The following is a 72,089-nucleotide window of genomic DNA, read 5'->3' on the forward strand; positions in this document are numbered from 1 at the left end:
TGTGAGTGCTACTCTGCTGGACAGGAAACGGTAAAAAAAAAAAAAAGAAATTCACTGCAAAGAACGAAAACTGATTCTCTGGGTACACTAGTGTACACTCAGATATATAAACACACAAGCTCCCTTCTAAATCATATGTTGCATGTTGGTTGGAAAGGGACAGGGGGGTGTGGTGGTGCATACAGTGCAAAGAATTGCCACTTTACTTACAAATATTGACTAGTGAATAATACAGGTATGTAGTTACACAGACAATTCAGATTCAGATCTTTATTCATGTCCCAAAAGGCAATTCCTTTTACAATAAAAACATATTTTAAAAAAGAAACATTTAACAAGAGGGCTTAGCACTGAATGCAACAGCTGCAATTGGGGTTTAAAGACCAACGGCTGTCCATTAAAGGGGCTGATAGGCCTAAGAAGTGAACAATTTATAAACAGCTAATTATTAACATGTAAAACCCATCACTTCAAAAACATAAAAACATCCTTAAGAAATCTACTGTGGCTAAAAATGCAAAAAACACAAATCCTCAACCATAAGTCCAACTAACCCCTCCCCTTGCCAAAGTTAGGGAAGGAGATAGCACGGTGAATAAATCAATGTGTATATATCTGTTGCACCGAACAGAAGGGAACCTTTACTGAGATCCAGAAGGTAAAGGCATACATAAATGGTCCCATCCTGCTCTTTTTGTTTTCTTATTGTTTTTTGGTTCATATTGCAGCAAAATATTGATCCTGGATATATATATGAAATATTTAAAAATTTGTATATTCCACATAAAGGAAAACTGCATGAATCAAATTCAACCCACCTTACTGTTTTGCCATATGAGCAATCTGTACAAAGTTTTACATGTTTTTAAATCTCCTTTTTTCTGCTTGAACAAAGGCCTTTTTCTGCTTGTTGTAAGGCCTTAACAAACTTGAGAGTATTACCCCCTCTGGGATAGCTGTGGCTGAATCTGATGTCCAAGGACTGTCTCTACCACAAGCACTCTGGACTAGGATTAAAGATCAGCCTGGGACTTAACCTCAAATGGGCTCCTATGTGCGTGTGTAATAAAAGAGTCTGTAACTACATTATATTGTAAAAGTATTGGGCCACCAATCCAAACTGAAATTGATTCAGATATTTCAATAACTTCAATAGCTACAGGTGTATACACATCTAGGCATGCAGACTGCTTCTTCAAATATCTGTGAAAGAATGGCCAACTCTCAGGGGCACAGTAAATTTGTGTGTGCTACTGTGATAGGATGCTACCCATGCAATAATTCCAGTTGACATTTCTTCGCTACTAAATATTGCATAGTGAATTGTTAGGTATATAATGACAAAGTGGAAGCAATTGGGAAAAACTGCAACTCAGTCGATGTAGTGTTTAGAACATGAATATTATTGTTTATATCTACAATATTACATTTATGTCTTACTTTCTGTAAAACAATTAGTCAATTAGTGAACAATCTATATTAATGTCATATTATACTTTTGTTCATGCTAAGAATGAAAAATGACAAAACAACTAATTAAGTATTTACACAATTAATCTGTGATCACTTTGTTCTCAAACTGCAGATTTACTGGTGGTTCCAAGAGTCTCTGTAAGTAGAATGGGAGGCAGATCCTTTAGTTATCAGGTTCCTCTCCTGTGGAACCAGCTCCCAGTTTTAGTCTGTGAGGAAGACACCCTGTCTACTTTTAAGGCTAGGCTTAAAACTTTCCTTTTTGATAAAGCTTATAGTTAGAGTGGCTTAGGTTATCGTGAGCTATCTCTGTAGTTATGCTGTTGTAGGCTTAGACTGCTGGAGGACATAATGACCACTTTCACTCTCTTTGCTGCATTCTCATACTACTCTACAATTTTGCGTTATTTGCTGTTATTTCAGTTTTTAACTCTATGTTCTCTCTCTGTTTTTTCTCTTTCTAGAAGCTACATCTGATCTAGCTCTGTGTTTAGCAGTGGAACTTCTTGGTGGGGGACATCGTCCAAGTTTCTGCTGCCAACAACTTAATGCTCACCTTATACAGATGATACACTTTGCGCTGTCTTTTAGTGTTTAACCCTGTCTCTCCTAGACATAGCTACTGGCCGACCTTCTACTGTAACTAACTGTATGTGCTCTCTTTAATACTCTAGACTTGAAAATTGGCTCAGAGTTCATCTGCTTAGCTGTCTTTCTCTAAATGAAGCCTCTAAAGGAGCTATAACCATTAATGTTTCACTTTTCTTTCCTATAGAATGTACTCCTGGATTAGTGCTTCCGTGTTCTTTCTGTGTCTCTCAAACACCCAGTCAGTCGTGTAAATTGGCTGGTTACACAGAGCTTGCTTCTGCTGGACGTTTCTTCCTGTTAAAACGGAGTTTCCCTCTTCACTGTTGCTACATGCGTGCTCAGTATGAAGGATTGCTGCAAAGTCAATGCCAGTGACTGTCCATTGTCTCTACATGCTCATCCAGGAGGAGTGAATGCTGCAAGTCACTGACTCGATGCAATCTGCTGGGTTTAACCATTTTAAATAATAAACTGAATCTGACGGCACTCTTCGATAGTTAGGATTAATTTGAATGTATGGACCTCACTTAAAATCTATATGATCTGATTGAACTGACTTTGTAAAGTACCTTGAGACAACATGTGTTGTGAACTGGCGCTATATTAATAAAACTGAACTGAATTGAAACTGACTCATCTTTTTTTGTTTGTTTTTAACACTGGACCATCAACTAGCCCACAACCCTACATGTTAGGTGTCAGTTCCAGTACAAACAACCACATAAATAGAAAAAGAAGACAGATGGAGAAAAACAGAACTCAGATAGAAAACATTTGGTCAGACGTGGAGCTAGTTGGAATGTAGTTGTAAAAAGAAGCCGCAGTAACTAGATGTAATGGAGTGACTTTCAAAATGTTTACCTTCAGTTATGTTTTCAGTTGAGCCTGTATCTGTCTGTGCGTGTGTGTGGGGGCTAGTTAGTGAAGAATTGTTTTTATTTTATTACCTTCTGCTGTTTGCTGTTAAAGCCGCTCTTCTTAGTTGACAATCGGCCAATGGCCCTGGACCGAAGGGGTAATCTGGACGTCTCCACCAACAGATTGCCAGTTCACCTCTCCTTCTCTCTCTATTCAGTGGCACTTATTTAAGGTGTTTCAAAATATTCCAGTGATACATAGAAGACTCCTTACAAAAGCATTATTTGTTTTAGTTACATTACAACTTGTTACACTAAACATTACATAAGCAGGTTTGACTTGCTGTGCCCATATGTGTTGTGTGTCAAACCTGCATTACACAATATTTTATATGTATTAAGGAAGGAAAAAAACTGAATGCCAAATGTTGACTAATAAATTAATTTTAATGTATTACATTTTCTGGCCATATATTGCAAATATACAAAGAATGCAACATTTGATTCCTCCCCAATATTGTCAGAATTATAAATCATTTGCCAGAGTGACACAAAAACCTGTCCATGCATTTGATAATTCAAGGTTGGTCCACCCAGCATATTGGTCAGCAATTGTCTTATTGAGCTTTGAGTCTCAGCTCCATCCCACTTTGATGCAGTTGCACCTGAAAGGAGAACCTCTCCATCCCTCATGCGCACGTACAAGCACCGGTAAACAAAAAAACACCCAATATTTAAATTCTTATTTTCAAACAGTATTTCCTAGCTAAACAACTAATAGACAAACTATAGCTGTACATAAAGTTTCCACTCACTGGTCAAGGCTAAATCCTCTCCTTCTAGGCCTTTGACCACTAAACCAGTCAACAATGAGAGCCCTGTTTGACCCGGTGGTCTGCCTCTGAAAAGTTGCTTTCCCTGCCTCAGCCAGGGTTTAGCTACTCTCAACAAAATGGTTTGCCAAGATTTGTTTGGTAAAACACTTCAATTCAATTCAATTCAAATTCAAAAATACTTTATTAATCCCAAAGGGAAATTAAATGTTGTAGCTCATTATGAGGGTTTCTTCAAAGAGCCGTTGTAGATGCTGATGGCTGTGGGCAGGAAGGATCTCCTGTAGCGTCTGTCTTACAGCAAATCTGAAGAAGCCTCTGACTGAAGACACTGTGTTGTTGTAGGACAGTCTCATGAAGAAGATGCTGAGGGTTCTCCATAATGTTCTTCATTTTATGAAGAATCCGTCTTTCCACAATGATCTCCAGAGGTTCCAGAGGAGTCCCCAGAACAGAACCAGCCTTCTTTATCAGCTTGTTGAGCTTTTTTAAGTCCCTGGCTCTGATGCTGCTTCCCCAGCAGATGATGGCAGAAGAGATCACACTTTCCACAACAGACTTATAGAAGATATGCAGCATCTTGCTGCAAACACCAAAGGACCTAAGCTTCCTCAAGGAGTACAGTCTGCTCTGTCCCTTCTTGTAGATGGCTTCACAGTTGCATCTCCACTCTAGTCTGTTGTCCAGGTGAACACCGAGGTATTTATACTCCTCCACCACCTCCACTTCTTCTCCCATGATAGAAATAGTTTTTGACTTATTCCTGTTTCTCTTCAAATCTACAATCATCTCCTTTGTTTTAGTCACGTTCAAAATGAGATGATTGTTTCCAAACCTTGCCACAAAGTGGTCCACCACCTTCCTGTACTCATCTTCTTGTCCATCTCTGATCCACCCCACGACTACAGAATCATCCGAGTATTCAAAAGTCATCTGGTAATGCTCTATGCACAATTACTCACAAAGGAAACAGAAAAAATCACTGTTTACACTGTTTTTTTTTAAACCAGCCTTGAGTTTGACTTTACATGAAGTATATTCCTATGATGTTATTAAGAATTTCATTTTTTATTTAAACGGTGATATTCTAAAAGCAAACTCTGTACTTTTGGACCGTGCGTGGGCCACTGACCCCGAAGCGGATTAAAAGAATAGTGGCAGAGGAAAACATCAGCTCCAATTTGCTCACAGCCATAAAAATAAGTCAGAAGTTAGGCCGCACTGATCTTTGGAGCGATGTGGAATATTTCTCCTTCAGCAGAATGTCTGGAATTAGAAGAATAAAACTAATGCTGAAAAGAACACCATGCTTAGAGTGAGGCATAGCAGTGACTTACTGATGCTCTGGGCCAGCTTTGCTTCCTCTGGCACAGGAAACTTACAGCATGGGAGGGCAAGAAGGATTCAAAAGAACATCAGAAAATTCTGGGAAAAAAGTCATGTCACCTGCCAGGAAGCTGTAGCTCGGGCATCACTGGACCTTTAAACAGGATAAGGATCATAAACTTAACTCATAATAAATTACCTGGAGGCCTTTCTACACAAAGAATCAGCTGATTTCTCAGGAACACCACAAAAAGCTGGTCTCTAGCTTTATCACATTGGCAGCAGGTTATAACAGCATTAGGATGCTCGGCTAAGTACTAAAGATGCTTGTCTTGCCATGAACGGTAGAATCATTTTGAGACCACAATAGTCATTAAAAGTGGCATTTCATTTATGTTTTTAAGTACCCATGTAATTGAAGTTGTGCTAAGCTATTTGATTTTTCTTGTTTAAATTATTTCAAACAGCTGTTAGTTTAAAAATCTTTGAATTATTTTAGGTGCAACTTTGATGAACTCTTTGTTTACTTTAACATTGCAGTGGCATCATTAGTAAACTGTGGATTTCTAATTTATTTTCTACAGTTTTGAAATTCAGATATCTGCTCATTTATGGTTGTGTGATGACAAAATGAACGTTATTGGTCACCTTATTTTAAATGTACTGTTTTTTTTGGTTTCTGACTGCTGATAATGGGATGGGTACTCCGTGTTGTCTGTCTTTGTATTGGCTCTGTGATTGGATGTGAGCCCAGTCCAGGTGAAATCCACAATTAAAATAGACGAGTGGATGGGTGAATTCTTTTCTTCTCTTTTTAAATTAATTTGTACATGCAGCATAATGATTCCAAACAGTCAACAACATCAGTATTGGGTATATTCTCAGTACAAATGTCTTTCTACTTGTTCTCTGCTCACTGAAACATTATCACTATCACAAATAATTTAGAAAGCCTAAACATAAGTCCAAAGAGTTACTCTCTATGAATTTGTTAATTCTATGGATTCCATGTGTTTGATTTTTCCATATGGAAACCATCTGACCTCAAGTTGTCATAGCAATGATGAAGGGAGGCATTTTAATGATAGAGGACTGTAATACTGGAAGAGGAGGTGGGGGACCAGGCCATAAATAAAATCATGTCTGCGTAAACTGGGATTTTTGTGTGTGTACAGTGGGAACAGGGTGTTACAAAGGTGGAGATGATAGGACCAGGTCTACACTCTGCATCAATTTTGCCCCTTTAACTAAATGTGTTTATAACATTTGAATTGAAAAAAACAAAACAAAGAAAATTGGAAGCAGGAAAGGAGACTGTGATTTAAAAAGTGAGAGAGAGCATTATCCAGGATAATTCTGGAAAAATTCTTATTGACATCAAAATGAAACAGCATTTCAACAGTTCCAAGTCACTTAATCGGTCACTGTGCCTCAGTGAGAAGAGTGGTCATCTTACAATCCGAGAATTGTGGGTTCAATTCCAGTTTCCTCCAGCCATATGTCAATATGCCTCCAGGCAAGGCACTTGACCTCAAATTGCCTACTGATTGGTGTATGAATGAGTGCGTCTGGGGGAATGTTGCTCTAGTGTAAAGTGCTTTGAGTGGTCAGTATGGCTGGAAAGGAGCTATATAAATTCAATCCATTTACTTTAATCCTTGATCATTCTCACGGACTCAGAGATTAATCCAGAAAACAGTCTATTTTACAGTATTTTTCAACAGTTTTTATTGTTATTTTTATTTATTGTGTTTTATTTTTTTCCATCTGCACTGTGCGCATGCTCTTTTCCCTAAACAATATAGGAATACAACATAAAACAAATATTCTTGACATAGGCTACGTCAAAATCGAACTAAAACGACAGTCAGACTGTGTAAAAAATGAGACCCAACCTACTAAATTGGCATAAATAGGCAGTTTCATGTTGTTGAAAATGTCATAAGTCGCTACGTTTTCATCTTCATAATTATCATAAATCATAGCCAAAACAACAACAACATTGAAGAGAAAATTACAGTAAAAAGTGCACCATCATAATATTTAACTTAATAACTATACAGCTGCCAAAGATGAAACAGTTAATGATAAAATTCTAACAATATAGAAATGTTTCACGATACTTGTTCCACAAAAAAGGAGGCTACCCTTTAATCTTTCTTCTTCTTTATTCTTGAGGGGATGGGGGTGGGGGTTATATTCTAGTTAAGTTCGAATGATAAGTGCCATCCAATTCAGTTTGATTTACAGCGGTTTGGATCCTTTCTTGCTTTAAAACACCTTTCCTGTGTGTTTGACAGCCAGCAGACATTCAGTCCTTCTAACTCACGCTCTCACCATTCTGGAGACTCATCTGATGAATCATGGAGAGAGCAGGCAGTCCATTGGCCTCACTAAAGACAAAACAGTCCACAGGTCCAACTTCACCCATCACCTCTGTTGACGATTTAGATTAACCACTCCGACCCTTCAAAATATTCTGCCACTCTTTACATTTGTTTGTGTGTTTTCTCGCAGCAGTCCTCACTGACGGAACCCTGTGTCCCCGCCGTACCCGCCACCGCACCTGCACCTCCGCCTCCTTCTCCCCTTCCTCCACCCCCACCGGCCTCTCGCAGTTCCTTCTCCCTCCTCTCCCGTTCCACCGCCTCCTGTTCGCTCTTGCTACTGGGGAACTTGTCCTTGTTGTTTTCCTTTTTCCACTTCATTCTGCGGTTCTGGAACCAGATCTTAACCTGCCGCTCCGTCAGCGTCAACGCGTGCGACACCTCGATGCGGCGCTTCCTGGTTAGGTAGGGGTTGAACAGGAACTCCTTCTCCAGCTCCAGAGTCTGATAGCGACTGTAGGTCTGCCGGCCTCGTCTTCTGCCCGCAGCTACTGGTGGGAGGAAAGAAAGAAGGAAGAGGGGAACAATACACGTGGAGAACAATCAATAAAAATAACAAGAACTATCTACATTCATGTGTATCTTTATTTGATATAGTAAACAATATTCACCGCCTGATTGTGACATTGCTTGACTCATCTTGAGTCAAGCTAAGAGGCGTTTATGTATAGAGTCAATACAATTTGTCTGCAAAGTAGCTGAGTTTTTACTTCGCTATGAACAGATTTTTAGGTGGGCTTGTGATAAGCCTGCAGGTGCAGTTGTATTCAGAAGTTCGACCAATGGAATCTAGCCTACCTGGAAATCTTGAAACATGTCACATAAGAGAAGAAGCACTTCTGTTGTCGTGAAGCAGGCCGTCACCTAGACGTCTGATTCCAACAAAGAATAAAATGCATGCAGCTTCACGTCAAAATAATATTAGGTAAGTATATGTAGTTGTGGATATTTTTCCAGACAGTGTGTAAAAATGTACATATCTTCACCTCCGACAACCCCCATCTGCGTTTAATTAAAATTGAGGTAAATAATAAAAAGGGAGATCAGGATTTTGTTTTTACATTTTCCAAATCATCATGAGGCCGTATATCAATCAACCATGCTGCCAAACGATGATGTATATTATGTATTTTCCTATATAGCTTCAACTTGGAAGTTAAGAAATTTCCGAAGCTCCATTAACCAGGCCGTGAGGGAGCGGTATGTTTGTTAAACTACCTTACAGAGAAAAAAAATTATGTGATACTTATACAATACATACATTTGAGAATAACAGTTTTAACGTGAAAACTACGGCTTTAGAATCGTCGATATTTTATATATTTTCAAATATGCCGCCCACAGAAGGAGCAGCATTCAGAGTTTTAGGACAAAGTGAACCTTTGAAGTATTAAATCTGGGTTCTAGGGAACATGTTTATAAACCTGTGCGCGCAAAGCCCTGTCAGTAATAACTTTTCAGGATTAGATTTTAAAAATGGAGCCCTGGCTTCAAAGCATATGCGCTTATCACTACAATAAGGAAGGCTGCTTTTAGTCCAAAGGATCATATCAAGCTTGCAGTTCAATATCAAAATTATATTTTACAGTACGTACTCCATCAATCGAATCGTCTATCGAATTTCAAGAGAGCTCTCCACCCTCAATATTTGGTTACGTTTCTAGCGTGTCTGTCTGCAGGCACTGAAGCGCTTTTTGCAGAACAGCCAGGAGAAGAAATTAAAGGGGCCTTTGTAAATGTGCGTGGACATGTGATGTAAAGGTTCTGTTTGTGTTGCATTTACCGGGACTGGCTTGGGTTTTGTGCAATGGGTAAGAAACGAAAGCGGTGCCATATTCACCGCTTTTCACAACCTATAAAATGAAGGACATCCTTCCCCATTTATTATAACACGAACACCGAATGGCTTTTTAAGGAGCACTAATGGAAACAGGTACCCTAAAACACATCAAACATCAGACTTCTCGTGCCAAAAACGTTGTTTTGCAACATGTCATTGCTTTGATGTTTTTTTTATCAAGTTTTACAAACGTTTAAGAAAAAAAGCTTCAGATCTGTTTTAATAACAGAGACATTAGGATTTAATTGAAAAATGAACATCTAAACAAACCTGAGGAATAAAATTACCAACCCAACCTTTTGCCACATTTTTATGGACCAGTCTGAAGGTTAGGATCGAACGTTGCCGAGATTTCAGGCAACATGGCTGAAGTTATTTTATGTAATCTATTTCCCAAGTTACGACTCAAATAAAGCCTGGATCGGGCGTGCTCCAACGCATTTCCTGGTAATGTCACGTGTGGCGTTGTAGAAGAGGCCGATGACTGCTTCGTAATACCGATCGTGAAATGCGTACCATTTAGCAAAGACGAATTTTCACAGAAATGTAGTGTTCTTGTGCCTTTGGCATTAACCCAAACGATGCACATAAATAACATATTTCTGATAATGTCACTCAGTTTTTGACACCGTGCCCGTTGTTTAAACATTTGTTCTGTATAATACTGTTACTCTTCTAAGATCAGGAGAAGCAGAAACACTGTAATCCCCACACCTATTGTACTGTCAGTCATCAGACTAATACTAACGTCTTGTAATTATGGGTCAGATTTGAGGAAAGCTGCAACAACAAACAAGAAAGAAAATGGAATATGCATCAGAGCAAGTTATATCATTTACGACACTTCGAGGGTTAGGAAGCCGTACCATCCACAATGAAGAGAAGAAATACAAGTTTAAACGCTAAAAAATATTTTTGCACCTTATAAAGATAAGAAAGTAAGAAGAAAAACCTAGAAAGGTTTTGCGCGCCTGGGGCTCAAGCCTTAAACGTCAACCAAGTCCCGGACGGTCTCATTCTCTACCCTCTCCTGCTTCTCTCTCTCTATATTTTACACACACACACACACACACACACACACAGAGAGAGAGAGAGAGACGCGGACACAGAGAGCACCCTTACAAACAGCAATGCCGAATAAATATAGGCTCAAACAAAACAGGCTGCTATGGAGGCCAAACAATTCACTGCTTTCTCACTCCTGCTTCAGCCTTCTCCCCTTCGCCCCAACTCAACAGCACACACAAACACCGCAAACACACACTTTACCTTTATATCTATACGTTCATATATATCTACACACACACACACATATATATATATATATATATATGAACACAAAAAATGCTAGGTTATTTGTAACCCAGCACCAGCATTTCGCTATATATGATAAATATCTGCCAGAAGTTGCGTCAAACGGTACCTGTCTACAAGGCAGCCGTGTGGGATCTTAGCGCGAGTAGAATTGAATGTTTCAAATGTATGCAGCACATCTCTCTTTTCCATTCTGCTGGATAATGGTGGGAGCGGGTTGGGGGTGGGGTGGGCCTCTCCACACTCTTGTGGATTTTGTTGTTTTGCATGTTTTTTTCTGTCTCTGTGTTTAGGCTTCTTTGGAGTCTCGAACATTTTATTTTGCCTTTACTTTGACGCAGGGGTCAGTGCCCATCAACTGACATATATAATTATTAACTTCTAATCTCAATTTGTCTTGGATTCCTGACTCTCCATCATGGAAAATAAACACTTCATCTGGGGACACGTATTTGCAAAGAAAAAGAGAAAGCCTTAAATATAAAGACAACCGTTGCAGCGGCGTTCCCGTTTCCTCACCTTGTGGCCTCATCCAGGGGAACAGTTGTGTTGGCGAAGGGCTCTGCTCGGTCCCCTCCGTATCCTCTGTGCCCAATCCAGTCGCGCCACCGAGCTTGCAGTCGCTGTACTGGACCAGGTCGGCGTCTTGGGCCCCAAAAAGCGTCTGTCGTTGCAGGGCGTCGTATCCATAAAAGTTCCCCGGCTCCCCGTGACATGTGACCGCGCACGGACTCTGCTGGTAAGGGTTGCTCGGGAGCGAGGAAGCGCTGTGGTGGTAGAAGTCCTGGATCTGCGGAGTATGCTGGAAGGTAGCGCTGGATCCCGGTCCATAGACAACGGTGGGCCGGCTGCCGGTCAGATCCTGTGCGAAACCGCATTCATAGTAGTTCGGACGTAACGAATCTCCGCTTTTGTATTTCGAGAAGAGCGAGTTTACAAAATATGAACTCATCTTTCGTGTTGTGGATATTTTTCAGTTTTTGTTAGATTCAGCACAGTCAAAGTAGGCTTTCTGGTGTGTCCTTTTTCTTTTTCTCTTTATTGTTTCCTGCTGCTTCTGTGCTGTGCTGAGAGGCAGTGACACGCCGACAACAAACTCATACACACACACATACACACACAGACCAAGATGGGGGAGAGAGAAGCGGGTCCGCCACCGGGGCTGTGCAGTTTACTCTCGTAGCCACAACACTGGATCTGGTTGTGGTGAGAGTAACCGTGAGTAACAAGAGGCAGCCAGCTGGAGAAGCGAAAACAAGCACAGCAACTGCAACAAGAAGTAGTACAACAATCAGCGCGGTTCCATAAGGTCTCCAGCGAAGAAGAAAAAGAAGAACAAAGACAAGAAGAAGCGGCAGAGGAGGAAGAAAGACTCCTGCGCATCACAATTCCAGTGGAACCGCGAGCCTGTCGCGCTCTCACCCCGCTTTCCGTGATTTACTCCTTTGCAAATGACTTGTTTCATATTTTCTCCTCTCTCTCTCTCTCTCTCTCATCTCTCTCTCTCCCTAGCCCCCTCTCCTGCACGTTTTCTCCTCAGCCATGGCGTCTGTCTGTTTCTGAGCGATGTGTGTGTTTGTCATTTTGTACTAACAGTTCTTAAACTTTTAGACAAATGTGGAGAAGCGCAAAACTACACATCCAACCCTTTTATTTATCTCTCTTTATTCTTCATTACTTCACAGCCTCAGTCCTTTCTATTTTTTAGTTATTGGAGTGGATGAGCTCGGCTGTCAATACAGGAGGCTTAGTTGATGAAGAGGATGAGTGTGAAGCAGAGTAGCCTTCCTCGAGCAATGAGAGAACGGGGAAATAAATGAGAATTATCCCGCTCTGCATATCAAGTGTTAAGAGTTTGGAGTGTGGATGGTTAGGTGGGGGTGTGGGGTTTATGTAGTGGCCACAGGCAACATCAGCCACTCTTTCTAATGTTTCTCCATAATTTGTGAAACGGGAAGCCGAACGTGTCGGAACGGCCTACCGAGAGTAGAGGAGCTAAGCCTGGGAGGAAAGGGAAGGAGTCGCGCTTTCTATTTGGTTGCAGCTTTTACAAGACCTTGCTTATAAATGTAATGGACGTTTTAGTGCCAGTCGTGGGAGCTTTCTTTTCTTTCCCTTTTCATGACCGATGCTACTGGTGAGAAAATAAACAAGCTTCGAAGCAGCTCTCTGAAGATCGTAGAGACTACTTTTAGAAGTATGATCTCCATAAACATGTGAGAAGGGCCGGGGAGGATAATAGGCTTGGACAAAGTGGCTGTAAACGCTTTAACAAACTATAAAGCAGTGTAAACCGTAGTGACACTGTGTTTACCTCGCTCCAATAGAGAAGCTAAATTGGGAGGAAAGCCCTTCAGACAATCAGTGCCTGTAAACGCCTTGGAAGGTTTTCTCCTCTTACTACCTCAGCTCCTCCATCTCTAGATATGACTGGAGCTACAGAACATATTGATAGAGGTCGGCCAACATATGGAAATGTAAAACAATGTAAAACAAACCAAAATACAAACAAGCCTATAGTCAACCCCCTTTCACCTTAATGCCCACAGCAGGAGCTAACTTTGTTAATCTGGATACTTTTAATCCACTTTTATGATGTCACAAACTATGTTTCTGTGTCTTGGCTGTTTGCCTACTTTGAGTATAATTTTCTTTTCAAGATACGATTTTATTTCCAACCTGGGGTATGTTTTTTGTTTCATCCAAAGCAAATGTCATTACTCCATCTTTCAGTTATTTATTTTTTCTGGAGAACAAAATGATGCCAACATCCACGTGAAATATGTTGCGTTCCATCAGTTGAAGTCATTTTTGTTGTAAGTTTTTGATTTATTGGCTAGAATAGGATCTTATTGGAACTCCTCCGCGCCCTGTTTTATTCCGTATAAAGGTTAGCTTGTGAGATCTGTTGTCTGTATAACGAAATGGGGACAAGGTGCACGACATAATTATTTCAGCTCATGGAGTGATTGCCTGACAGTTGTCTTACCATTCCCCCGTATCTTAGTCAGGCCACTAACACAGAACGCCCGCTCGTAGCCGATACGTAACAAGCAGCCACAGTTTAGGAAGTCAGTCAGATTTCGCGTTAAAAGTCAGCATTCGATCAATCAAAGCGACATTTCGCTCTTAATGCTGTTCATCTGTTCGCTGGGTGAAGCCAAATCAAAAGTCTACATCATCTAATGACTCTAAATAAAAAAGTCCTTTGTGCTAAACACATCCAAATCAAGAAACCAGGGTTTATGCAGAGTAATTGTATGTTTTTTAAACTCAAAATCCACATATTTTGGCCGTTCATGAAGCTCCTTTTTGCAGGTGGGTTATTATCAGAGGCCTCAACTCCCTTTACCCTCTCCATCGTGTGAAACGAACTGGGGCTGAAGCACAGTAACAATATATAAACGCTAGCCACTAATTCTGCTAAAATTATATTAAATAATATTCATTGCAATGTAAAACAACATAATAAATTGTACTTGTTTTAAAGGAGATCCTGCACTTGTAATTCATTGAGGAAGTCAAACTCAAATGGAGAGCTGCTCGTGAGTGGAGCAAGATCCCCACCAAGCGGCCGTGTATAGTAAGAGCATGTAGAGGTTGAACACGACCATGTGGCTCTGTGCTTCTTTCTCTTCAGTCACAATTTAAAGTGGTAAGTGAGCGGGATTGCAAAAAATAAGTAATTGAAATCTCAGTGTTGGAGATGATTAGGGATGTTGTGGCTCAAACAAAATGACACAAAAATAATCCGCGACACGCAACAGGCATAGACACTCCGACCAGAATAAAAATAGGCCTAAATTAAACATTCTCATGCCAAATCACTGGAAACCTTACATTTAGTGCCGACTGCCGAAGAAAAGATAAAGGCACAAGACAGAAAAACTAAAGACGGAGCTTAGTCTTAAAAATCTAAGGGTGTACATAATTGTAAATAATTTACAAAAAGAGGGTAATGATAAAATAGTAAAAACAGATTACACATCAGCCAACAACCCTAAATTATGAATCTTTTTAAAGGCAGTGTGTAAAATAACTAGACTGGTAGGTTCCATCGCCGGGTTATTTCCGTCACCCTAACATAAATGTAATATAAAAACATCACTTCTAACAGATAACAGTACATCGAAACTACATGTGTGTGTATGTGTGTCTGCGTGCATGTGTGTAGGTGTGTATGTACGTTTACAATAGGCAGAATTAAAGGCAGTAAAAAAACTTTTAAACATGACAGTTCAGCACTTATCCTTGCTTTAATTTCAGTGGAAACATGAACCATCACAATGTCTAAAACAACGAGACTACGGAGAGCAAACGCACACTCACAATCACTCTGAAACACAAACACACACACACACACACACTCTTGTTTTGCTATATGTAGTGAGGACCATGTGTTGACTCCCATTGACTTCCATTGATTTTCAGTCATTTTCAACCCTTTCTATGCCCTAACCCTGACAATAACCCTAAACCTAACCATTACCATTGCTTACCTATCCCTAACCTAAAGTCAATTCACACCTTAGTCCTAAACCTAACCGTTAGCAAAATAGGTCGTGAGGACCAGCAAAATGTCCTCACTTTGGTACAAACGGTCCTCAATTTGATGGTGAAATCGGGAAAATGGTTCTCACTGTGATGCCAAGACAGGAACACACACACACACACACACACACACACACACACACACACACACACACACACACACACACAAGATAAGCCGTTACAGAGATCAAACCTACAGACGAATTACTTTATTACAATCACATAAAAGGCAAAATGGTGCATTGACGTTCTTGTAAAAGGTACTCTTTTTTTTTTTATTGTAAATATATTTTAGTGAGCGAGAGCAGCCCGGTTTCACTGTTCATTAAAAGCCGGATAAGAAGCTCGGGACCCTGTCTAAGCAGAGTCTGCGCAGTGTGCAGTGCTTCCTCTCAGCGCAGAACTCGTGTTTGGATGTGGAAGTTAATGGCGCCTGAAGTTAGCATCAAGAGAGGGAAACAAAGAGAGGTCGAGAGAAGAAAACACACACACACACACACCTTGGTGGACTACCGAAACTTCCAAAGCTGAGGAGGAGGAGGGGGAAATAAAAGAAGGATGCGTCTCCCGCTCTCTATCTAACTGCTGCAACAGAACTCATTTTTTTCTCTTTCTTCATACATACATTTGTGGCTTACTTCCCTGCATGTCCAGGGCTTTCCAGTGCTGCAGTGTTTTCTTTATTCTTCTCATCTTTCTCATTGACTCTGTCCTCGACCTCTGTCAACCGGTGGGAGATTGGGAAAAAAGTGGGCTTCAGAAACTTTTCTGTTTCTTCTCTTTTCGATGGCTTTTCGTCTCCCTCCTTCCTCACGGCGTGTTTGTTTTACAGCCGTTTAGTTCTTAACCTTTAGAAATTTATACGCTATAAACTTTTATTGCCATCATATTCTTTTATTGCGCCTCTCTGCGAGCAGAATCCTATCCCTCCCCTCGTCTTCTATTCCTTATTTTTACTACACCCGGCAGTGGGTTCTTCTCCGAAGCATCCGCGCCGGGATCCAGCTTCCCTCTTCATACCATAGCCTCCGTACTTTTTAACTGTGGGCTGTGAGACGCATGGTCCTGCAGCACATCCTGCGTCTGTCGTGCTGTTTGTTTCTCTGGGTGGAATAGTGATAGGAAGTGTACACAACAGCGGACGTGGGAAATAGAGGTGAAGAAGGAAAAGGTAAAGCTGCCAAACCTTAATAGACCCAAAGGGGTAAATCCCTTTTCCTTTTTCTTCTGGTTATTTAATCCAATTAAACCCGGAAATAAGAAATAAAATAATTACCACCGTCCTAATCCGACCCGACTGCTTTACAGTTACACAAGATGGACCGTGTGCAGGAATCTTTTATTATGAAGCCTGGAGCTCGATCTGGGTGTGGTTTTTGTTAACATCACTGCTATCATTATTTATTTACTTATTATTATTATTTTTTTTTATTGTGTTTCTTGGCAATGGATTGTGAAAAGTCCCGTTAAAATGTTCCCCGTTAAAAACTAAAAATATGTATTTAAAACACGTAGAAAAATAAAGTAATCCATTATATTTGGCTTGGAAGTATGCGGTTTTCACATGTGCTTGACGCCACGAGTAAGTCACACAACATACTTTATATTTTAAGGCAAGCTGCACAGTTGTTGGCAGCACTTCGTATACGTTTATTCACAACAGAAGAAACTGTAAAATGAAAATGTGTTACAACTGTAACGTCAATCTATTTAGGGAAAAATATATGTGCATATTCAATGACCTCAAATTTGTCTTCTTCTTCTGTCATTATTTGCCTGTGACACAGTTGTAATTTTCGCTAATATAAATCTACTCTTCTAGCTGTCACCCAACAAACTTGTAGTGTCACGGTTACTGTGTTTAATCTGATTAATCTGACCCTTCTGGTCCGGTTGGAAGCAGCAGTACCATATGGTATCATGTACACACCCTACAACCATCTTTCCTTCGCAAGTCTTTAATATGATTCTCATGCGCTATGGGTTGAACATGTGTGGAGCAGCTAATACATTCTTTGGTTTCCACTCCCAGGGAAGACGGCCCTGATCAGATATGACAAATCAGTTATGATCGGGAAGATTAATCAAGCATTTACAAAAACGGAAGCATATGAATAAACTTTATTTTTAATTTTCTGCTCTTTATGCATAGAGAGCTCCTTCAGATCCAGGGGCAAAGAGACGCGTATCAAGGCTGTGGATTTAAGGGTTACAATGGAGATTCATTTGTAGATTAAATAAATATGAGAGGGTGAAATAAAGAAACATTTTGTTGCTGTGGTTTTCACGCAGTTATAGACGATTTCGTTTATAAGGTCATTTTTTAAATGAAGAGATCCACACTTTAAGCCCATATTTAAATCACGAGTGTTTTCCCGGAGCCCAATGACAGCATGCTGCACCACAAAGAGCGGGACCGGAGGGCGAGACCCGCGGATGGTGTGTTTGGTGACAAATAGCGACTGGCTGTAACAACAATTTAACATCAGCCAATCAACTGGAGCTAACATTAGATGAATGGGTTGGATCATTTACATTTTCTTCAGAGTCACGTTTGAAGACGGAAACAAGCTTGACTTCTTTTTACGTCTTGTGAAGCCCTTAATTTTTATTTAGTTATAATTAATAATTTAGCATTAGGTTTTTCCACTTCGTAAAAATCTATCAATGATTTGAAAAGTAAGCCAGATGATAACTGTAGGCTATGTCCCTCTCCATGAGATTTCATGAATACAAAAAGAAAGTCTGTGCAGAAAGACCATTTTCTGCATGTGACACACCGCCATGTTTTCTGTCTCAGCATTCTCGTCGCATCATTAATAAAAGCATACGACGCAGAGTTACACTTTACTAACATATATTACATACTTACCACTGAACCCTACCAACTCTTTGCCAGAACTGATTTTTCAATCAAAATCGCTTCCGATAACCCCGAAGCGAGCTATTCATTAATTACTGCTATTTTTGATTTATTCATTCAATTTTAACGTTAAACATTACATTCATTAGTTATTCAGTACTGATTTCCCATACTTAAAAAGCATTAAAGATGGATCTTCTCAGAACTTTCCCATATTTTACTATTACTCTGTGTTTTCGCGTATTTTGTCTAAATAGAAACATCATCTATAGTAACATCCTAATTATATAACAATTCCTCTATATTTTATTATCAATGACTAATTCTAACTTCAAGAAAAATATAACATCAGAATGATAAATAAATCATTGCTTATTACCTTTGACTGATTTCTCAACAGTAAAGACAAGATACTAAACAAGAATTTTAGTTTTTATTTTCAGACCACATATACATGGAGTACCCCATTTAAATTATTTTATGCAGTGTTCTATATAATGATATTACAAATGGAAAGAACACATCAGCATTGGTAAATTGTAAGAAGACAAAGGAGTTTGGTTGAGAATTTTAATGTATTCAAATTCAGTGATTTCCTATTCAACACAGGTATAATACATGGCAATTCAGTGAAGCCATATTCAGTTAAAATATAATAAGAACATTTGTAAAAAGAAATATGTTTTCTGACTATGATATCCAATGGACTTTGCTGAACCTCAACTTCCATTGGATGTTCTGTCCTGAGGGCATCCAGGAAGAGTGGAGAGAAAAACATTTTCTTTGTACAGAACAGCTCCAGCAGAGCTAGACTTATTAATGGTGGTCATGAGCCACAACTAAAGAATAGAATAGAAATATCCTTCATTGTTCCACAGTGGGGAAATGTAGGTGTGGTAGCAGCAACGTATAAAAATCAAGAACTAAAAGTAGACTGTACATTAAAGGAAAACATTTACAAAATAAGAACAACAAATACTTTGCAGTTATTAAAATGGCATACTGAGATTAAATGAAATGTAGGTTGATTTGAAAATGTACCTGCAGAAATCTACTACCAGCTGCTTAATTTTCCCCGTAGCAGTGGTTTCCTAGCAGCTATTTTACCATGAAGGCCTGATTCACACTGTCTCCTCTTAACAGTTGTTCTAGAGATGTGTCTGCTGCTAGAACTCTGTGTGGCATTGACCTGTTCTCTAATCTGAGCTGCTGTTAACCTGCAATTTCTGAGGCTGGTGACTCGGATAAATTTATTGTCCGCAGCAGAGGTGACTCTTGGTCTTCCTTTCCTGGGGCAGTCCTCATGTGAGCCAGTTTCTTTGTAGCGCTTGATAGTTTTTGCGACTGCACTCGGGGACACTTTCAAAGTTTTCCCAATTGTTCGGACTGACTGACCTTCATTTATTAAAGTAAAGATGGCCACTTGTTTTTCTTTACTACACTGCTTTTTTCTTGCCATAATAAAAATTCTAACAGTCTATTCAGTAGGACTATCAGCTGTGTACTGTATCCACCTCCTGCACAACACAACTGATGGTCCCAACCCCATTTATAAGGCTTGAAATCCCACTTATTAAACCTGACAGGGCACACATGTGAAGTAAAAACCATTTCAGGTGACTACCTCTTGAAGCTCATCAACAGAATGCCAAGAGTGTGCGGAGCAGTAATCAAAGCAAAAGGTGGCTACTTTGAAGAACCTAGAATATAAGACATATTTTCTGTTGTTTCACACTTTTTTGTTCAGTATATAATTCCACATGTGTTAATTCATAGTTTTGATGCCTTCAGTGTGAAGCTACAATATTCATAGTCATGCCGTTTCGTCTGAACACCTTGTTTAAGGTCATGTCACATCCCAATCAGATTTATGTCTGGACTTCGACTGGGTCACTCCAAGACCTTCTTTCTCAGCCATTCAGAGTTAGAGTTTCTGGAGTAATTCAGATAATTGATCTTCTACATAACCCAAGTGAGCTTGAGTTTAAGGTCTTGAACTGCTGGCGGAGTTATTATCAATCAGGATTTTATGATAGAGAGCAGAATTCATGGCTCCATCAATTACAGGTTGTACAGGCCCTAAAGCAGCAATGCAGGCCCAAACCATCACATTACCCCATGCTTGGTTTGTAGTTTAATGTTCCATTTCTGAAGTCCTGTGTTAGTTTTATGCCAAATTTAACAACACGCACACCTTCTAAGAGTACATTTGTTTGGTCAGTTCATATATATTTTCCCAAAATCCATGGAGCTCATTAGGATTTATTTTTGGTAAGTGCAAGATAGGACTTTGTGTTCTTTTCAGTCAGCAGCGGTTTTGGCCTTGGAATTCTTCCATGGAAACCATTTTTGCCCAATCTCTTAGTTATCAAACAAATCTGACCTGAAATTATGCAAGTGAGGCCTGCAGTGCTTAAGATGTTATTGTAGGTTCTTTTGTGATCACCTATACCCACAGTAATTTTATTCTGCCACACCTGCAAAGGTTAATCGCTGTTCCATGTTTTTATTTTTGTATATAATGGCTCTGGTTTGGAATGGCTTTCATAATGATAGTTGTCAATGGCTGTTTCTCATCTGTTCTCAAATGTGTTTGCACTGAGCCATGACATGTTGCTTTTCAAAATCTTTTAGCCTACTCTATGTTGTCAGACAGGTTCTGTTTAAGTTATCTTTTCACTGTAAAAATGTAGGGGTTACTTTTTACATAGGTCCATGTTGGTTTGAAAAGGTTTTTCCTTATTTTCCTTTTTGATATTAAATTTAATTTGAAAAGTATATTTTGTACACAAATGTAAACATACATACACTTATACTTATATTATGAAAGGGAAGTAAAAGAGAGATTTGGATGAGCCAGCATGTGTTTAAAATATATGTCTCTTTAGTTGTACACCGAAGTTTGAAGGGAGAGGGTGTCTGCTTGGCTGCAACCTTAAAAGACTATCATAAAACCAATAAACACCCCCTCACGCAGGGAGTTGGGAGAGAAGGCATGCAGCTTTTGTCTTTCCATGGGAGAGCAGGCTGTGGATGCAGGGCTGGAGGGAGGTTTACAGCTGGAGAGTAGTGCCTTCTGAATTTCCTGTATCATCAACCCAGCTAGTTACTTCAGGGTACTATTTGATATTTCTTGGGCGACTTACTGTACATCCAAAGTAAAATTGATCAAACCTGGATATTTTCTAATGATGATAATTTTGTATGTTAAAATGTAATGATAATGCAGATGATAGTCTAATAATACTGTGCATCCAAACATCCCTGTCTTCTTGGGAAAGTTTACTCTAGGGTGTTGGAGAGGATGCTCCGACTTAGAGTGGAACTTCAGTTTCAGGAAGAGCAATGTAACTTTCGTCCTGGCTGTGGAACAGTGGACCAGACCTTTGCCCTCGCAGAGTTGCTGATGGGGTCATGGGAGTGTGCTTCACTTGTCTACGTGTGTTTTGTGGATCTGGAGTAGGCCTCAACAGTGTCCCCCGAGGTATTTTGTAGGGGTTCTGCGGGAGAATGGGGTGTCTGGGTGGCTTTTAAGAGCTATCCAATCCCTGTATGCGCAAACCAAGAGCTGTGTCAGCATTTTCGGGCCTGTTTCCAGTGTGAATTAGACTTCACCAAGACTGCCCCCTATCACCTATCCTGTTTGTGGGGTCCATGGACAAGATCTCAAGGAGTAGTTGTAGTGAGGAGGGTGTCTGATTTGGGAACCTCAGGATCTTATCTTTGCTTTTTGTGGATGATGTGGTTCTGCTGGCTTCTTCAGCCTATGACTTCCACTGTGCATTGGAGCAATTTGCTGCCGAGTGTGAAGCAGTGGATGAGAGTCATTACCTCTAAGTATAAGGCTATCATCCAAGGGAAGCTCAAAGTGGGCCCGCTGCTCCTCAGCATCAAAAGGAATCAGCTGGGGTTGTTCGGGCATCTGATTAGGATATCCCCTCTGCCTCCCAACAACAGGGGATGTCCCTCTGGTAGGAGACCCCGGAAAAGACCCAGAACTTGCTGGAGGGATCTTGTATCCCATCTGGCCCGAGAACGCCTTAATTTCTTCCCCAACTAGTTGTATACAGTGATATTCAATAAATTAGAATATGCGTTCTGATGAGGCTCAATTGTCAGATTAAAAGTTCCTTCAGAAAATAACCTTTGAGCGGGTATTAAACATACATTTCATTAAACCCACATTTTTTGTATCAAAATAGTGTTTTTTTCTTGGTCTGATGTAATGTTCTAATCTTAAATGTCATGTTTTCATAAGCTTTAAATGGGAAATCATCGTAATTGACAGAAATAAAGGCTTGGAAAAATTTGTCTGTGAGTAATTAATTTATGTAATGTGTTTCACTTAGAGAATTAAGTTAAAGAAAAGAGAACTTCTTGATAATATTCTAATTTATCAGATATGATTGTATATAGTAACTGACAAAGCTATGTTATGTGTGAAATCTGGGGCATGATCTTAATGGCAGTTACATAGAGTCTTGTAAATATTCAAGTTAAATATTTGTGTGTGTGTGTGAGGATAATGAACCCTCCATCCCATTTTTTCTATTATAGGAGAAACTTCAAAGAAAAAACTACAGAAGAGAAGAACCTAGTTTTTACTTTTGGATGTTACCACTGCTTGTCCTTAGCAAATGTAGTAATCATATTTAGTATGACTGAATGAAATTAGCTGTACATACAGAGTAATGCTAAATTTTGCTGTTTTATGCTGCCTGCAGACACATTCAACCAAAGAGGCATATTCACCACCACATGTTGAGTTTTTCATAATGTGACATTTGGGGCTTCAAAGTTTTGCAGTTGTTAGCAATTTTGCTTTGCAGCAAGAAGGTCCTGGGTTCAAATATCAGACAAGGGTCTTTCTGCATTGAGTTTTCATGTTATCTGCTTTCCTACAGGGGTAGCCTCCAAGTACACTGGTGTCTTCTCAAAGTCTAGTGAATGTCTATATTGCTGTTTGTCATAGTTTGGCCCTATGATAGACTTGTAACCAATCATGGTGTACCCTTCCTCTCAGCCAATTAAAAGCAAAATACATTTTAACTACACTTGTGAAAAAAGGGAAAATTTAAAAAGGACAGAATAAATTATACCCTTGAAATGTTAATCATACTCTGTGTGTATCAGCCTTGGCCTCTGTAAAGACAAAAAATGGAATGACAATTCCAAGCTCCTAATGGATGCATGTAGAGTGAATACTTTCATCATCTGTTTGTGTGTTTCTGCATCTGTGTATGTATGTGTGTGTGTGTGTGAGGAAATTATGATTTCTTTTGGTGTTGCAGCCAGACTGACGCCCTTTTCCTTTAAGCCCCAGTGTACAGCGACAGAGACACAACTGAGTAGACATATTTGAACCACATGCTTTGCTCATCCAACTGTTTTTCAATGTCTCATACAGTTCTGTGTGTATCGTTTTTCAAGGTGAATAAATTAGATAGGTTGACAGAACTGTTCCCATTGCTGTCTCATCCTCAAGTTTTATACTCAAATATAAAATTTTAAATGTAAATTTATTGTTTCTTGTCACTATATTTCCCTTTAAAAACCCACAAAATATGAAAAATGATAACGGGAAGCAGAAACCAAAACAAATCATATTGACATAAGGTCTTCAATTTAATATGAATCTAGCATGAGCAGTGCCATTGCACAAAGTATAAGAGACAACACAGAAAAAAGAGGAGAGGAAAAAATACAAAAAGAAAATGGAAAAATTTAACTAAAGTAGAAGGTTGCAAGCTCATTAAAAAATTGTTTTATTTCATTTTCATCAGATCTTGTTGTCTCGTTTTTTTCAATACACAAACAATGAGGAACTAATTACTGATACCATTAAACAAATCAGACATACAAAATTCATTGGACTGACATCAAACTAAATAATTCAGACAGGACAACAACATGGAAAACAGTCCCTAAAAATCATAGCAGACACAAGAAAAATCATCTATAGTACAGTCGGATACTATGTTTCAAAAAGACAAAACCATATTCTTCATAGTTAACCTATCCCAACAGGAAAGACAATGTTCTTTGTGCTTTGTGTACAATAAATTAGAAATGTCTCATGTTACAAACGTTGTATCAATTTTTTAAATATATTTTCAGCAAGCAACAGCTCTAGATAGATTTAACACACTATTTAATACAGCAACAAAACCACGTGTTCAAAATGACACGTGGTTTGAGGCATGCACAAACCATGTAAACGTTTTCTCTCACAAATGGAGGGTTTGATGCTGCTTATTGCAAAAATTGTAGCTCTTCTCTGGATAAGACCATGCTAGTTGACCAGGTTGCACTTACTCACACTTATCCACTCACCAACACTCCCTTGCACTAACCCAAACTCACCTGTGCTCACCTACATTCACACACTCACACAAGATTCTTCTGAATATAAACTACCTGATGCCAAAGTCCACAGTTCACATAACACCACAGTAACGAAAGGGCTGCTCAGCAAACCCACCACGTGTTTGAACTCCCAGATTCAAAATGTTCAGGTGAAATCCTTAAAAGATAATGGACAGAGCTATTAGACATCAAAACAACAGTAAAAACAAACAGGAAACCCGTGACGGCTGGGGGGGGGAGGGGGGTGCGCAGTAGAGATTGGGGATTACAACCCAGAAATAAACTCTACTTCCTGCTGCTGAGATTTTTAAGTGTGGTCGGTCTGATCGAAAGTCCTTTATTCGCTTTTTTTCCTTCCACAAAAGCCTCCTGAATTTATTGTTTTGTAAATAAATGACTGTTTTTTTTTTTGCTTCTCCTGTCTTCTTATTTTCTGATTATTCCGTTGATATCCATCAGACATACACTTTTAGCTGCCAGGGGTGTGGCTTAGATTGGATTGGATGAAGAATGCCACACAAAAAGCGCAAGGAGCTGAGTCCAGTGGAGAAATTAGACCAGAATAAAGTCACATATAAGCAAAACATTTAAGATTATACATACACACTCTTCTCACCATTTGCCATTGAAAAACATGAATTTAGGCCTACACAAAAAAATTACCCCAAATAAACCCAAAATGAAATACGAATGCTGAAAAATGTAGTCAAACACATTTCATGAGTGAACCGATGTCATAATTACTTTTTATTCTGTATTTTATGTTTACTGTGTATATGCTTTTTTCCTGCGAATTTTGATGGGGCAGTGCCCTAGCGCCCCGTATTAACAAGCCACCACCACAGGAAACCATTCAGGCTCGATACAGTAGCATGTTCAGGAGTTAAATATCTGTAAATGATAACAAACTACAAGCAGAATCATTCCAGGAGTTGAGAGCCCTTTTATAGTAGACTTTCTGAAATAGCAAAAAAAAAAAAAACTTGCATAGCAGACACTAAATATTTTGTATGAAGAAAAACAGAGATAATATCCTCCAAAATGTAACCCAAAAACACAGTGAGTAGAACCTGGACTGTGGTAATTTGTTGTTGTTTTCCCTCTGCATGCCAAAGATCCATGCGCACTGGAGATGCTGCTTGAGACAAAGCAAGCGTTTTTTTTAGGAAGCAATCAAACCTGCAAATGCCCATGAATACAAAATATTGAAACTGAAAGAACTTTCAGTAAACTGAAAGAACTTTCAGTTTACTGCCACTGTACATACAGTTTCATGACCTCTATGTGCTTCTGTTGGCAGCATGGACAAAAAATAAGGAAATGAAGTGCTCAAGAGAAAAAAAAAGAGAAAAAAAAAAAGCTTCTGTCTTTCAATTAGCAATCCGCTTCTGTGTTTTATTTAATTATTAGAATGGTTTTGCTACCTGTTCTCCCTTTCATACTGACTTCTAGCTTCAAATACTTATCTCATTTACTAACTGAATAATAAAGTCTGCTTTTTGTATGAAGTGCAGTTCATTTAAAGCAGAAAATACCCACAAGGAACTGCTGCATTTCTGTAAGACCATCCTCATTCATTAACATAAACTTAAATGATTTTAAAGTTGCAGCCTTCTTAAATACTATCTTATTTTTAAGACTTTACTTTCACTACTATACCATTTCCATCACGTTTTATGGATATGTTCTGTTTCCGGGGTGTATGTGTTTCAGGGAGTGAATGTTGATCCTCCATCAGAGGTTGTGGTTCTTTGGGCTCCAGTCAACTTGTTGGGTTGTCCAAGGCCAAGCTACTGAACTTCACTCATTCCTTGATGCCGTAAGTCTTTGCATGTGTTTAGGATAGTAATTTGCACTCAGTTCATGAATGTAATAAAAAGCTCTGTATGAATCTTTGACTGTATGTTTCATATTTTGAATACAGTATCAAAGCCTTGTTGGATTATTTGAGTAAACTGGCCAATGGTAATGAAACCTGGTGTGCATGTGCGTTTGGCCATGGTGTTCTGGTGCTTCAAACAAGGTGCTTTATGATAGATTGACTTTGTGGTAAGCTATGACTCTCTCCCTCCCTCCCTGTCTCTCTCTGTGTGTGTATGTGTGTGTGTGTGTGTGTGTGTGTGTGTGTGTGTGTGTGTGTGTGTGTGTGTGAGAGAGAGAGAGAGAGAGAGAGTGAGTGAGTGAGCATGTGAAGGGTCCTTTTGAGCCCCATTACTCTTTCGACTGGTCCTTGCTTTGTTTCTTCATTTTCATTCTCCGGTTCTGGAACCAAATCTTAACCTGCCTCTCTGTCAGATTCAGTGCGCGTGCCACCTCATGCCGCCGGTCCCTCGTGAGATACATGTTGAATAAAAATTCCTTTTCAAGCTCTAGGGTCTGGTATTTAGTGTATGGGCATCTCTTCTTCCTGGAGGAGCGTGCATGAAGCCAGTTGGCAGAAGGATCATCTGTAGGAACACAAGGAGAACATAATGTGACAATCTAAACATTTGGCTTTAAATTTTGTGTGTGTGTGTGTGTGTGTGTGTGTGTGTGTGCGCGTGTGTGTGTGTGTGTGTGTGTGGTGGGGGGTTAACATGTTAGATAAGCGGGAGATTGCAGTCTGACTTCAAGACAGATTCATTTATTTTAACTGATCAAATTATTTTCTATGTTGCAAGCAAAAGATGAAGCCTAGAAAAAAAGCTGTGATGTCCCCTTATTACACAACTATATGACATGGTCATAGTTTTTTAATGGTCTTCATGGAAGCCAGGTGTTTAAACATTCTAAGAGAATATTTTGATATCCAATACGTTAAAATGTTGCAGAGTAGATGGAAAACATTGTGGCTTAATAGATCAAAAGATTTTATGACTAAGATATCAATTCAAAATTGAGCAGATTATTTCCCTTGATGATAGCAAGCACACACACACAGACAAGTACACACACACACTTACACACACGGGGAATATGATATACAGCTTTGTAATGCTTTCATTATCATTCCTTCTCTTTTGAGACCATGATGATCATGGTGTGGATGTCACTGCATTACTTCAAATTGTTCCTTTAGGAAGCAGAAAAACGTCTTTCCATGAGGATTTTTGAATGTATAATATCAATGTATTGCATTTCATTAACTGGTAAATGTTCCACACGTTTGCCTTTGTAGGACTTAACAGAAACCTCTGCAAACAGCAGTTACCTGCCAATTACTAGACAAGAATATTTTCTTATTGGTTTTGCATTATTTCACAGTTAACGTGAAAAAATAAAGGTGACATTTGCCTTTTATGTAATTTAGCCCCATTGAATCCTCTTTGAACTGAACAAGATCTGAAGCTCCAAAATACATAGAAAACAAAAGTGAATGTAAATCATTTGTGGCCTTGTGGTAACTTGGATTTGAAATACTAAATCACATTGTGTGCTGCATAATTAGGGCCCTTTGAATTTGATATTCCTATTTTTGAAAGGGGGTAAAAACAATACTTACTTTTTTTTCTCAACATTCTTTTTACTTACCATGTGGCCTCCCTCGTTTACCAGGCTGCCCAGCACACCCCACTCATCCACCCCTCCACCCCCACCCACGGTATTTTTATTGCTTTCAGACAGATGCAATTAGTGAAGACTTCTTTTTCACACATTGGCCTTCTTCTGGGCTTGAAGCTATCTGTTCTTCTCTGCTATAAACATCTCACATGTTTTAGAAAATATAACTCAATTATTTAAACCCCTAAGATGATCTAGGGATGCATAGCTATGTGGGTAATTGTACATATAGATACATTGTAAAAAGTCTGTTTTTAATTACAGCATTATTGTCTTACAGCATCACAAAAATACATTGGGCATCTGATCTTATCAACAACAGTCATAACAATTCTTTCTTTTTGTTTTCATAGTTTTGAGTAAAGAATCATCCTTGAGAAGGTGAAGCTTTGTGTGAGGCAGCACACATTTTACAGAAAATTATTTGTTTATGAAGAATCTGAAATTCAACTCCAATATGTGACGGGACAATTCTTATAGATTTAAGGTTATAGGTTACTCCAACTACAGGCAATGGTGTTGCAAACAGCAACACCATTGCCTGTAGTTGGAGTAACCTATACTGAAATGCTAGGTTAATATTCCTATCACTAGAACTTACTTTGCTTATTAACAATTGTAGTTTAATCTCAGTTTTGACTTGATGTGTACTCATTTTTAACCCATTAAGATGTTTTAAAGTTTTCCTTATAAGACTTTCAATGTCCTTTTCAAATTTATATAGATGCCAATGACTGAAAAACTACAAGTAATAGGCTCAACACATTGAAACCATAGTATAAAAACTTGAGATGTGTTGAGCATGGACTGGGAGGCCAACATAAAACATGGGATGCTGTGGCATCAATTCCATGTGGATCTGAATGATAGGTCCTCTATTCTCTTTTCTTCCCATGAGCAACAGCTTTCATCAATGAATGTGTCCTCAATACCCTCTGGAATCAATTTGCTCCAGCATAGCCAGTGTCCAACATGGCCAGCAAGTAAAAGATCGATTACATTTCAGAGCAAAATATAATGTCTGCAAAAGAGACAAATGTGTGTATGTGTATTGGTGAAGTGCTTCTAGCAAACTGCAAAGTGGGTGCTTTGCATGCCTTTGGTGTATTATCACCATGAGACTCATTCATTACTAGTGGAGCAAGGTCATGACCATGGCTGTCACCAAAGATGACAGATGGGGGTGGAGGAGAGTGAAAGGTATGCGTATATGAGTCTGACAGTGTGCGTGTTTGGGGGTGCTTAAGTTGTATCCAAACCATTCAAATTATGTATCAGCCAGGTAATGTGTGGTTTGTGCTCATGGAAAGAAAGATGGATACTCATGTACAACTGAGCTCTGTGGGTAATAATACTGCTACATGATTGTTGACATGTGTGTGTCATTGACAAGGTAAGCATGTGAAGTGTGGACAACTCCATAAATACATAGAAATGGAAAACAAGATGGCCAAAAACCTGTTACTCAGCCTATTGTCTCTTACCTTTGCATTTTCACTCTGATAGTTCCAGAAATTAACCTCTCATTTATCCCAAAGGCACAGTATTACAGCTCCTTGTCGTATTTTTTGTTCCTCACCCGTCCCCATTCCCCATCCCTTTAAACCCTAACACTCATCCTTCCCATCCACCCAGAGTAACACGTCGATTAAAGGGGTTGTTCATCCATCTTTAACGTTATTCACTTTGGAGGCAATAACTTTGTGAGTCTATCCACCAGCAGCACAAGGACTGAAGTGTGATTTTGCCGTTTATTCTGGATGACTGCCCAGCCCCTATAATGCACAGAAAATTCTGTGGCTGTAAGGAAACTTAACTTAACATGTTGTTTTGAAAGGTAGGGTTTCGACTTTTTTTAATAAATAGGGTTGGGAACTGAGCTCTGAACCCTTCTGCTGTCAACATATATCATGCATATAATATTTCCTTTCTTTTTCTTACTGAAAAGGGAATAAGACATGCATTCAAAGAGTCCAGTTTGAAAGTTTACTATGTCTGTACCACTGCCTTGTCCAGACTCTTGCCTTCAAATTAGACATTGTGGCCTAGGAATCTGGCCTTCGTCTGATGAAATCAAAAATTGTGGAAACACAGAGTATTTTGCCATTGCTTTTGAGAGAAAAAAACATGAAGACTCTATGACGTTCCAAAGACTAAATGTCCATGAAAATGACATTTTTTATTGCTATTTAAAGTTGTTCAAATCATATGTTTATTTTGCCTAGATATATATTTTAAAATTCTGTCTTTTTTAGCCTATTGATTCCATCAAAATTTGCCTAAACATTAAAACCCAGGCTTAGGTAGCCTATTTGATCAAGGTGTTCTATCAGGAATGAAAGACATGAGGCAACCTTCTGTCACTGGGAAAACATATTTCTGACATCATTAGAAACCACATCATGTTATTTTCCTAATTTTAACTCGTAAGTTATGTTTTTGATACTAATCCTGTAGTTTTAACTCTATACCAAGAAATGTCATAACAAAATCAGGGAACAGTTTAAAGCCACACAGAATAAAAACAACCAACCAAAATGGCTTTAATGTTTGCATGCCCTGCAGCTTTTCACCTCCCTCCCTTCAACAAAAAAAAACAAAAAACTGCATGTTGATAATGTATGCATGTTGATTATTCAGCGTGAAATATTTTGCATTCTCTGTCAGCATCTAATATTACTGGACCTGTTTTCTGTGAGGGGGCAAGGTACTAAACAAACAACAGCATATGATGCTAAAATATCAGCTACATACTGTAGCAATATCTGGCCCAGAGATGACAGACTGTGTCATTCTGGTCATATAGTTAAAGTTTGTTGTTTTATAAAAAAAAAAAAACAAACTATTTTATCATCTACACTCAGAAAATTATGTATTTAATAATACATTTCAACAGAAATGAATGAAACCGAAGAGTTATGTGTCTTTAAAATAAGGCTCTCACTGCTTGAAACATTTATTGAAACACAAATCTAGTAAAGAACAGAAGATTAAAAAAATGCTTATTCTGTAAAAGAGCAGACAGATACTTCTTCCTTTGGCATTGTAGACAGATAAACCTTCTCAATCAGCAGTTCGGTCTGGGACACTGTCGGTGAAAAGTCAAATAATTCAGAATGGAGGCTGAGAGGGCTCACTGCATTGATGTATTGCGCGCTAACGTGCTGTAATAGTGGCCATGCATTGATAAAATATGCGCTGTACAGTTTTATTTCTGCTTCTGAAAAAGCCTCTGTTGAATGCGCAGCAGATGGATGTTCTTGCTCCTCGGCCGATGGATCAGGTGGGATTAGAGAAGGAAACAGGCAGTTCACTAAGCGCTCCGTTTGGCCCAAAATACGTCATCCCATACCCCCCAAGTTAATTGAAATCAGGATGTCTTGGATTTATTTATTTTTTTTTTTTACTCAACTTACACCAATAGTGGACGGTGATTACAGAACTGTGTTTTGCGGCTGTTAGTGAATGTGCAGATCCGGATCATATTATTACAGGTCAGACGCCAAAGAACTATATTAAGTGTGATTCAAGACAAGCCAATTATTATTTTTATTCTCCTTTAGCTATCATAATAATTTGCGATCAAATGTAAACACACAAATTAATGCCTGAGCTATTAATTTACTTTATCATTTGCCTTTTCCAGTAGACTGCCATGTAATATCAGGATATTATAGCGGCTCCATTGGGGGCCAGAAATATTCTATGCCCGTTCCAGGGTCGACCAGGGTTTGTTACATCACATGTTAAGGAAACCACAGAGTGGCAATTCAGAAATGAACCGTCTGACGATTATCTTGCCCAAATATAAAATCTAAAACCATGGACAGATATTGACAGCAGAACAATGTTTGCACAAAAAAAAAAAAAAAAAAAAATCAAATTTTGAAAGCAGCACGAAATTCTATGCCACGCAGCAATTTTATGACCAGTGAAAGGTTGATGAATTTGGATACTATTTTTCCTATATCTGCACCTGCTTTTTCGTTCTTGGTTTGTGAACTGCAGATGCTATAAAGTTGTACATATAGAACAGGCCGTTTTAGCGCGACTGTATTAAGGGGTGAATAACAGATCGGGCAAAACAGAGAGCACTGGCTTCGACATGCAAACACGAATTCTGATTGTAACCAGGTTTATAAGAACTCAATCAGTCTGCATTACCAGCAGTCTAGCTGTGTTTGCAATACTTAAAATGTCTACAGAATCCTACACTAGTTCCCTGTATATTCTGCTGGATTAAAAGAATGTTATATTATATTCTAGTCTGTTTTTTAGGGATCACGGAGACAAAATAATGCACAAATATTACATTTTGTACGTTTGGAAGCGGGAATATCAATTGTTGTGAAAATATTCTTTTCATAAGTTTTCAGAAGAAATAAAATATTTATCTTCAATAAACGCATCAACAATTAATGTAATTTTGCAGGATACATGGACATATAACAGGAGGCTTACTGTATTCAGAGGAATACCCCCAACTATTTTGAATACTGTAAATCACGTTTATATGCGTCCATGTTATGTGCTGTGAGGGCAGAGGGTGGGAGCGCTGTAGATTTGCGGCTCTTTGTTCTTGTTTTATGGCAGCATTAAAACATTTACTGTCTCCCAGGCAGTCATCCCTCTCCCGCGCATCATTCCCTGCTTTCATAACTTACTTTGATCCGCGCCGTCCTTGTTCTTACTCCCTTCACTAACATTCTTACTTTCTTCAACTCCTGGTCTCGGGATGGAATTCGGAAGGTGGTTTAGTTCGCGGCCCGCCGTGGAAATCGATTCCAGGATATACGTGTTGGTCTCGTGTTGTCCGCTGATTTTCACGGGAGGCTCCCCGTCTTGATGGCCAATCTGGGGCTCCAGTTTGACCTGGCCAGTTTGGCTCTGGCCCGGGAAAGACTCGGCGTCCCGTGAAGCGCAGTCCAGCCATGAGCGGATGTACCGTGTCTCTGCGGCGGCCACTTGCTGGCCCGGGATGTGGGGATGGTAGACTGCGGGGAGACCACTAGCTCCGTGGTGCGGCCAGGGTGATGAGAAAACCGGAGGTTTGGGCTGGAAGCTGCAGGACGGATATGACTCGGAATGAACGTGCTCGGAATGCGTGGCTCCATCGTTCGGAACTGAGGTAGAACCGGAATACTGGACACTGGAGAAGCGAGCCGCGCCTGAGAGTTCATCGCTATCGTGACTTATGATGGAGTCCACGTAATAGTTGCTCAAAGTTCCAGAAATTGACATTCTTGGACATTATCTAGAATACGCGGCAAGTTTACTTCAAGTGGAACAAAAGCAGAGACATTAGGATATTTTTGCCTATCTCTTTTTTCCTACTCCGTTCAGCAGATTACTTCCAAGGCTCTCTTTCTCTTTCTTTCTTTCTCTCTCTGTATCAGCCCCTCCCCCCCCCCCCTCCCCCCCCGTTCCTCCCCTCCTCTGCTCAGTGTAGCGAAACAAAGTGCCATTGCCTAACCGTCGTAAATGTTCGCGGCGGTGTGTCGGCTCTGTGGCTGATTCGCCGGACTTTTACATTGAGCCTGAAAAAGCGCCGTCGTAGCGAAAAGTCCCCCCCCACACACACACACATACACAAGTCCCCCCCCCCCAACACACACACACACAGACAAAAAGAGAGCGAGCATCCTCTTTCATTGTTCTCTATCGTGTTTCTGTATTATACCGTTGTTTACAGGCGAAATGAGATAAAAAAAAAGTTTATCCTTATTTGGGTGCTCAACCTAATTAAATATATTTTGATATTTTATATTCAGCCAAGCCTCAATCTGTGCAAACTGCATGCAAAGCAAAGATGATGGCTGAAACGCAGATTGTTTTGTAGTCTTTGATCTGAATTTAAATTAACGAAAAGAAAATAGACGTGCCTCCATTTCAGAATGAATCTAAATACTAAAAAATGCCATCGGAGCATGTGTATTATCTAGGCCTACTTGTCTCCTTAGCTCGCAGTTTTTCTAGTAGCTCTAGAGTTGCCTGACACTATTTTATGGACATATTAACAGTAATTTTCTTAACGATCGCCATTAAACCAGGACCTGCGTGGCAATGCCTCTTGTCTTTAAAGCGCAAACTACTTCAGCTACTTTTTGGGACCCATTTAAAACCCCAGTAAAAATCTTCAAGGCGGTTGTTTCAGCTTTATACGCCCTGTACATAGTTAGTGGCCGTGCGCAAGTACCGCTTTCAACCTCGAGGCAGCGGTACCGGAGATCATCGGGTTCTGACATTCTGTGATGTGATCCACATGACTGCAGGGGTTGAGAGAAAACTACATTTGACGTCACCAGTATTGTAAGTCTAAGCGCATGCTTGTGATTATAACGAAAGGTTGGTATTGGACTCCAATTCCGACAACTAAATATCATCTGCGCGTTAGCTTTGTTATACAAAGTTACACGTGCACCACATGCACACTTAGTTACATAAAGATGAATAGAAGGTCATTGCTGATTAAGTTTAATGCTAGGGCGCTTATATCCACTGGAAGAAACAATATCTTGGACTGTAAATAGTCGTATTATCTTGTAATTTCATTTCAGTCTGACTTTATGATCGGACTGGAATAACATGGACTATTTTAAATGAATACAGAGAAGATTTATTTAATCGGAAAAAAAATGGGTTTGTGCATTGCCTTGAAAATGCATTGGAATTGGAATATAATAAAACCTGAACTAAACTGGACTGGACTGAACTGAATTCAATTAAATGTATGTATCTGTTTTGACATTTGGGGAGGCTGAAACAGAACCACAAATGTTTAATTTCTTACATTTACTTATATTTTTTTCCAAGCACCTTTTTTTGTGACCAAATCAGAAGCATGCTGGGAAGTTTTAATTTTCTTTTGAACGTGAAGCTTTTTGCTCATTCAGACAATGTTCTATTCAAATCTGCACAAATTAAATAAATAGACAGAACTGAATTTATTTTATATTTTTAGTGAGGTACATAACGCTGTCCTGTTAAACTGTATCCTAAACAGGTATTCTTCACGATCATTTTTGGTGAAATCTACTTAGCCTTGCACATGTTCAGTCAAAATGGCCTCTCCTCAGACCGCAGGCTGCAGGAATTTCCATTTTTCGCAGGGCCTCCACCCTGTGGGTTTACAACCATCCAGACAGCGTGTTAATTGGGAACAGCAGAGTGCAAAAAGCTTGAAATGTTATCTGCAAACCACTTTGAGATTCAGCATTGTGCTTCAGCGGTGTTAGAGAGGAGATGTGGGAGAAGCACACCCCTCCACGCATATTTTTCCAAATACTTAATCTGCGATTACATGATAATGTGAATTTCATTAAAAAGCCAACTTATTTTCTTATTACATTCGGATTTGATGACACAATCAGAAAGCAATGCTTTCATCAGGAAAATATTTTCGTGTCAGTTCTTGCACCACTTGATGCTAATTAATTAGTTCATATAACGAACTTTCTGGAAGACACGGATTATAGGACCTGAAAATCGATAGAAAATATTTTAATTAAAAGCGAAGGATTTTAAATCTGCTCCCAGAAAACTCTGGAAACCCCTTTTCTTTCAAATGTACCACTCTAAACAGCTTAAATATCTCCCAGCTTCTTAGTAATTAATAATGGATCTTACTTCCTGTTTAAATATTCTACTCTTTTGTTTCTCAATAAAATTTGTTTGGTTTCACTAAGAACTTTGTTTATTACTTGTGTTTTTTAGGTGCAATAGATAGAACGCTGATTATCTATCTTGTTCTTAATTTATCCTTCATATTTATTCTCAAAATAACCACGAAACCATTGGGGTCACCTTCATATAACTGAAAGCAAGAACTTAAATATTTTTCTACCATTTAAGGTATAGAAATATATTAGCACTGGTTTGCACAGTTTTTAATAATTTTTTTCTACTTTTTAAATTCAAAATTTAAATTAAAGAACAAAAGAATAAACTCTCTCTATCTCTTTCTCACTCCCCAATGGAAATGAAATCCACATGATTTATCTAAAAGCCTGAGTGATCCCATCTGGTTACTGTTTATGTCATCCAGCAAGTTATGATGAAACAAATAAATATAGATGAGAGCTCTGCTGTTGTGACGTCCCAGATTATTCCCATATTAGAGAAAGTCTTGCTGGTGTGTCTGTGTTTCCACGGGGAAAAGTAAAACAAGCATGAAAGACAAAGGCACTTTAATATTTGTTTAATTTCAGCAAACATGATCCAGGGATTTACCTAAGAGAGTATATTCCCTGTAAGATTGTGTTAACACTGTAAAAAGTTTTCACTGGTATAGCACTGGCAAAATGGACTAAAAGAATCAATTTTTGAAAAGAAAAGTGTCTGTAATGCGTTCTGTAATGTTACATATCTGTTACTTTGGGTACAATTATTAAATCTAATCTTTATTTGACCACAATTCAGCTTGATAAGCTTTTTTGACTGTAAGCTTGGTGTAACAATTATTTTACATTTTGGAAAGATAATACATGGCATGACATCAGACCATATGTGTAGAAAAAAATAGAAAAAAAACATGTTTATTTAATTCATTCTTTTTAATCATGCAAATTCAAGACAGATGTAATCTCAAGGCACTTTATTAAACCAAGCTCCTTTTATTTTCAGAAATTTAGAGATGTACAATAAAAGCAGTTTCCTATAATCTTGTTGTATAGAGAGATTCCAATTCAATGACATGTTTTTTATATTGAATCCTAGCTATTAACTGGAGCAGTAAAACTCAGCTCATAATTTAAATTAGCTAAAGCTATCTATCTAAGGAAGCCCTGCGGATTGCATCAGATCATTGACTTTGCAGCAATTCCTCCTCTAGAGCAAGAATGTGGTGACAGTGGAAAGGAATTACCACTGTTTACAAAAAAAAAACATAGATCATGTTTTACAAAGTACACGGAGGATGAACTTCAATCAAGAATGTTTGGCAGTGTAGGTGCATAATGGCTAAATGGGAAAAATTATTCCTCAGTGGTGTAGAAGTTCACCTTGCAGATGTTCACTTTTCAGTGTGAATCTTTTTTAGCTGGAATGGACATTTTGCTCTAAAACACAACTGTTCATTATGAACAAATTCCAGTAAGGTTGGTATCTGGAAATTCCATTATTTACACGGTTTTAGGACATTAAGTACTTCAGAATCACATCAGTTGATAATGCTTACCCTAACCATAACCTTAGCAAATGACTCAGAGAAAATACCTTCCTGTTTATGCACTATGGTCATGTTCTAAACCCCGTGAAGACACATCCACATGATACAGTCTGATTCTGCTGAAGGTTTCTTCCTGTTGAGACCGAGTCATTCCTTTTCACTGTCACCACTGTCTTTTTGGTTTAGTGATGCTTCACAATTTAAAACAGATTCTTTAGACATTCTACCCAAAAGTGTACAAAAAAAATTGTAATTTTTGAGAAACTCTGTTTTATTATAGCTGAGACATAGAATATATATATATATATATATATATATATATATATATATATATATATATATACATATATATGTGGCTATTGTGAGGTAAATTATTGTCATTAAAAAGAATATCAAGAAATTTCAGAAAATAGAAAATAAACAAATCAAAATGAGCATCACATCATGGGTTACCAGTTTGACAGAATGATATAAATGATTGAGCATTGATTGTGAAGTCCTTGTACTATGCATGAAACATTTGCTATATTGCCAAAACAGTTCATTGCTGTTGATTACTAGGTATTTCTTTGTTGGGGGTGTGATTTTCTTTGTTTTGGTGTTTCTGCAAATGGTAGCATGTAGGGTAGGTTTCATTACATGGGCATTTCATGGCCCATGCTCCACCACGAATCAACTTTCTGTGCTTTTCCTTACCTGACAAAAAGTTGAGAAGCAGTTGCAATATATGCATAAAACAGTTTTCTAGAAAGAAAGGGAATGTGATGTTACTTTACTGCTTTGAAAGTTAGCAGGAATTGAGTTGTTATTTACCCTTCTGTTGAACACCCAGAGTGGTCCTGTGGATGGAGTGCCAATATCTCTTCCATGTTTGTTCTTGACCATAGCAGGTGTGTTATTTGACTAAAGCAATCAGCCATCAGCCTAAGATAGATATCCTGGTACTGAAAAGTCATAATGATTGTAGTGTGCACTGTCTTTGACTGGAAAAGAAATCCTTACCTAATGGTATCTAGAAACAGCCTGTCCTCCTACATGAACATGTGCCTTGCTATCACATGAAAATGCCAAACATTCCTAGGGGTACAAGGCACACATCTTACAAATGTCTCCCACCAAAGCAAAGTATTCATGTGCATTTGGATTTTCTTAGCTTACATCACTAATCGTTGTACTTAGGTCTGGCGTCATTAAGTGTATTAAAATGAGCAGGCTGCATGACCTAAATCTGAGTTTTTGAAATTAAATCTAACCTGTCAACAGTTTCAATAACATGAAAATGATTGGTCTTGTATGGAGGACCAATCCTGACAAAATTAAAAATAAAAGCAGAAATATATATATTTTGTTTTTCCTTTTCCTTAGACATGCATTTTCATCAAGAAATGTATATATTTTGTTTTTCCTTTTCCTTACACATGCGTTTTCATCAAGAAATGTATATATTTTGTTTTTCCTTTTCCTTACACATGCGTTTTCATCAAGAAATGTATATATATTGTTTTTCCTTTTCCTTACACATGCCTTTGTTCTTTTTACATTTCCTCATCTCTCTTTTTCCTTTACTGTATGCATTTCTCCTTCATTATGCAAATGAGGAGGGCTGCCTTCTTCTCTCCAGCTCCTCTACTATTGGTCAATAAACAGGAAGGAGGATCCATGTGCAGGCCGAGGGTGTGTCCCAATTCAGGGGCTGGATCCTTCCAAGTCCGTACTTGTGGGCCGATTACGTCACAGCGCGGCGCAGAAGGTCTGTCAAATGCTGCCGACAAATGTGTCCTTCTTTTGCCTGATTTGAAGGATGCGTTGTGAGTATCCTTCGCGGTCCATCTTTTCCCATGATTCATTGCGGGTCGAATCAGTTTGGTCAAACAGGGGCAGCCATGGCAGACCACAGTGGCAAAAGCTGTGAATAAACTGTGAAAAATTACACTTTCTGTGATACAAATTAACATTTATAACGTTTTTATTGCGGGAATATAACTGTGTAGACGTGAAAAATCTGCTTGATTCATCAAGACATTGCTTTATTTTAAAAGTGCTCCGACGTGTTTGGAGTTTCCGCTCCCGCCGTATTAACTCCCGGCTTGCCTCGCCAGTCCTACCGGCGGTTGGGCGAGCTAGCCCGGTAAAGATCTGACCGGACTATCGGCACTGAGCTCCTGCTGCCAGTCATCACAGTGAATGTTAAACACAAGTGATTTCTAACAGTTTATGTTAGTATTATTTTAATGTATTGTGTCATTTGTCCATGTAAGTCGATTTGACATTGCAGGTGATATTAAAGTTAACCTGAATAAATGGACAATTTTATGTAATCCTACCGTATCGCTGGAGAGTGTGATTGAGAACAAATAAGCTTTTAAATATTCATTTTTGATGAAGAAATATACTATATGTGTTTTTAAAAGTGTATTTATAACTCAGCTAGCATTATAATTTGTGATTCCAGGTACAGCTGAAGAGAAATACACTTTCAAATGCAAGCAAATCTCAGTAAAGAAGTTAAAAGTTCGAAAGAGCTTGTTTTAGGCATTTGCATAGAAATATTTTAATATGTCCTGCAAATTAAGACAAATGTAAAATTAAAAAAGCCTTTTTTTACACTGATATTAAGCAAGATGGTTTTTTTTTTTTTTTTTATTGTTTAGGTACAATGGAGCAGATGGGCCAGTTTATTAAGCTCAGGGGTGAGAATGACTACCTTTTTACTGGAGCTAAAAACTCAGCCACGGTGGCTTGGAGTTACAATAACAACATTCTTTGCAGTCAGTTTCTGTCCAGTTTCAAAAACTCCTATCTTTCTAACTTTTATAAATATCCATCCAGTGATTAACACTTGTCCTCCACACAGATCTTCCCTGAGAGAAACTGAGTTTGAGCTCCTTCCAAAGATTTTCTATAGATTTTAGGTCTGGAGACTGGCTAGGCCACTCCAGAACCTTGATATGCTTCTTACGGAGCCACTCCTTCGTTATCCTGGCTGTGTGCTTCGGGTCATTGTCATGTTGGAATGCCCAGCCACGACCCATCTCCAATGCTCTAACTAAGGTAAGACTTTTACTAAGGTAAGACCAATAATACTTTTAGAAAAAATGTTTTTATTTGTGTGTGACATGATAACTTCTGAACATACTTTCTATTTCTTTTTCATATTGTCCCACTTTTTTTGGGGCCTGCAAGGGGGTGACCTTCCCCTGTTGGCCCAACTTCTCCAGAATTGTCCTAAACCAACAAAAGGAAAGAGGGAAAACCAAAAGAAGTATGTTAATCACTGGATGGATATTTATGAGTGTAAGAAGCATATCAAGGTTCTGGAGTGGCCTAGCCAGTCTCCAGACCTAAAATCTATAGAAAATCTTTGGAGGGAGCTCAAACTCAGTTTCTCTCAGGGACAGCCCAGAAACCTGGCTGATCTGGAGAAGATCTGTGTGGAGGACAAGTGTAAATCACTGGATGGATATTTATGAAAGTTAGAAAGATAGGAGTTTTTGAAACTGGACAGAAACTGACTGCAAAGAATGTTGTTATTGTACCTCCAAGCCACCGTGGCTGAGTTTTTAGCTCCAGTAAAAAGGTAGTCATTCTCACCCCTGAGCTTAATAAACTGGCCCATCTGCTCCTTTGTACCTAAACAATAAAAACAACAACAACAAAAAACCCATCTTGCTTAATATCAGTGTAAAATAAGGCTTTTTTAAATTTTACATTTGTCTTAATTTGCAGAACATATTAAAATATTTCTATGCAAATGCCCAAGACAAGCTCTTTCAAACTTTTAACTTCTTTACTGAGATTTGCTTGCATTTGAAAGTGTATTCTTCTTCAGCTGTACCTGGAATCACGAATTATAATGCTAGCTGAATTATAAATACACTTTTAAAAACACATATAGCTCATTTCATTAATCAGAAATGAATATTTAAAAGCTTATTTATTCTCAATCACACTCTCCAGCAATACGGTAAGATTACATAAAATTGCCCATTTATTCAGGTTAACTTTAATATCACCTGCAATGTCAAATCGACTTAGATGGACAAATGACACAATACATTAAAATAATACTAACATAAACTGTTAGAAATCACTTGTGTTTAACGTTCACTGTGATGACTGGTAGCAGGAGCTCAGTGCCGATAGTCCGGTCAGATCTCTACCGGGCTAGCTCGCCCCACCGCCGGTAGGACTGGCGAGGCAAGCCGGGATTTATCACGGCGGGAGCAGAAACTCCAAACACGTCGGAGCATGTTTGAAATAAAGCGATGTCTTGATGAATCAAGCAGATTTTTCACGTGTACACAGTTATATTCTTGCAATAAAAACATTATAAAAGTTCATTTGTGTCACAGAAAGTGTAATTTTTCACAGTTTACTCACAGCTTTTGCCACTGTGGTCCGCCATGGCTGCCCCTGTTTGACCAAACCGATTTGACCCGCAATGAATCATGGAAAAAGTTGGACCGCGAAGGATACTCACAACGCATCCTTCAAATCGGGCAAAAGAAGGACACATTTGTCTGCCGCATTTGACAGACCTTCCGCGCCACGCTGTGACATAATCGGCCCACAAGTACGGACTTGGAAGGATCCAGCCCCTGAATTGGGACACACCCTCGGCCTGCACATGGATCCTCCTTCTTCCTGTTTATTGACCAATAGTAGAGGAGCTGGAGAGAAGAAGGCAGCCCTCCTCATTTGCATAATGAAGGAGAAATGCATACAGTAAAGGAAAAAGAGAGATGAGGAAATGTAAAAAGAACAAAGGCATGTGTAAGGAAAAGGAAAAAGAAAATATTTACATTTCTTGATGAAAACGCATGTCTAAGGAAAAGGAAAAACAAAATATATTCAATTCAAATTCAAAGATACTTTATTGATCCCCGAGGGGAAATTAGAATTCCAGTACAACCCATCCAAACATACATCATGACACAAGACAAGGGGGGTACAGGTCACTGAGGCTTTGCTGCCCTTGCTAGATGAGAAAAGAGGCCACATTAGGTAAGTAGAGGGGAAAAAAAATCATATTTCACACTTTATCCTTAGCAGGATACAGTTTGAGATTCAAAAAACCTCAGCACAAAGAAGCAACAAGTTGACAAAACAACATCATGCCGGGAACGGTGAAGGTGGTGTGAGGGGTGCATATGTTTATCTTGAGCATGTGTGTGTGTGCAAGTGAGTGTGTGCAAGTAAGTCCATAAAGCACTGTCCCAGAGGCCATTGTCCTTGATGGTACATTGGAAGGTTCATCAACTGGCCACAATGTTCTGAGCAGGTCCACAGATGTCCTCAAGGAAGGGAGGGGGCAGAGGGAGCAGAGCGTCATGTTTACATAACTTCCAGGAGAGGTTGAAGATAGCCAGCCATCAAGGCCATGCAGGGGAGCCAGATTCAGAAAAACAATAATTATTTGGGTTAGGGTGACTCTTAATTTTCCATCAGCCTTGAGGGTCTCGCTGGTGCTTCTCAATGGCGAATCCAAACAGCCAAATTCCTGGTCTTTCGCCAGATCCAAGCAAACAACTTTCTCCGAGATTTATCCCATTTCACCCCTGAGTCCAGGAACCGCAACCTGCCTGCGATTCTGTGTAAGGATCACATCCAGTCTGCGATTCAGCTCACGTAACATCTCAGTCTGAGTGATGATCGCTCTGAAGATCCCATCACACATGCCAGGCAGCCTCACAATTGCCAGAACAGCTGCTGACATTCTCCGAATTTCTCAATATGCCAGGTAACCGCTGACTCCAAAAAGCAAAAATCCTGATATCAAACATCCAATTATATACACATCTTCCACATCCTCGACTGACATTATCGACAGACACACAATCCTCCACTTCTGCCAGGAGTCCATTGTGCATCCGGAGAAAAATGTCCCGTCCGGGCAAATGGGCTCTCCTGACCCCTGTCTTCTCGTCGAGAAAATTTGATCAATTGCATTGAGAGACCAGCTGACCAAATCCATATTTTGGAAGAATTTGGAAGATTTGCAAGAAGAGGCTCCAAAAAAAAAGACAAGACACAGAGCTGAAGCAGGGCAGATATGGGAGGGCTGCGGGAGACAGAGAAAAAGCATCCTCCTCCATTGAGAGCAGAAAGAAAGGAAAAAAATTAATTTCTTGATGAAAACGCATGTGTAAGGAAAAGGAAAAACAAAATATATACATTTCTTGATGAAAACGCATGTGTAATGGTGCATTCACACCGAACGCGGTTTCTGTGAAAGGAGCGGCCGATTTACATGTTATCCCTATGTAGAGGCGCGTTCAGGAGCGGAGCGGTGCGGCGCGGTGCAAAGGAGACAGAGGATGCGGTGCGGAAGCAGAAGCGGAACGAGATTGATGGACGAGTTGAAAAATCTGAACTTTTTCCTAAATTCGCATCGCGTCAACCAATCAGGGACTGGATGTGGCTGTGACGTAGGGTGAAAGACCGCAGCGGAGAAGAAGCGGTTGTCAGTGCACATGGAGGACCAGATCATGGTGGTGGTGTGACTCAACTAATTACTTTTACCGAGACAAGTACAAAAAAGACCTGGCATGGTTATGTTTAGGCACAAATATCTTATATGTAGGAGATGTGGACATTAAAAATCAGCTGTTTTTTTACTGAGCTGAGATTTATTTACTCACCGAAGACAGATGGACAGGCGTTCAGCAGCGGGATATAGTGCCAGTAGTTGGTGTCCCGGAGGCGATTCGTCTTCCAATGCGGGACAGCAGATCTTCGAACTGGGTCCTGGATAGACGGAAGTACCGCTGAAATCGACCATCATCCAGACGCAGCTCTTGGAGTAGGTGGTGGCAATCTCTGAACTGTTCCCGTCCCTGAAGAATCTGGTGAACCCAGGGACGTCGAGGTCTGCGGCATTTTTCAGCTCTCCACAGGTAAAACACCGTAATTATCCGTGAAATCCACGTTGGCCATGTTCAGTTGAAACCAGCAAGCAGCAGATGGAAGCTCCTCCTACTTGATGACACGGCAAAGCGTTGCCGCTTGTTGCTAAATGCCAACGCGGAGTTCACGCGGAATGTCAAGCAGGCAAAAGCACACAAATGAGGCGAAATATTCGCAGAATCCACGTTCGCTGTGAATGCACCAGAATCAGAATCAGCTTTATTGCCAAGATCGTACATACAAAGAAGGAATTTGACTCCGGTACACTTTGCTCTTTGGTTTTGTTTTTGTATTACAGAATATACAGATTAACAATGTACAATATACACATATATAATAAAAAGGTGCATTTGCAACATCTGTATGCTGTTGTTTTGGACTCTATTGAATGTTCAACAGAGAAACAGCCTGGGGGAAGAAACTGTCTCTGTGGCGGCTGGTTTTAGTGAACAGTGCTCTGTAGCGGTGGCCTGGAGGTAAAGCTCTGAACAGTTTATGTGCAGGGTGTGTGGGGTCTGCAGAGATTTTAGCAGCTCTTTTCCTGACCCTAGACCTGTATAAGGTCTAGGGTAGGGAAGGTCAGCCCTGATTATTCTCTCTGCAGTCCTGATTATCCTTATAAGGAAAAGGAAAAACAAAATATATACATTTCTTGATGAAAACGCATGTGTAAGGAAAAGGAAAAAGAAAATATATAAATTTCTTGATGAGAATGCATGTCTAAGGAAAAGGAAAAACAAAATATATATATTTCTGCTTTTATTTTAATGTTGTCAGGATTGGTCCTCCATACCTTCAGAGTTACACCACAAGATGTCGTTGTGCCCTTCTTTTTGATGTGTGCAGCAAAACTAGGAAGGAAGGTGTACACAGTCCATTCTGACACATAATAGCTGTGGGCATTTTTGCTAAAGAGGTTTAGGTTTTTTTTGGTAGACAAATATGACCTCCTTTTCAGTATTTATAGGTTTACAGACTCCTAAGGCTAGAGAATCCTCTACTTTTTTCTGGTAAATCAAGAACAAGCATTTCATGCATTGGGGTTTAAGAGAAGCTAAGTATAAGATTAAAAATGCTATGTGCCCCCTTTGAAACACACAGCAATGGTAAAGCACCTCTAAAATAACATTGACTGCACACTTTATTTCATCAGACGGTTCATGCTGAGCAAGGAGAATACTAGGAATTCCAATTAGACCTAAACAATGACAATAATCTTAAAAAACTGGAAAGCTAAAGTCAAAGGCTAAAAATACTGTTCACAGTCAGATTCCAGGTCTGAGAGTCTTTCTTGTGCTGAATCCCAGGTGAGACCAAGTGCATCGCCACTGATTGTCATTCTAGGCGATTGTCTGACCCACGTGCAGAATCAAACTCTGAACTCAAGGTACCTTAAGTTAAAAGGTTCATTTTCAAGGAAAAGCAGGTAATCAGGACAGTCACAAGACTTCTTGCACTGAGGGTTTAGGCGTATGGAGGAGAGACGCATAGTTAGTTTCAGCGAAAGAAAAGGTGATTATTGATCTTAAAGAATGAATCAGGCTGGCTTACTGTGCAATCTGCGGAGGGAGACTCTGGGGGAAGGCCAAGATCCAGGTAACTGTCTGAAGGTAAAAACCTCTCCATGAGGATCTGAGTTTCAGACAGTGTTTCTAATGTGAATGGAGCTGATTGGATCTTGAGATCCGGAGCAAGGAGGCTTGGAGGACCGGCAGCAGGTGATTGTCACACTACAGTATCTGATTCAGATTTAGGTCCAGACCTAAGCTAGGTTACTACTTTATTTTTATAACATAACCCTGCTTTAAACATCCCCACGACTTTCTCCCTGACCTGCTGTGTATACTTGGTCTTCATGATGCTCTTTGTCCACTAATGTTTTCTAACAAGCTTTGAGATCTTCAAAGAACAGCAGGGTTTATTATGAGAAGAAATTACACACAAGTGCACTCTGTTTACTGTTTAGATGACCTTTGAATGCTATTGGTTGAACTGGGTTTTATTTAGGGCTTAAAAAGACTGAAGAAGCTGAATACAAATACAGACCACACATAGATTTTTTATCTTAATAATTTTAAAACCAATAATCACCTTCGTTCCATTTCGTAATCATGCATTAATTTGTGCAAACTGTGAAAAAAATATATAATTCTCACAAAAATTGTTATTATGGAACAAGCGGTACAAATGTTCTGCAAAGGACTGTATCATTTACACAATAAATCCATACAATGTTGTGAATTACATGAATTCAGTCTTATTATTCAATTTAATTCAATTCAGTTTTATTCAAATAGTGTCAATTCTCAACACGTCGTCTCAAAGCACCGAGAGGAAAACTCCCTTTTATTTGGAAGAAACCTCCAGCAGAACCAAGCTCAGGGTGTGCAGCCATCTGCCATGACCGACTGGCGGTTGAGAGAACAGAGCAGAGACATAAAAAGAACACAGAAGCACTGATCCAGGAGTACTTTCTATGGGGAAGAAAAGTAAGTTAATGTTTGTAGCTCCTTTAGTGGCTTCATCTAGGAGAGAAAGACAGCTAAGCAGATGAACTCTGAGCCAGTTTTAAAGTCTAGAGCAGTGATTCCCAACCGGGAACAGAAAGATGGATAAATAAGAAAGATGGAGAGACAGTTAAAACATTTAAAGAAATAGATAATGAAATTATATATAAATATAGTAGGTAGAAGATGAATAAAGAACATTTTTCTTTTTTTTGTTTTAGGAATGTCATGTAGCAAAATGTCTCAAGGGGTACACAAGTCAAAAAAAGGTTGGGAACCACTGGTCTAGAGTATGAAGAAGAGCACATACAGTTAGTCAAAGTAGAAGCTCAGCCAGTAGCTATGTCTAGGAGAGAAAAGGTCAAACACTAAAAGGCAGGGCCAAGTGTATCATCTGTAGAAGGTAAGCATTAAGTTGTTGGCAGCAGCAGCTTGGCCGATGTCCCCCACCAGGAAGGTGCCTCAGCTAAACACAGAGCCAGGTCAGGTGTAGCTTCTAGGAAGAGAAAAAAAAAACTGAGAATTAACACAGAGTTAAAAGCAGAAATAACAGCAAAAGTGGAGAGTAGTATGAAAATGTAGTAGAGAGAGTGAAAGTGGTCATTATGTCCTCCAGACATCTAAGCCTATAGCAGCATAACTACAGAGATAGCTCAGGAAAACCTAAGTCACTCTAACTAGTAACTGCATTTTGTGGACATCCTGATAATAAAGAATTACAAAAGTCCAGCCTTGAAGTAACAAATGCATGGACTAGTTTTTTAGCGTCACTCCTGGATAGGATATTTCTAATTTTGGCAATATTGAAAGAAGGAAATCCTAGAAACCTGTTTAATATGGGATTTAAATGACATATCCTGGTTAAAAGGTTTTGTTTTTTCTTTATCACCAGAGGTCAATTTAATGCCATCCACATTAATTGATTGACTAAGCAGTTTCTTTTTTAAAGACTCTGGTCCAAAGACGACAACTTCTGTCTGTCTGAATTTAGAAGCAGAACATTTAAAGTCATCCAAGTTTTTATGTCTTCCAGACATGGTTGTAGTCTATCTAACTGGTGGGGCTCATCAGGATTTATAGATAAATAAAGCTGAGCATCATTTACAAAACTGTGAAAATGTATCCTATGCTGCCTAATAGTTTTACCTATTGGAGGCATATATATATATAGTACAGAGAATTGGCCCAAGTACTGAACTGTTTGGTACTCCACAATTATAAAGATAATTTATCCTTCCATGAACAAACTAGAATCTGCCAGACAAATAAGGTTTAAACCAGCCTTGTGCTGCTCCCCTAATCCCTACAGCATGTTCCAACCTTTCTAGGAGTACAGACACAAGTCCATTATCTGGGGCCATAAAAATATCATTAGTGACTCACACCAGTGCTTTTTCCATGCTATGATGAGCTCTGAAATCTGATTGAAACTCTTCAAACAGATCATTACTATCTAAATGCTCACACAATTGATTAGAAATTATTTTCTCAAGAATGTTAAATAACAAGGGAAAATTGGATATAGGTCTCTAATTTAGGAAATCATCTTGATCAAACAAAGGCTTTATTGCAGCTACCTTACAGACTTCTGGTACATATCCATTTACTAAGGATAGATTAATCATATCTAGAATGGGGCTGGTAATCAGAGGGAACACTTCCTTAAATAATTTGGTTGGGATTGGGTCCAACATACAAGATGAAGGTTTAGATGACGCAAATATTTTTGATAACTCAGGAAGCTCAACAGGATCAAAACAGTAAAAAACACAGATCAGTTTCTACAGTTACTTCCAATGCAGTGAGGATGAAGTAATCATATACGGGGGTATGCCAAAGTTTTGTTTTTAATAGAATCAATTTTATTTTAAAAAATCCCATAAAGTCATTACTGCTGAGAGCTAAGGGAATGGATGGCTCAACAGAGCTAAACCTCTGTGTAATGTTAAATGTTTTAGTTTTGTGTTTTACAGAGAAGTGCTTTGGTGATAAATAGGATAAATGTACAACTCGAATGAGACTGCACAGTCTAAGCTATAATTGGTGGTTTGCTGTTATAAGGTTTTTTCCAAATTGGAATTCATGAGCAATGTACACTCTTCACCTCAGCTAGTATGGGGTTCCATTAATGCCAACAACATGTTTATGTGTCTATGTAAGTTGTATATGTATTGAATTTATGTCTAAGTAAGGTGTATATGTAATTCAATTCAATTATAGTACAAATGTATGTGTCAATGTAAATCATAGCACACTGTCACACTGCCAGTGTTCACAGTGTGCTAGGTATTGCCTCAAATATTTCTTCTAGATGAGTGTTAGTTATTGTTATAATACAGTGGTGTTCGTAATTTTGAGCTGAGCTGTTTTTCACAACATAAAAAAACCAAATGTTGTATAGACATGCAGGGATTCGTTGGAACTTTACCTTAAGTGTTGACATAGAAAGGCTAAAAAGTTTAGTGCACGGGCAGAGGTGGGCAGTAACAAATTAACTTTACTTGAGTACTGTCCTTAAGTACAGTTTTTTAGAATTTGTTCTTTGCTCGAATAGCCTTTTATGAAAAGCTTATTACTTTTACTCCACTATTATAACGATAAAATCACACTTTTTACTCCACGACATTTCTTTCGTTAGTTGTTACTTCAGTTGACCGTGGCTTTTAATGTCGTTTACATCAATTTTGTCCCACTGACAAAGTAAAATGTCACATACACCCTTATACTGTACCTGGCGATATGCAGCTTTGAACTGGATGCGAGATGAAGAAGGAATATCATTGCTGTCCTACTAGTGTTGCCTTACAGGTACACTGGGCGCGCTCAGATTGGGCAGGTTGCATCCATGCTGCATTAATGACAGCTACTCCTACAATAGAGGAGAATGACTCTCTACCAGACCATCCATGGCCTTACCTTCAGCCTATGTTAGGTGGTTGAAATGAGAAATGATTCGTATAATTTTAAGTGTTTGCAGCTGTTTTACCGCGGAAAAACTTTTTCATGTTCATCAAATTCGCCATCCAACTTGACAAAGCAAGTATGAACTTAGAGTGTATTTTTCCCCAGACAGCTCTATTCGTTTATGTCTTAAACTGTATAATATTTATAGTGTAATCAACTTTGCCGCCATTTGCACGGCTTTGGTCAGGGGTCTCCAACCAGTAGTTCATGAACTACAAGCAGCGCTCAACCACTTTCCAAGTAGCTCTCCAAAGAGTTTATGCATTTTACAAAAAGATTATTAGTCCGTAGGTAAAGTTGAGAACAAACACATAGTTATTGCTTGTGCATGTACATAAATATTTTTGAAAGGTGAAATTGCATCAGTCATAATTTGTACACTTAAGTATACACAGTGGCATATTTAACATCTTATGTGGTTGTGCTGATTTTGATGCAACAAATATCTCAAAAAGGCACTGACAATGCTGTTCTTAGTGTTGTGATCCAAGGCCTCCACACATGTGACTGCGCGATTGTGGTGGTCTACATGGACCGTGGGTACAGAATGGCAGCCAGAATGGCAGAAAATATGTTTAATTAAAATGGAAAACTAAAAAAAAGAAAAAAAGAACTTACTAGAATACTAGATGCAGAGATACGGAGATTATGGTTGGAGAACTTTGCTCATAATAATACTTCTAGCAAGTTTTCTGCAAACCAATTTGAAAAGAAAAAAGAAAATGTTACAATTTCAACAATAATTGACAGCAACAGTATACTAACAAATGACCCTAAAGAAATTAAAGATTTTTAGAAATTTTCACTAAAATCTATACTCAAACATTGATCCCTCTAATTTTGACACAGATTAATTTATAAATCAGTTATTCTTCCTAAATCAAATGAGAACACAAAAAGGCTCTGAAGTAAAGATTTCTGGCCACTGCTGGCCTCCACCCTCTAACAGTGTCAAGAACCGCACCTGTTTGTGTTTCTGTTAATTACACTCTAATGATTTCCATTTCATGTCATTTGTGTATACGTTACTGTTTTCTGTTTACTTGTAGCTGGATTCTTGTTGACCTATTCCTCTGTTCGTTGGTTGCCTGCTCCCAGTGGTTTTGTAAGTTTATTCAGTCTCTGATTAAACAATTTATCCTCACCATGCATCTGCTATTGTCCTGTTGCCACTTTGGTCCTTCCTAAACTCAAAACATGACAAATAGATGGTCACAGAAATTCAGGAAACCTCAATACTCTGTCCAAAAATTGTGCTAACATAAATCTTATCCTCAAGCTGGATAAAGATCCCGCACTTCCATCAGGCAACAGCCCAATATCATTTATAATAAATTGCTCATGATGTCCTCCAGCATCCTAACCCTAAAGTAGAGATAGTTCATCCACCTGACACCATAGACCAGCCAAAAGGTAAGTTACATCATGATGTATGTGCATCCAGCCTTCATATCATAGGGATAATCAAGACAAGGTGTCTTAAACCTTTCTTTCAGAGCTTTTGCTGAAAATTAATCTGAGACAGAGAGTCCCACAGAAGAGACGTTGAGTGAAGCAGCTTCCTTCTTCAACTGCCCTGAATGAGGACATTATAGGAGCCATCAGCATCACATGCCTTCCTGCATGCCAGTCAAGAGAACAGAAGCATCCCCAAGCTGCTACAGAGAGCAGTTTTCTTTGTTCATCGTTTGCCACACAACTCCTCACCCCCATAGACCTCTTGCTCTCCTGCTTTTTTAGAATGGGTCATGTAAAACAGGATGCTAATGGCCACTGCTATGTTCACAACACAGCTTGTTTTGTTTGCTCCTTGATCATACCGTAATCAAACCGAAACCTGCTGGTGCTCTTATACATTAATATTTATACTAAAGATAGTTAGAGGTAAATGTGACTTAAAGGAGGTGAAAATAAACAATTTTTTTCCACTTTGATAAAAGAGCTATAACATCATCACGTCTGTCCGTTGGTTCACCATTTTGAGAGAGACAATAAACATTCCTTGCCGCCATGTTAGTAGTCCATCGGTCCATTCCAAAATTATCCACTGTGATAGCCAGTTAACAACATTAGGAATCAATTGTCCAAAAGGTTATCAATTTCTAATTTGGCAAATCATTCTTTAAAATATTATTTCATTAAAATAATCTTTTATTTACCCTTCTGATTTACATTGTGAACTGGTTGTTTGAACACAGACAACTGGTTATTTTAATTAGTTTAAAACTAATTTGACCTCATTCCAAATTCTTTTGGACAACCCTTGGTTCTTAAACATAAATATCCACGCTGAACTGTGATATCATTGCACCATTTTACTGGTTATGGTTAATTCCTTTGTCCTTTTTTTCATAGTTTATTATTTTTTCCTGTTCTGTCATTTTTACTGAGTAGTTTAGTTGAGTGTTATTAGCCTAGTTGAAGAGTTTGTTGGCTCAAATATTATAACTTGAAGTTGAATGATTTTAGTAAATAAATTCTTATATTTTGGAAAGTCATTTTGTGATTTTTAGTCTGTGGATGTGTGCAGGGCTTGCTGTTAACCAAATTGCAGAGCTCAAATGACCTCTTTCATCTATTGTTCTTTAATACCATGCGACATTGGGTTGGTATTCATAGAATAACACCAGACTGAAACCATGACAGACTGAAAGTTGTTTTGCTGATGATTGCTGATCAGTTGGTACTCTGAGTTAGTCTGACTAAAGATTTCATGTTTTGACTTCATTAGTGATTCTGTTAATAATATTTATTTATTAAAATTATAAGTATATAATTATATATTATATATAATTAGTAGTTGCTATTAGTTAAGCCAATCTCTGTTGCCCAACAGCAGTGCTCTGATATGTTAGTCTGACTGAAAGTTTTATCATAATTTAATGAAGTTACCCTTTGTTCCCCCTGTTTAAAGAGTCTTCACCACCTTAAACCTCAAATTTAGGGCATTGATTTGTTTTGGGCTTAGTGAAAGCATAATCTAATAACTGAAAAAAATGTTTCTGTTGTTTAATTATCTGTAGAAAACCTTTATTTTGGTCTTACTAATACTTCAAAGTTACTTGTTTTTTAAAACCTAATGTTAACCTTTTGATGAGTCATTTTCAATTATTCTAAGACTACTTAGCACTGTTGGAGAGTTTTCTGAGAAAAGCTTATGGACTCCTTAGTAAGTTGATCTTAACACTCAATAAGCCATTGGAGAAAGAAATGTCATTTTTGTTTTTTATTAGATGTCATGTGAATGTGATTCAGGCCTTTTTACTCTCCAGTGATATTAAGCATCCAGCCCAACAACTTTAAACTACCCACAACAAACAGCTCCCACTGAAATCCATTGATTAATCATGTCAGGACAAGTTGCAGGTTCAGACATGTTGGTTGAAAAAAAAAAGTGTGTGTGTGTGTGGGGAGGACCAAAAATCAAATACTTTTATCTTACACAATATTCTTTATTATTTATCACAATGCACTGGCTTGGATGAAACACACCCAAGCCAGAGCATTGTGATAAATAATCTATTCCTCCTTGTTAGAGACAAGAAGTGTTTGCTGACTCAAATTGACCTCCAGGTGGCGATGTTGCATCATGAACAGACGGAACAACACACTGCACTCTCAACCTCCCACTACGGCCCTGGCCCCTGACCTCATTCCAAATTCTTTAGGTCAACCCTTGGTTCTTAAACATAAATATCCACGCTGAACTGTGATATCATTGCATCATTTTACTGGTCATGGTTAATTCCTTTGTCCTTTTTTTCATAGTTCATTATTTTTTGGGTGCCGCGTCTTTCTCTTAAAGCTTAGAGATCTGAGGCCAAACAAACTGCATTCATAGTTTTCTTTTAAAAACGTAATTTTTCTGAGCATAATAGTGTGATAATGCCAGTGGGTGACAGTAGTTTGTAATAATAAAAAAATAAATGTTAAATTCCAGAAAAACACTGACTTGAAGGCACTGTTGTGACTATTATTATTAACATATTTAATAATAATATTTCAGTATTTTATTAAATAGTAATTCGGTCTGTTCAGGGTTGTCCTGTGAATACCAGCCCAATATACCAAGCTCTGACATTACTGAACAGTAAAACTTTGTGCACACATGGATTAAATTCACACAATTTCTTAAAATACAAAAATGTATTAACAAAAATAGGTAAACTTAAAGTCAAACATATTTCAATAAACAAAATATCACATTCTGGATTTGCGGTGGACCAAAGCACAGGCAAGATCTGGGCAGCAGCATGTTTAAAGGATGGCTTCGTCTTTATTCAAAGCTTTCCAAAAACGTAGCATAAATCACAGTAGGTATTTACATGAGAAGAAACTTACATGAATTTCCTGAGCATGGACGTAGCAAAACAGAACTTAATCAGGGGTAGTGGATGAAAGGAATCAGCGAAGAACAATGAAACTAGACCAACTAATATACAGACGGTAAAAAAGGGCAGATAATCAAAAGAACTAGGAACAGGTGTGACATGGAAGCAGGGAGGCTAAAGGAACAGGTGAAACTAATACAAAGACTAAAGCATGGGAGAAGGGACTAATAAAAAATACAGAAAACAAACCTAAGCAAAACTATAGACAAAGATAAATAACCAAATGAAGCATAAGAATCAGGAATAACCATGAACTAAAGGAAACTGAGAAACTGGAGGGAACAGAAGAAAAACAACCTAAGATCTAAGAAACTGGCAAAATATGAATTAACAAAAGAAACCATAAAGAAACCCTAACCACAAAAGTAAACAAACCTAAACCAACACTGACTGAACTAACTGAAAAGCAAGCAAAGAAAGCGAGGACTAGAATAAATGTAAACCAAACGTAAACAATAACTAAAGCTAACCTATAAGGAGGGACTGGAACAATAGAGACTAAACTAGAGGAACAAAGCTAGAAAGGACTACAACTATAAAAGGAACTAACACAGAGAAAATAAGACTAATAAACTAGAAAAGTGCAAAAAGCGAACAAATACCTAACCATAAATAAACACAGAGATACTAAATGGGAAACTAAACTAGGGAACCCAAGGAAGCCAGAGCACTATAATAATAAATAATAATAATAATAATAATAAAGAGAAAACCATTCTAAGTCATAAATAAGAAAGCAACAACAACTGAAGGAACCATGAGCGAGGGGAGAGAACAAAACTAACACCCAAAAAAGCTGAAGGAAAAAACAAACACAAAATACTGGGCCCAGTCCTCTCCTCACGTTGTCAAAGCAGCTGGAGCCACGAACAAAGGAACACACATCATTATATACTCTAGGCTCTGCTTTGTTACATGAGATGGAGGTCAGACCTCAGCAGGGACTATGTGTGGCCTGATCAAAGAGGTTCTAACTGCTTTAAGCAGTGTGGTCAATGGGTGTGATGAAACCTAATCTAGTGTGCTTGCAGCAGTAAAACTTCTAATAAAGCATTAAATAAACAAATTACATATTTTCGTACTATGTTCCAATAGGCAAACATCTTTACTTTAAGAAAAGTCTAACAAAATCAATGCCTTTTGTTGCACTAAAATCTAAAATAATAGCATCCATTTCTCACACTTCAGGATTAGTTTTTAAAAAAACAAAAACATCCATAAAATGTCCTGCTAGTTGAAGTTTAATTAAACACAATTTTATACAGTTTCTGTAACGGGTGAATTTGCAGTCTAGTCACTGTTTAGAACAAAAGAGGCAGGAGGACCACAGTGAGACATTGAGGTGCATCAGGAAACAGTAAAGCTGTTCTTTTCCGTAGGTCTGTCCTGAATTCCTGCAACTGGAATGTGGCACTTCACCCTTGATGGAGCAATAAAACCTTTGCGAGGAGAGACAGGGCAAAATGTATCTTTGTCTGTCAGAGGAAACTATAAAATGGAATAATGAAAATGCAGATAGGGTGCCAGTGAGGAAACAGGGAGACAGACAAACAGGGAAGTCTCTCCTTTTCTTCTAGAACAAATTATCTCTGCAGAGCTCTTAGGCACCATAGCCATGTCCATTTCACGGCAGCATGGTTTGAATTGAATTCAATTCAGTTTATTTATATAGCGCCAATTCACAACACATGTCGTCTCAAAGCACTTCACAAAAGTCAGGTACATACATTCCAATTAATCCTAATCATTGAGCAGTGCAGTCAAATTCAGTTATTTATTCAAATTGGATAAAACGTTTTTCTGTCTAAGGAAAGGAAACCCTGGAGATTGCATCCAGTCAGTGACTTGCAGCATTCCCTCCTCCCGGATGAGCATGTAGAGACAGTGGACAGTCACTGGCGTTGACTTTGCAGCAATCACTCATTCTGAGCATGCATGTATCAACAGTGGAGAGGAAAAACTCCCTTTTAACACGAAGAAACCTCCAGCAGAACCAGGCTCAGTGTCAGCGGCCATCTGCCACGACCGACTGGGGGTTTGAGAGAACAGAGCAGAGACACAAAGAGAACAAAGAAGCACTGATCCAGAAGTACTTTCTATGGGAAGGAAAAGTAAATGTTAATGGATGTAGCTCCTTTAGTCGTTTCACCTAGAAAGAAAGAACAGAGCCAGTTTTCAAGGATAGAGTCTGAAAGAGAGCACATAGAGTTAGTCACAGTAAAAGCTCAGTCAATAGCCATGTCTAGGAGACAGAAAGGGTTAAACACTGAAAGACAGGGCCATGTGGATCATCGGTAGAGGGTGAGCATTAAGCTGTTTCCAGCAGAAGCTTGGACGATGCCCCTCTCCAGAAAGGTGTCACAGGTAGACACGGTCAGCCCAGGTGTAGCTTCTAGGAAGAGAAGAGAGAGAACAAAGTTAAAAGCTGAAATAACAGAAAATAATGCAAAATTGGAGTAGTGTGAGAATGTAGCGAAGAGGGTGAAAGTGGTCATTATGTCCTCTAGCAGCCTATGCCTATAGCAGCATAACTACAGAGATAGCTCAGGATAACCTAAGCCACTCTAACTACAAGCTTTATCAAAAAGGAAAGTTTTAAGCCTAGCCTTAAAAGTAGACAGTTTGTCCATCTAGAGCCCACTGACGGCCATTGTTATACTAAAAACCACAATGATTGGGATACCTCTCTCTGTCAGATTGACCATAACCATTGGAAAAGAGACACGTCCATGGAGGTTTCCATGGTAGTCTACTTTTTCTGAGTTACTAGATTATGCTGTGTCATCAGTGGATTCCAGTCACTATGGAGCCTCATCTGTGTCTGTTTCTGTCGTAAGGCTATGACCGGTCGCCTGTTCCAGTTTGTCTTCTTCTGAAAAGCGATCGCTTTTCTCCGATTCTCTCCACTTCTTTACATCATCAGTTGATTTTCTCAGAGAGAGAGTCTGTGTTCATGTCGTTACTCCAGCTGCTGTCTCTTCTCTGTGACCCAGAAGTGATCACCAACCTCCATTGCGTTATCTTTCAGCGAGTAATCAGCGGTAGTAGCAACTCCCCCCTCTCCTCTGGAAGAGCAGTGTTCAGTCAGCCTCTGGTCTTAGAGTCGCATGGAGGTGCAGCAGTCCCTCATTCCGCAGCTGCAGCTGCTGATTCAGCTTTGAAAAAGCGGGTGTAGAGGTGTTAGGAGATAAGACACTGATGCTTTTTTATTTGATTGCTGCTTCTAACACTGGGAGCATCAGTGGATTTTGTTGGATTTAAAATAAAATAAAAAACATGATAAACCTAGTATAATGTGAGAAACGAAAAGAAAACATACTCTCCTCCTGAAGTACCTGCATCCGAATTCTTAATGTTTACATCCGTATCACAGGCAGCTTTCTGTCATCCTTACATTAACTGTGCTGTAATAAAGTTTAATCCCAGTCCTGTATAATACAAAATGCAAACTGCTTTTATTTTCACTCTCTGTTTCAAAACCCAAAGTGTCTCTATTGTATTAAAATGTAGGTGCTGAACGGGGCCAAACATAAAGTAGGGAGGGCACTGCATGGTATTACTCCATGCTTGCAAGGTTCATCATTTAACATCTCATGTCCCTACTGATGTGTGGTGTTGCACATGTTACAGAGGAGGGGATGGGCGCCATGGGTGTGCCCCACCCATGTATCCAAAAAACATAAAACCACGGCTGCCCAAATCACAGCATAATTAAATGTGCACCTCAACTCTCCTGTTTCCACCAGAACTGTCCATCGGGAGCTCCACTGGGTCAATATACACGGTCGGGCCGCTATAGCCAAACCTTTGGTCACTCATGCCAATGCCAAACGTCGGTTTCAATGGTGCAAGGAGCACAAATCTTGGGCTGTGGACAATGTGAAACATGTATTGTTCTCTGATGAGTCCACCTTTACTGTTTTCCCCACATCCGGGAAAGTTACGGTGTGGAGAAGCCCCAAAGAAGCGTACCACCAAGACTGTTGCATGCCCAGAGTGAAGCATGGGGGTGGATCAGTGATGGTTTGGGCTGCCATATCATGGCATTCTCTTGGCCCAATACTTGTGCTAGATGGGCGCGTCACTGCCAAGGATTACTGAACCATCTTTTAGGACCATGTGCATCCAATGGTCCAAACATTGTATCCTGAAGGCGGTGCCGTGTATCAGGATGACAATGCACCAATACACACAGCAAGACTGGTGAAAGATTGGTTTGATGAACATGAAAGTGAAGTTGAACATGTCCCATGGCCTGCACAGTCACCTGATCTAAATATTATTGAACCACTTTCGGGTGTTTTGGAGGAGCGAGTCAGGAAACATTTTCCTCCACCAGTATCATGTAGTGACCTGGCCATTATCCTGCAAGAAGAGTGGCTTAAAATCCCTCTGACCACTGTGCAGGACTTGTATATGTCATTCCCAAGACGAATTGACGCTGTACTGGCCGCAAAAGGAGGTCCTACACCATACTAATAAATTATTGTGGTCTAAAACCAGGTGTTTCAGTTTCATTGTCCAACCCCTGTATGTGCCAGGGAATATTTATAAAAGTTTGAAACTTCCAAACCACCTAAACCTTTTGACTTTTGTAAAGTTTTGAAATGCATGTTTTGAGGTTTAGATCGAGTGGTTTTACTGGGATCATAGAGAAGATATAGTTATTTTAGGGAGGATCATCAGTTTCATTCCTGACACTCTTCCAATGATTGAGAAAGGGAGAGTTCTTACCCATGTGACATCATCTTCTATTAATTTGAAATGTATAATTTAAGTGTGTCAGCTAATTCTGCCTCTTTCCAATTTGTAAAGGAATGGTTGGAGTGAGATGAATATTAGAGGATTAAGGAAGGGCCTTTGATTTGTTCCAGTAGCCTCTGTGCACAGGGGTAGTGACGTACTTCGGCTTTGTCTAGAAGTCGGCATTTTAGTTTCCGGTTTAATTCCCCGCCTCTATCCGGATTGGTGAAAATGTCGTTCACTAGATGTTTACAAGCACTGCCTAAGATCAGTATCAGCGATGTCCATCGTATCGTTGATGCTTGGTCTCCTGTTATCTGCACAAGTTACCTGCACATCTACGAGGGTAAGTAACGTTAGTTCTGTTTCATTCCTTCCTGACTGCCAGTGGCAGTAAACAAAGTGGATATGTCTCCTCGTGCTCCGCGCAGGTTGACATTAACTGTAAACAATGTCACGCACGTGGCACGTAGCCCACCTGGGCGAGCGTTCGGTCTCTTTGATCTTCTCGCTGTCGACCGTCGCGTGTTTCGCAGGTTGGTCGCTCCTATAAGTCCGTGAAAAGGGTGGCTTGTCCTCTTCAGGTTGGAGGGGAGTTCCTGCCTCAAGTGGAGGAGTTCAAGTTTCTCGGGGTCTTGTTCATGAGTGAGGGAAGAATGGAGCGGGAGATCGACAGACGGACCGGTGCGGCTGCCACAGTAATAGAGGATGCTGTGCCTGTCCGTTGTGGTGAAGAGAGAGCTGAGTCGAAAAGCGAAGCTCTCGATTTACCGGTCGGTCTACGTTCCTACCCTCACCTATGGCCATGAACTTTGGGTCATGACCGAAAGAATAATATCCCGGATACAAGCGGCTGAAACGAGCTTCCTCCGTAGGGTGGCCGGGCACTCCCTTAGAGATAGGGTGAGGGGCTCGGCCATCCGGGAGGAGCTCAGAGTAGAGCCGCTGCTCCTCCACATTGAGAGGAGCCAGTTGAGGTGGCTCGGGCATCTATACCGGATGCCTCCTGGACGCCTTCCTCGGGAGGTGTTCCAGGCATGTCCCACCGGGAGGAGGCCCAGGACACGCTGGAGGGACTATGTCTCTCGGCTGGCCTGGGAACGCCTTGGGCTCCCCCCGGAGGAGCTGGAGGAGGTGTCTGGGGAGAGGGACGTCTACGACCCGGTCCCGGATGAAGCAGAAGATGACGAGTACGAGTATTTCAATGCTATAATATGCAATGCTAAAAATTCAGTCTCATTTTAAAATTCAAAATCAGATTAAACAGATTTACCTATTGTCATCTTTCTTTTTTATGAAAAAATAGTCTGAAATACTCATACACATATCCTTCAAATTCAAACAAGGCAACAATTTGAAGCATTGTTAACACAGAAATAGATTAACACGGAACAGTAGTTGCACATTTTTGCAACTACTGGGAGCATTGAAACATAAAAACAGACTGTCATTTTAAAACACTAATATTGACTGTATGACTCCCCACCTGCCTCCCCAACATGACTCTGGGATACATTCGTTGTTGAAGACCTCTGACAGCTACCTTACAAAATATTAATGTGTAAGTAGGGTTTTCAGCACCTGCAGTTTCTTAGACAACCTCTGTCCATCAAGCCCCATGATGAGTTTCTGCAGAGCTTCGGAAATGTATTTCCACTCTGGGGGGTAGCTGAGATTGAGTGCATAAACTAAAGTGAACAGCATTGCAACTGCTACTGGTACATTACCCAGCTCATTGAGAACTTCTACCCCCTCCAAAATGATGCCCACATCCTCTGGACCATCATCACCTTCTGCACCTTCTCTGCAAATCACAAATACTCCGAAGACAGTCTCCGTTTCAGCTTAACCCTTGTCAACATCAGAGTCCTGAAAAAAGTAAATAAAAACATAAATATCATATATTACAACAGATTTTGTTTTGCTTCAAGGGCCAAATGACTAATGCAAAACATCTACTTAATTAACATAATGTGTGATCTATAATTGCATTTTCTTTTGTAAGATGTAAATATAAGGAAAATTATAAATTAATAAATTACATACCATGCGTTCTTTCACCACTTTCTCCGGGTCTTCGTTCAGGTAGACCGACAGCGCCTGACGGCGGCACTCTCTTTTCGCATCAATGTTGTCGGTCTGAGTATGTGGGCCGCACAAAGTACACCAGGAAACAAAAACACATGGAAAACTGTTTTAACCTACAGGGAGACTAAATGTTGCACACCTAATGCCACATTAAACACAGGAAACATTTTTTTCTTTCAAATGTAACCTATTTCATCTTTATCAATCAATTTTATGATATATGAATTTGCAATATCGTATTGCAAATTCACTTGTATGTGTTGGGTTTATGATTATTGATTGATTAATCTTGATCAATAATTATAATTACAAATCATAATCTGACAAAATCAACTTCTTAACCAAAATCCTCATTTATGAATCGAGACCAGAGATGTTTCTGGTGTTGTAATTGTGGCTCAACGCCTTTGACAATTACAACCGTTAAATACTCCGTAATAATTAATAACTATTGCCGGAGATGTCACTGTTTAATCGACCGTTTCTGCCGAAACGTGTGGAACGTTAACCTTATTTTGACTGACAAATCACTTTTGCACACAATGAACACAAACGCTCTCTCTTTATCTATGTGTATATTTATTAATCTTCACCTACTTAACATGCAAAGTTCTACAAACACAGGGGTAACACATCTAACTAAGCAAAATTCAACAAACGGCAGTGGGTATGTATTTGAATCAACCAGCAGTTTATGGCAAAAACAGAAGACGGAATGAGAATCTGAAAAGTGTTGTGTACGACTGTACTCAGTGATCTTCTGATCATAAAACTTCTCCCCAACTCCTGAGCACAAAGGATTCTAACTTTTGGCGGCAATCTAGCACAGTAAGGTTGAAGACAAAAGGGAAATGGAGAATTTTACCATGAGGTCGTTTTAACAGTCCAGTCTTACAACGCACCCGCGTTCACTCTCAGATAGTAAAACACAAACAGCTCTAGGACGGCGGCGGATCCCGATATCAAAATAACACATCAAAGTTTCAATAAGCAAGGTAACATGCACATATCATTCAGAACACATGAGATCCTAACCAGCGATTCTGATCGCTTCTACAACCTCTGACCCTGCCCAGGCCTTCTAGTAAAGAAATAAAAGATTAAATAAAAGATGGGTTTTACTTGGTGAAGTTTCCTTCTGGGTCCACGAGTGAGAGGAAAAAGGGGGGTTGAGCGTTGTGCGCGTCCGCAGTTACACTCCAAGAGAGCGGTCAGTCCCGTCCTTTGGTCTTCTTGACGAAAAGGAAAAAATAGGAGCTGACCATCAGCAGTCGACTAGGGGTGAAACACAATGGCGGTTCGTTCCTCGAACTCCGTGTTTTTAGTTACGTGTTAAACTCACGTCTTCGATCGGCAAAGTGAAATTTCTGGCCTTCCTAGTCCAGAAACCTCAGTTATGAATTGTTCGTTGGCCAACGAGAGAGAGAAATAAATGAAGACTCCACGTGGGATCTCTTTTACTTCCAAGGACGCTCCAGTTGCGTGGCAACCACGTCAAGATTGCCAGCTGAAAGCGGGTTTTAAAAATGTCCGCCTTCCTATATAGCGTCTTGTGACATCAGACTTGGGGCGTGTCATATCAGCCGCCATGTCCTGGATACAAAATGGCTGAAAGCAGCAGGAGGCCTGGTGTCTGTGCAAGTAGTCCAATATTCAGCAACAAGTGGTCCCTAGGTTCAAAGGGTGAGATGAATCGCAGTCTTTGAAGCTACTGGGACCATTCTGTCCTTTGCTGACCAATCAGTGATCCGTGGCGAAGCAGAACAAAACAAAACTGTCTCTGTGCTCCTCAAAACCTACGACTGGGCAGGACAGAGGTTAGTCTGGGCAGGACTAAACTCTGACTAACTCATACATTGTTCAATGAGAAAATACAGGACAATACATTCATATCATCGTTACATTCCTTGGTCATCAGCTTTGGTAACCCTGAGACAAAATGAAACAATAAAAGATATCGTACATATATATGTATAAAAAAAAACAAAAAAAATCATGGTTCATAGCTTATTCGTCCAACTTCTATTAGGCACTGGACCCTGGCTGTGTCATTGGCAAAGGCTGTGCTATGAACCGTGAGGGAATGAATGTGAGGGAATCAATCCTGACCTGTAAACGCTTACCTGCCTGTATGCGGTGTGTAATCTCAAAAAACTAATGGTTAAAACAGGTTTAGGCTTAAACCAGTAGCTCTTCCGGATGATGATGGGTTTTAATATGACTCCTGTCTCTAAACTATCTAGATGTGGAAAGAGGGAGAAAAAGAATAAATGAATTGCAGTACTTAGGCTATAAGCCAGGTGTGTTTGTGGAGGTTGCAAGGTGTCTGCTGTGGTGGACTTAGGATTTCTCTACTAAGTTCAGCAGAACTGGGCCAGTGGGTATCTGTGCCTCGGTGGGACTGTCTACAGATGAACCAACCTCCTTTAAAAAGATTTTGCATGAAATCTCTTGCAGCATGGGTGTGTCCATTACATCATTCTTAAACACTTTTGTGAGGTCTGGTGTGCATGCAGAGTGTTATGGAAAATTATCATGCCAACTTACAGTTTAAGACTTTGTCCTAGAAGGTAGTTATATGTTTAACTGTTTCTGTTGAAGAAAGTTGTTAGTGATTAGTGCATGTTAGTGTGAGTTCATAAAACATGCACCTATTTAACTGGTCCTACGCACTAGTCTCTCCTTTCCCGGACATGGAGACAAGCTCTGTTCTTGGGGAGGAGAGTTCGATGTAGGACTTCATCTGGTTCAGCAAACGTGCAGCAGCTGGGATGATGGTGTCAACCTTTTCTGACAAGCATCCAACCCACTTAATGAAGCTGCATGTCACAGTTAGGAGGAATTGGTTACCTCCTGTTAATTGTGGAGATGGTTCGACCCAGTTGGTCTGAAGGTGGAACCAAGGTAATGTAACCCCCCTTCGCTGAAGCGAGGTTGACTGGTTGGCTGGGATGGCTGAAACTGGCGGCAGGTTAAACATCCTTTGATGTAGACCTGGGTGTTGTGAAACCTTGGAGGCCAGTGCGCCATCTGTTGGAGGGTGTGGAGTGTGGCTTTGTAGCTCCTATGGCACCCTACGAGACAGTAATGGGCGTAGGGTAGTGTGACCCCCCTTTGGTCTGTTGGAACAATGTCCACAGCGTGGGAGAGCTGTTTGATGCCAATCTGCACACTGGAGGTGCACACTCTGGCTGTCTTGAGGAGAGGGCAGAGCCCATCTGCTAAAAGAAGTGTGTGGCTGTGTTGTGCCTCAGTTACAAGGGGGTCTTTTTGGCACAAACGGTCATACAGCTCTCAATGGTTGATGAGTGTCCCAGCCAGAATGCTAGTAGCACTTCTGTTATGAACCTGGTTTCCAGGTGTACACCTTTCACCACTTTGGGGTTGTAAGTGTCCACACCTGGGTTCTTTAAAGAGCCAAGCAATGCATTACTGCATCTGGCAGGAGTTTCCTGAATGGTTGGATGCAGCTGTGTCTCAGAGGTGCACATGACCGGCTCTGATGAGGGCCTGAGAGGTTCTTCGGGCTCCTCTAAGCTGGTGATCTGGTTGGCCACAAAGAGTGGTTTGCCGCTTAAACCCAGTGGGTTTTGCACCTCCGCCTGGATCCAGAGTTGGTTCTGGTGGCAGTCAATGGGTGGTTGACTATGGTTCAGTTTACCTAAGATCCTTGGAGCAATGGTTTGTGGTGTTTCTCCTGGAGCGGTCCCAAGGGGTTCTTGGAGTTTCCCAGGTTTGTCTCCCCATCAGATCAGGTAGACTCTGATGGCTGTGGAGACTGGGTCCACGCCTAGTCATGCTGACGGGAAGTTTAGGTCTGGTTTAACTGGAGCGTCGGCTTCCTGTTTCAAGGGTTGTGGGGGCGTGGTTGCCTGACACACCGCTTCTGTCACCATCTTACGTAAGGCCTCCTCCATCTCTTTCCCCATAATCACTTCTGTGGGTCGGTTCCACCCTTTTCCATTAGGTTTACCTTTAGGCTTCACGTGATGGTCAGGTCGTCTGTTCGACCGGAAGTGGTCCGGCAACTTTGACTGTGGTTGGTATTCAGTACCACCCCCCCAGTCCAGCTGACCAAACCTACGTTGTTCCCTGAACCTGTTCTTCACATGGGTTCTGGTTGAAGGCATTTCCTGACCTTCTAACGCAAGGCTAGTTCTTTCAGTCTGGACCTGTAAAACTCTAGCCTCGCTCTCCGATCCCTTGGTCGGGCGAGCACGTGTTTCCCACGCCATCTGAGCATATTTGCGGATCTCTTGCATGCTCATGGCCTTGGTTCTGCAATACATAGTAACATCGTATCGCACACTTTCATGAAGGTTGTGGAGGAACAGGGATTTAAAAGCATGTTCCTCCTCAATGCCGGGCGCATTGCGTCCTTGGAAGTAAACGGCTCTCAAGCGCCGGTAATACTCCTGGGTGCTTCGCTTCTCTTCTGCTGGATAGTGAAAGCACCAAGTGTGGCGGAGTCCCGGTCTGTGTACACAGAATATTCTTCCCTTAAAGCTTCGCAAAGGGTTGAATAACGGTCTCGGACTGCGGGTGTCAGGCTCTCCATGAAAACATGGACGCTCCTGGATGTTGTCTTCCAGATGAGCTTCAGTTTTTCCCGTGCTGATGGGCAGTACAAATCTAGAAGACAGCGTTCAACTTCTCTAAGATAATCATCAATGTTTGATTCTGCATTATTAGGGTCGAAACGCTCTATGTCTTTGGCAAGGGACTCAAGCTGGCGGGTGCGTAATTCACTCTCAGGGATTGGTCCCGGCCCATCTGAGTCATCATCGGAGAGTTCACTCCGGCTGCACTCAGGGGGTATCAGTGCATCACGCCTCATCCTCGGAAGAGGCAGTGGAGGCTGCTCCCGGTACAACGATGGGCCCTGTGCTTCCCGGACTCGGGTCCTGGGCAGCGGTTGAGGGCGGTAGGAACCACCTGAATCCCAAGGGCGGCACTCCTGTCGCCTTGGCGGAGGTGAGGGATCGTAGAGGACCGTACTGCGAGTCACGTTTGACGGCTGCTCGCATCTGAACCGTGAACTATTTACACCTGCTGGGTCCCCATCATGGCTGCTGATTGCAGTGGGGTGGGGGCACCGCACCACTGAACCTATTCTGACTACTTACACCTGTTCTTGCCTCGGTGGATGTATGGGGAACCCTATGAGCCTGGAAAGGTAATCTCTGGAGAGCAGCTTCTACATCCTCCAGATCTGACCTGCAGGTTCTCTCAGGGTTTCGCAGGTGTGGCTCACCTCCAAAGGTTTCAACCTGTGAGGTTTCAACCTGCTAAGTTTCAAATTGCTGCTAAAGCAAGCTGTAACCTGTGTGTGTGTTCAACAAGTAAAATCAAAAATGTACCTGAATTGTCTTAAATTTCTGTGATGACCAGAGAGAGAGCAATCAATGATGGTGAAGGAGAGATCTATTCATAGAGAGAGAAAGCCAAAATGTCAAATAATTGCAGCAAATGTTTCCTCCTCATGCCATGAACTGAGAACAACCAGTGAAACTATGATTAGTTTATGTCTATTTTTGTACATCTATTAATATTTGTAAGAGATTTACTTCTCTCACTCACTAAAATGAATTGAGAAAATGAATTTACACAAAGAGAGTAACACACACACACACACACAGACAGACAGAGTAATCAGAGAGCGCGTACCATTTTCAAGCTGTTAACACGAACATGGAGGACACTGGATTTTTCATCTGCTGTGTATACAATCGCACATATTAAGAAAGCTGTGTGTATGTCGTCTGGCCATTTAAATAACTCTGTCAGAAATCTTAAGGCTTGCAAACACTAGGACACCCAGCCTCTCCCCTTGCAGTCACATAATGCTAAAAGAAAAGGAGAACATACAAGTATTTTAGTATCATAATTAATCACAGAGTAATATTGCTATTAATAAGTTACAAAAATCTTATAGTTTGACAGCCCTACTAAATACACATGCAAACACTATACTTACTATGGTTAATCATAATTAATCACAAATTAATCGCACATCTTTATCTGCACCAAACATACCTTACAGTGGAATTTTTCCAAATCAACAATACTACATTAATTTGAGCGTGGACACGTGCTCTTTTTAATTCCTACTATTAAATTAAAGTTTAAAGTTAAATTATAGATTAAGCTACACGGTGGATGAAGTTGTCAAAATGTATTTAAATAAACCAAATAATATCACATTGAAAACAAAAAATAGATGTAAATAAATTAAACCATATTCCTGACTTTAAAATAAAGAGTGAGGTTGTTTCAGAGATTCGTGGAAACAAGAAGATTCGAGTGATTCTATAAAACATTTCAGATAATGAAGAGAAACAAAAAATCACAGGGATGTTTCGCTTGAGATTCTATGTTTCAATAGTATCTACTCATAGATTGTGCTAAATTCATTCATTGGCATGCTTACGCTCTAACTGTTTTTTTTTAGATATTTAAATGAAAACAAACATCTACATCATTTTGTTAACCCTGTTACCGACAAAACTGATAGGTGTGTGTGTACGCGCACGCGCGTGTGTGTGTTTAACCGGACTAGCTAATGCTAATATGACACTAAGCACACGTGGAATATATTGCACAACGAAAAGACTCGGTGACAAAATTAATTGTTCAAAATCATAGAGCGGACAATAAAAAGTTATGGGGAATTTCTGTGCAGTTACTTATTTTATAAGTCAATGGACGGTAAATTACTTACCTTACTGTCATCCCCAACTCGTCCGTCTTCCCGCATCTTTGTGTGTTGCTCTTCCTTCTTCTGCACCTTCCGGAAGTAAAGTTTGTAAATGCATTCCCTGCTCGCACACTACTGCCACCTTCTGTTCTGGAGTTCTACACGCCATTTGATACCTTACACAAAAAGCATTAGGTTCTGTCAGCATAACTGAATTTAGTAAATCTTAAATTATTCCACATCATGCTAAAGTAACATTACTTAATGATGTTCAACCACAAAACTTAACTACATATGGTTGAAGCAATATGTCACACTTAGATTAATTTAGCACACACCCAATCTGGCTTTTTTGAGTGTACCGGGGACGAGGAACTCTGTGGCCGATTATCTGTCCTGACAGAGGCTCCCCCACTCTCCACCGAGTGAGGTCGTCGACCCTCAAGGTTCTGTTGGTGGCCCCCGAGTGGCTCATGAGGGTCTGGTTCCCACTGCTCCTCAGTCTGCTGGACGGGGAGCCATAGCGGCTCCCGGTCAGGGCAGACCTGTTGTCTCAGTTGGAGGGGAAGGTTTGGCATCCATCTCCGGGCCATCTTCTCCAGCAGTGTGGCCGCTGAGGGGTGCTGGCAACCCCTGACGGATCTGGAGCCCTCCATTCAGCGGACACTGCAAAATGCCAGAGCTCCTTCCACATTAAGGACTTCTGCCTGTTGCTGGCAGCATTTTGCGGAGTGGTGCAGACACAGAGGAGTTGGTCCAATTTCGTATTCCCTGCATAATATTTGGAGGTACCTGCAGGGTCTATTTGATGCTGGATGGGCAGCATCAACCCTGAAGGTGCACCTGGCTGCCATTTCAGCCAGCTATGTCATCGTAGATGGCAGACGAGTTGGGACACACTATTGGGTGTCATAGTTTCTATGGGGTGCAAGGAGGCTGCGCTCCCCGTTACGGAGACCGGCGGCAGCATAGGACCTCCCACTGGTGTTGAAGGCCCTGAGTGAGCCACCTTTTGAGCCGATGTGTGCTGCCCCACTGAAACTGGTGTCTGTTAAGACTGCTTTTTTGTTGGCGGTAACAACAGCCAAGCGGGTCAGTGAGATCCATGCACTCGCCATCACCCCTACCTGCCTGCGTTGGAAACCAGGTGGGTCCGGAGTAACGCTGTGGCTGAATATAGCCTTTCTCCCTAAGGTTCTGCCCCAAGGCTACGTGAATACAGCCACTGAACTGGGGGCATACTGCCCTCCCCCATTTCAGTCCGAGGAACAGAGGCTGGCTAACACGATGTGCCCGGTCCGGGCATTGCAGCTGTACATGGTGGCTACAGGCGCTATTCGCCAGTCGGACCAGCTGTTTGTGTGCCACGGGGGACAGAACTGGGGGCGAGCCCTTTCAAAGCACAGGCTGTCGCAGTGGGTCATAGATGCTATTGCGATGGCTTATGAGTCTGTGGGGTCAAGTGCCCCTTCTGGTGTTGTGTGCCATTCCACCAGGAGTGTGTCTACGACCTGGGCGGCACTGAGGGGCGTGCCGCCGGGGGATATCTGCGTGGCGGCGTCATGGGCACGCTTCTACCGCCTCAATGTGGCACATGAGCCCGCACTGGCTTCGGCAATCCTGTCTCTGGCCCCTTCTACTAACTGAGAGGTAGGTGAGTTCTGCATTTCTCGTGACATTGCTGGCATAAGTCATCCACTTTCTTTACTGCCACTGGCAGTCAGGAAGGAATGAAACACAACGGAAGTAACGCTGTAACGATGGTTCTGTGAATTCCTGGATGACTGCCAGTCACACTGGTCACTCGAAACTTCTCCCCTGGTGAGAAGATCCCAGAGACCGAAAGTAGCCTTCCACGTGCTACTTATAGATGCACGCCCAGGTGGGCTACGTGTCACGTGCCTGACTTTGTTTACATTTAATCTCGATCTGCGCGGAGCGCGAGGAGACATATCCACTTTGTTTACTGCCACTGGCAGTCGTCCAGGAATTCACAGAACCATAGTTACAGCGTAACTTCCGTTTGATCTAGTGCGGTGTTGGCTTTCTGTTAGTGGCTAAAGTTAAGCTAGTTAGCTATGTGATCATTTTTAGTGTACTAACGTTATTGAAACAAGTTTTTCTCCACTTAAAACTGAACAGATCGTGTTTTTTGATTATTGTACTAACACTCTGCCCCTCTAGCAAAGATCAGGACACAGGTGAAGTTGTTGTTACGCCACTGTGCTACAGTTCCATTAAGAAAGCTGAGAAACCTCACAGTTTGAGTTTAGGGTGAAGCTAGGGTTGATAAGTCTAGTTTTAAACTTGTTAGTTCCATAACCAGGTGTTCCTAATGTTCATGGGAATTTAGCTATGGTGGTACTTAATTTGTAAATGAGTACAAAATGGAAATTACTATGATTAGCATGTGAGTTTACAGGTGAGTTTAACCTTGCTGGTCCCCATTGGGTTATTTGCTGCATGCGTTCTTGTTCATCTCATGCTTGTTTTATATGTCTGTTAATTTATTTTAACCCTGTGTTCCAGGGGATTCAGTTATGGTCATTCATGTTTATTCTCTGACTCAAATTACAGCCCTAGTAACATTAGGCAGGCATGTCTACCTAGCTGGTCCCCTCTGGGTTAAATGCCTTTTAATTTAAGTTTTCTTCACCTCAGCCATTCATTTAAGATATAATCTTGTGGTTTTCTAAATGTACTAGCCTACTCTTGGCATTCATACAACATACTTTAGTCAAACATAAAAATACATGGCAATTAGTCTATGATTACAGGACATTAGATATAGAAAATATTTGATCAACAAAAATGTGTCCTGAAAGAATGGTTGATGAGCGATGAAGCTCAGAGGAATAAATATTTACTATGACATTTTATTTATGCAGGTGGTACTGAAAGATTGCAGTCCTGTGGAGCTGATACACCACAGTTGCACGTATTGCTGGTACAGCATTTTCCCTTGCATTTAATTGTTAATAGGTATGATTCCTAAACTTTTAATTTTTGTTTTACATAGTACTCTAGAGAAGTATGTTTTATTTGTTCGAATTCTCACAATACAAAAATAAAATATCACACAATACCTACAGTGGTGCATAATAACTATTTACATTTATTTAGATACTGAACGTAATTACAAAAATATAATATAAACATGATTTCCACTAAGCCTGTTTCATTACACGTGTTTCCTTTAAAGCAATCTGTTTTAAATGCTAGACATTTTTGTCAATGTCAGATTACTATAATTTGAAGTAAATGCCAAATGAAATAGACACTTTCTACTCTACTACATTAATCTGATAGCTTCAGATTATTTACAAAATAAGATATTTACAGATAAGTACAGCTAAGAACCGACCTGAGAAAAGCTGATGGATATTCAAATTCAATTAAATTCAAATTCAAAAATACTTTATTGATCCCCGAGGGGAAATTAGAATTCTAGTACAACCCATCCAGACAGACAACATGACAGAAGACATGGGGGGTACGGGACACCAAGGCTTTGCTGCCCACTCATAGGCGCTGCCTGTGCTAGATTGAAAAAGAGACCACATTAGGTAAGAAGAGGGAAAAAAAATCATGTTTCACACTTTACCCTTAGCTGGATACAGTTTGAGATTGAAAAAAAACCTCAGCACAAAGAAGCAACACATATACGAAACAACATCATGCAGGGGATCCGGTGAAGGCGGTGTGACGGGGTGCATATGTTTATCTTGAGCATGTGTGTGTGTGTGCATGTGAGTGCGTGAAGCACTGTCGCCTTCACCGCAGAGGCCATTGTCCTTGATAGTACGATGGAGTGTTTATCAACCGGCATATTCTATGAGCAGGTCCACAGATGTCCTCAGAAAAGGGAGGGGACAGAGGGAGCAGAGCGTCATGTTTACATAACTTCCAGAAGTTGAAGATAGCTGGCCATCCAAGGCCATACAGAGGAGCCAGATTTAGATAACAACAATTGTTTGGGTCAGGCCAACTCTTAGTTTCCGTCTGCCTTGAAAGTCTCACTGGTGCTTCTCAAAGGCGAATCCAAACAGCCAGCGTTGTTAATATGCAGGCTGCGGTTGGAAAACAACTTAAAAATTGCTAAATACAGGCCAACATTTCCATCCATATTTACTTCCGCAAACACTAAGCATGCTTGCAAAATGTGACGTCATTGCGTCGTCTACTGGTTGATTGAAGGTATACCAATTATTTTCTAAGTTAGTTCCAAAAAAAACACAACTTCATTTCCAGATTTTTCAAGATAATCCTTGGTTCTTAAACATAAACAACATTGAATGGTAATGTTGCATCATTTTACTGGTCATGGTTTTTACCCAACTTTGATTTAGTTGTTCATATTGTACATAGTTGGTTTTCTTTATTTTTTCATTCTGCTTGGTAGTTTAGTTGGATTGATGTAGCATAGTAAAGAGTTTGTTGATTGAAATATGTTTGACTTTGAGTTGACCTATTTTTGTTAATAAATTTTGTATTGTAAGTAATTTTGCGAATTTATTCCATGTCTGTGCAGAGTTTCACTGTTCAGTAATGTCAGAGCTTGGCTCACACCTTTCACTATTGTCCTAATACCAGTACCTTTTTGGGGTGGTATTCACTGGACAACACTTAACAGACCGAATTATTGTTTAATAAAATATTAAAATATTATGATTAAATAATATAATC

At 40.0% G+C, this 72,089-nt stretch overlaps 2 protein-coding genes across 4 annotated transcripts; both read right to left on the minus strand.

Annotated features, from left to right (window-relative positions):
• Positions 1 to 7,166: 7,166 nt before the first annotated feature.
• On the minus strand, positions 7,167 to 12,099 carry LOC124863980 (homeobox protein Hox-B8a-like). 2 transcript variants are annotated; one of them, XM_047358577.1, is made up of 2 exons: positions 11,141 to 12,099; positions 7,167 to 7,955 (listed from the first exon to the last, which is right to left on the minus strand). In XM_047358577.1, exons 1-2 carry the CDS (start codon positions 11,571 to 11,573, stop codon positions 7,570 to 7,572), a joined length of 819 nt encoding a protein of 272 aa, XP_047214533.1. In that variant the 5' UTR covers positions 11,574 to 12,099; the 3' UTR covers positions 7,167 to 7,569. The 2 variants fall into 2 exon arrangements, with proteins under 2 accessions (XP_047214533.1, XP_047214532.1); XM_047358576.1 differs by having other exon boundaries at positions 7,167 to 7,958.
• Positions 12,100 to 23,641: 11,542 nt separating this feature from the next.
• Positions 23,642 to 33,264, minus strand: LOC124864568 (homeobox protein Hox-B9a-like). 2 transcript variants are annotated; one of them, XM_047359397.1, is made up of 2 exons: positions 32,654 to 33,264; positions 23,642 to 26,848 (listed from the first exon to the last, which is right to left on the minus strand). In XM_047359397.1, the coding sequence occupies exons 1-2, from the start codon at positions 33,180 to 33,182 to the stop codon at positions 26,613 to 26,615; spliced, it is 765 nt and encodes a 254-aa protein (XP_047215353.1). In that variant the 5' UTR covers positions 33,183 to 33,264; the 3' UTR covers positions 23,642 to 26,612. The 2 variants fall into 2 exon arrangements, with proteins under 2 accessions (XP_047215353.1, XP_047215352.1); XM_047359396.1 differs by having other exon boundaries at positions 32,606 to 33,264.
• Between the last annotated feature and the right edge of the window lie 38,825 nt (positions 33,265 to 72,089).

The sequence above is a fragment of the Girardinichthys multiradiatus genome, chromosome Y, assembly GCF_021462225.1.
Source record: "Girardinichthys multiradiatus isolate DD_20200921_A chromosome Y, DD_fGirMul_XY1, whole genome shotgun sequence".
NCBI lineage: Eukaryota > Metazoa > Chordata > Actinopteri > Cyprinodontiformes > Goodeidae > Girardinichthys > Girardinichthys multiradiatus.

What these genes read in the sequence shown, in the direction of transcription:
- LOC124863980 (XM_047358576.1), bottom strand. Translation starts at nt 11,573, where the DNA reads ATGAGTTCATATTTTGTAAACTCGCTCTTCTCGAAATACAAAAGCGGA. An exon ending in CCCCTGGATGAGGCCACAAG is followed by an intron (nt 7,959 to 11,140) that starts GTGAGGAAACGG and finishes TCCTCCCACCAG; the next exon opens with TAGCTGCGGGCAGAAGACGA.
- LOC124864568 (XM_047359396.1), bottom strand. Translation starts at nt 33,182, where the DNA reads ATGTCAATTTCTGGAACTTTGAGCAACTATTACGTGGACTCCATCATA. An exon ending in CAAGGACGGCGCGGATCAAA is followed by an intron (nt 26,849 to 32,605) that starts GTAAGTTATGAA and finishes GTGTTCCTACAG; the next exon opens with ATGATCCTTCTGCCAACTGG.